At 39.5% G+C, this 72,089-nt stretch overlaps 2 protein-coding genes across 2 annotated transcripts; one reads left to right on the top strand and one right to left on the bottom strand.

The window, feature by feature from the left end:
* The first annotated feature begins 3,400 nt into the window (after window positions 1-3,400).
* On the top strand, window positions 3,401-4,510 carry LOC111851078 (neuropeptides B/W receptor type 2-like). Its single transcript, XM_023825606.2, has one exon. It carries the CDS (start codon window positions 3,401-3,403, stop codon window positions 4,394-4,396), a length of 996 nt encoding a protein of 331 aa, XP_023681374.1. The 3' UTR covers window positions 4,397-4,510.
* Window positions 4,511-24,340: 19,830 nt separating this feature from the next.
* On the bottom strand, window positions 24,341-52,256 carry oprl1 (opiate receptor-like 1). The gene is made up of 4 exons (XM_023825653.2): window positions 51,650-52,256; window positions 51,074-51,299; window positions 30,543-30,898; window positions 24,341-26,627 (listed from the first exon to the last, which is right to left on the bottom strand). The coding sequence occupies exons 2-4, from the start codon at window positions 51,280-51,282 to the stop codon at window positions 26,104-26,106; spliced, it is 1,089 nt and encodes a 362-aa protein (XP_023681421.1). The 5' UTR covers window positions 51,283-51,299; window positions 51,650-52,256; the 3' UTR covers window positions 24,341-26,103.
* Between the last annotated feature and the right edge of the window lie 19,833 nt (window positions 52,257-72,089).

Raw genomic sequence — 72,089 nt, 5'->3', positions numbered from 1 at the left:
TCAAAATTGGAAATAAAATAATCTTGATGGAGCTGTAAAATTCTGTCTCAGGCACATTGCAGAGTCTGCACTTGAGTTGAAAAAAAGATCGTATGAATGATAAGTGTTTTAATTCACACCATGCGGTGTCCACTTGTGCCCTCGGTAAGTGGACATTGTCATTCCAGAAGATTCCATCAGAACAGGAATTTTTCACCATGGGGAGAATGTGATCACTCATACTGTACTAGTTTTATTTTCGTGGGAATTTATTTTGCCCTCTTAGAGCTAGAGCAATCCAACACAAGACCAAGGAAATAAACTCTGTGTCATAACAGACCTGTCACATCCCTTAAAACAGACCTGTCACATCCCTTAATTGTGAAATAAAAAACACTCAAGGTGGAAGCATGAATCACATGATTTTTTTCCCCCATTGCTCAACAGAGCAGTGCCTGTATTCTTTGCATAATTTTACTTGTAATTAAAATTATCAAGATTGAGTCTAAACTCTGATAGTTCATATTAATATAAATATGAATTTAGAAAGGGGAAAACACACACACACACTGACACTGAGATCAATGCTTGAAACAGTCAGAATTAGGTAATTTTTCATTGTAGGTCTTGTCCCTGGTTCCTCATTCTTTTATGCTATGTACAGAGAACTTTTCAGCTCAGTTTCAACTTTGCTAAGTACCAAAAGCCAGAGACTGCCTGCAACAGGGCCACTAATGTTGATATTTCACCACTTTTCTAGGCAGTGTCATCATGCATTTGTGAGAGTTTTATAGAAAAATGTTTCAAATAGCAGTATTTTTAGATGTGTCCAGAGGGATGCAGACCTGTCAGTCTGAAATAAAAAGCAGGATTACTGCAGTCTGCTTCTATTTTACTTTAATGATGTTTTCTATCTTGTTATGCCAGGATTATTACTTCATGGCATTTGTGCATTTAGTCTTGAGCTGTAGTAATAAGCATTATCATTATTAAACATTTTAAATAAAGAAATGATTTTTGTACCTTAATATTTCTAGTAGAATTAAGTTTGGAGTTTACTTGCATTTTTTTCTTAATGTCATGACCATTTACATATTACTATTTATCTAAAAATGTCAGTATCTGAGCTATGGGTTTGCAGTGAAGCTGCCTGTTCCAGAGGAATTTCAGGGATTAAACCATTCCCTGTGACAGCATTATTTTGGTATATGTGCCAGTGGCACGCACATTAAATACCACAGTCATCCTCCATGATCACTGGAGAAGGTGGGGGGACCCAGGGTTGCCCAAAGTCAGGCAAAGAACACATTCATGCACTGCCCCAGAGTCATACTACTCCACTATTACTCTGGGCTCCAGCCGGCCCCCCCAGATCCCAATACCTGAAGTAGAGATGCAGTGTTATGTGGCTAAAAGCTACATTCAGGAGGAAGTAATAGATTACTAAGAAACTTTTTCCAGTATCATATCTATATGTGACCTTACAGGTTACCAAATGGACATTAAAATAGCATACTTGGGGGTCAAAATACATGCTGAACTTTACTGAGGGCTTTGGAGTCGATTCTAAGACTGGAGAGAAACTTGTGTACAAGTTAAAAAAATCCCTCTATGGCTTGAAACAGTCTGGCAGAAACTAGTACAAAGTTGTGCATGATCACCTGGAACAAAACAACTTTCAGAGAAATCAAGCAGTTCATTGTATAAATCTGTGTATACATTTGTGTATAAAAACTAAATTGGAGATAATTAATTGTATTGATAATTTGGGTTGATAATTTAACCATAACAGCAAGCAAACTAAACATGAAATGCCAATTCAGCATAAAAGATTTAGCGAAGATGTCATACTTCCTGGGCATTCATTTCAAGCAAAAGTGTGAGGAGATCAAAATGAATCACAAGACCTACATCCTAAAGATGCTTGAAAGATCTGGTATAACAGATTGCAAGCTAAGTCAGATGATGATCGCCATGATTCTGTTGATCACATGAAATATCAGAAAATTGTGGGGAGCCTGATATAAGTTATGATACATGTAACATAGAATATCACAATCATTAGCAAACCACCAAACAGGAGACTTGATTGCTGCTGAATGTGTATTAAGATATCTGAAGGGCACTGAGTTTTGTTTCAGGAAATCTAAGGTGGGCTTGGGTATAATTGCTTTCAGTGACTCTGATTGGACACCTGGTACAGCAGCACTACTGGTTATTGTTTCAGTCTGACCATTCAAGGCCCTGTTATTTCATGGAAATCTAAGAAACAAGCCACTGTAACATTGTCTGTATACAAGGCTGAATACAAAGGGCTACCATTCACAACTCAAGAAAGAGTTGTCATTAAGAAAAAGAAAACTTGTTTAAAATTGTCTATTAATAATTTACAAAGTGTTACAACCTAATTAATAACCAGATAATAAACCATTCATAAACTCTTTATATGGGTAGCCTTATTGTAAAGTGGCACCGAAAGCACATATTAAAGCCAGCTGTTAAATGGAGAGGAAGTATTACAATTACACAAAAATCAATGGTGACAAATTGTCACTGACAATCAAGGAGCTATTTTTACTGAGTAAGAACCCAGTGAACAGAGTATAAGAGCTTTTTATTCCTAAAACATCTACTGTACCCCTCTGAAATATGAAAACCCGAACCGAAGTAAATGTTACATTAAATATAATTTAATAGAAACACATCATGGGGGTAGTGGAGACTGGATAGATGGTATTATGAGGAGCATTTAATGGTATCAGTTGGTAAAACACATTAAACCATATGTAAATGCTCTTACAGAAAATACCTTACCCAAAGCGGATTTTGAGAATTTCTTTCTGTTATGACAGCCCCCATGTTGTGGTGTTACAAGTGTGATAAGTTGCAAATGCGCAATTATTATATGTAATTTTCCTTTCCGTACCAGATAAAATCTCCATTTAACAGAAATGGATAGATGACGTCACCAAATGCGCGCTCCTCTCTTGAACTACTTGGGGGATGATAGTTGGCACTATATTCTCTATCGGAAGCTGACGGGGGCTATATGAAGCGATCCCAATTGTGGTAAGAACATTTACAAAAATCTATTATTGTTTGAGCAACTATTTTAAGCCTTAAAACGTCATTTAGACGCCAATGCATTTCTTTATAATATTCACTGTAATTATGTGTATGGCATACTTATTGGGAATAATTAATGTAGTTCATTTTAATTAATAAACCCCTGTGATTCTGATTAATTATACAATTTTTATTTATCCTATTCTGTTTCCAAGATCTCATCATGTGCATCGCCCGAGGTAAAACAGATTTATCTGAACAACGTAAAACAATTAGAAATCCGGAATTAACAAGTTGAGAAAATTTTAAGATAGATTATATATTCGATTAATTTTCTCAACATAGCCAAGTAGTTATGGAAAATATATCCAACTCGGGCAACTTGCTCTCAGCATGCTACAATTCTATGGACTTCAACTCTACCAATTGTACATCTTCGGATCAGTTTTTATTGAACCCGGATTTTTATGTTATTCTGCCCGTCTTCTACTCAGTGATTTGCGCTGTAGGTTTGACCGGCAACACAGCGGTCATTTACGTGATTCTAAAAGCCCCCAAAATGAAGACAGTCACTAATCTGTTCATCCTGAACTTGGCGATCGCGGACGACCTGTTCACGTTGGTTCTCCCCATCAATATCGCGGAGCATCTCTTGCAGTACTGGCCGTTTGGTGAGGTGCTGTGCAAAATCATTCTCTCCATAGACCACTATAACATCTTCTCAAGCATTTACTTTCTCACTGTGATGAGCGTGGACCGCTACCTCGTTGTCTTGGCTACGGTGCGATCGAAGCGGACGCCGTTCCGAACGTACAGAGCGGCCAGAATCATCAGCCTCTGCGTCTGGGTTTTGGTCATTCTCATCGTCTTGCCCTTCACCGTGTTTGCCGGCGTCTATATAAACCCCGATGACACGGAAAGGAAGAGCTGCGTCCTGAGTTTCCCTAGTCCGGAAAGTTTGTGGTTCAAAGCCAGTAGGATTTACACACTTTTACTGGGTTTCGCCATACCCGTATCTACTATTTGCCTCTTGTACGCGATAATGCTTTACAGACTGAGAAACATGCGCTTGAATTCCAACGCGAAGGCGTTAGATAAAGCGAAGAAAAAGGTGACCGTCATGGTGTTCATAGTGTTGGCAGTGTTTCTGTTCTGCTGGACCCCGTTCCATCTCAGCACCATCGTGGCTCTCACCACCGACCTCAGGACAACTCCTTTTTTGATCGGAATATCTTATTTTATCACCAGTTTGAGCTATGCTAACTCATGCCTAAATCCCTTCCTTTATGCTTTCCTGGATGATAGTTTTAGGAAAGCATTCAAAAAAATGCTAGAATGTAGACCTGCTTGAACTTCTGGAAGAAGAGAATGAAACTGCAGTAAAAAATAATAATAACTTGTCTTGACAATTACCTTGACACTTTTGAACACAAACAAATTTTAATTAATTTCTCGTTTTATTTTTATGTACTTTTAATATGAGTCTTGCTCTTTTTGTTTAATCACGTGTTACACGAATTAAAATGGGAAAGCTTTATTCGTCATGATGAATGTAAGGGTTTGTCTCCCCCTCGTGTTCAATGAGAGGCAACAGAACTGAGGAGGTGAACTCGAGTTTGAACAACGAAACGACACAAATCTGTATAATACAAAAAGTATAGGCCTACAACTGCCGCCATAAAACTATGTATATCATATATTTTTTATTATGCCACTGTATCACTTTTAAAGGTGTTATGTATGTTGTATTTTAAGTATTCCTGTAATTATATTATTCAAGATCAGTTAATGAGTTAATGAAATTCTTCCATTGATCATCCCCCAATATTATATTCAGAATGGAATTTGTTTGGTACCCATCTGTACAACTGTGGAAATTGACTGTTCTGTTTTTATTGTTTTCGTTCAAATAAAAAAGTGAATAAATCTTGCAGATCTAAGTATTACTTGAGATACAAGTTAAGACCAAATACATACAAGAAAAGTTCAGGCTGGCAGTCATGCGTAGTAGTAGCGGCGTGACCATCCATGCTGATACACAGTTACACTTTCTAATCTCACCAGATTGTAATATTTTGCCTTACGAGTCAATGATCAGGAAACGGTGCTGGATTTTGCCAAGCGGGGAAAGGGGGAATGGGACTCCTGCAATAAATTTTACCACCCATATCTTAACAGATTCATAGTCATGTCTTATCAGATTCATCCCAACAACAGAGTGTACACCTGACATTATGCGCATAACTGAGGAATGTAAATGATTTGTGCTGTAACAATGTGCTTAGCATGCAATCTAAATAATCTGCAGTCAAAGAAATATGTTTGTGCTATACAAAAGCAGATAAAACATGAATTTTAAATAATACACACATCTCATTCCAAACCGTTGAAAAGCTATTCGGTTTAGCAGTACGGAATAAGCTGACGTTCAGCACTGCCTCCCACCATTAATCCATCAGAATTTTCCGAATTACCAGGTAACAGGTATTTATGACATCTCTTCACCGCAGGGTGGCTACCCAAATGATTGCCTGTGCCCCCCCCCCCCCCCCCCCCAAAAAAAAAACATAATCACCAAAAGATACTTAAAAAATGGCACTAGCTATTGGCCCTGAAATAAAACTCTTAAAACACCCAAATAACTCGTACAAACATGCCCAAACATGTTCTAGCTTATCCTGACAGTCAAGAGAAGCTATCAACACAAACCAGTTTAGTCTAAATGTAAAAGTTTTACCTACATGATTTACAATAACTCAAATTTTAAACAAACTCACACTCAGATACATGCTAATGTGGGTTTCCATTAGGATTATAAGCATTTTGGAGATTTCTGTCCCTGGTTAAACACATTATTTTGAATGCTCTGGCCCTTGGGAAGAATCAGTATAAGTGTTGCCTTGATTGGTTTAGTGACGGTGACATCACCAGCTTTTCCCACTCCACCTCGAGTTTAAATCAGCAAATAAAAGTATAAAAAAGTGACTTACCTGTGTTCGATTATTGGTATTTCTACGTAATTCCATTCCTGGGTTTGTATGCTAAGTTTTAAGAGTAATTCCTGGCGTGACCCCCCACTGAGTGGTCACTTATCCCTGCCACTATAGTGACCGGGGCCATGAAGCCGTTGTACTCCATAGCTTTACAAAAAGTGGGGCTTGTATATATAATTTTTTCCATTTTTGAGCATTTTAGCTTATTTTAAGACTAAAGGCATATGACGGATATCAATCTTTGGGCCCTCATGGCGATACGAATGCTAGAATTAGCATACTTTGTGCGTGAGTGTTATGTTATTCATGTAAACAAACAGGAAGCCTTGAACTGATTATATTTACAGTATATTTTTCACCCTTCCCCTAGCGGCCATATGGAAGCGCTGTTATTAATATGTTTATGTAAGTGAATTTATATTTGGATAATGTTTAATGGTTTGAAACTTGTGTATTGATATAATTGGTCTCAGCTGGATTTTTTACATCATGATCTTTCTTGTTGATGTTTTTGAAACTTGGAAACTAGTAGCCCTACCATAGACGTGTCAGTCTGGGGGTGGGACGGGAGGGGGACAGGAGGTTTTAACCATCTATCAGTACAGAATATTTTAAATAACATTTTACAAATATCTTAAAAAATACTTTTTAAGCGGCTTCACAGAAACACAAAAATTTCAGATTTTTTTTAAAAATAATTAGTCTTTTATTCCCTATAAAGACACAGAAGTTGGAGCACATTTTATTGAACAGTCACTGAATACATCAGTAATATTTAATAGATCTGTACACAAGACCATCAAAGAGAAATCTGAATCCACGGTCATTACTGACAACAAAAGGCACTGTTTTAGACTTTTCAGTCGAATCCTTTTAATCAATGGAATTTTGACATGCATAAAAAAAATTTGAGTTAATGAAATATTGTCAGAAAAGGAGGATTAAAAGGGTGCCTTGGTGTTGTAGCTACAATTTAAGGAAACAAAACGTCTGTCTTTCTGTTTCACATGGTGCTATACAAGTCTAAACAGTAGCAGCTGGTTGCATGCTGGTACAGGACTCTCGCCTGCTCGCCAATCAATGTGACATTCACTACTCCTCAGATCAGCCAGAGGGCATCCAAGCTGATAGAAAGAAACTACCAACAGCTGGGCTTACAAGACAATCAGTCTACAGAGTAATTTCCATCTAATCACATCTGCAACACTCATTGTTTGAAGCCAAGATTGTGATTCCTGGGGTAGGTTCTAGGTGACTCTTTGATAGATATGCAGTTGAGATGGATGGAAAAAGATGGAAAATTATTTTTATGTTTTTACTAGTGCTGTCAAACGATTAAAATTTTTAATCAGATTAATCATAGGGTTGCTGTGGATTAATTTAGATTAATCACGATTAAATATCATTCATTTTTAATCTATATTAATCGCATTTCATTTTGTATGAGCAAACAGATTCAAGAAAAAAGGGAATATATATGCACTTAACATGTTTACTGAACATCTTGAACACGAATCGAAATGCAATCCATCTGCCACAGAAGTGCAATACCATGGACCCATATCAAAAAGCAACATTTTTTGCATAGCCCGACAACTTGTCGGATTTAAGGTACCTCAGTTTAAATGGTCTTTATCTTTTTTCACTTACAATTAGCCCAAACTACTGTAAATCTGACAAATAATCCGACTAATCATGAAATCCAATTCTAGCCTGGTTAATTGCCATTGTAAGCAATATCAGTTTATAACACATTACGCGCTGTGCTTTACGTAGAAAACTCCGTAGCAACACGTCCACAGATAAGTTGGACGGTATAGAGTGTGCGACCGATTTAATGAGCCACAAATGAGAAGTAGCGCTTAAACAGTATAAAACTACAACTTTTCCTTCTATTGATAAAGGCCACAGACATCTTGGATTCTGAACTCGGGATGCTCTGTGCTGCTCTGAGATATTTCTCAGAACTCCAAGAAACGGGAGCGTGCATGTCGTCACTTCCGGCTTCAAAACTCGGAATGTGACTCGGAATATGAGTTCCGAGGGCAAATGGAACGTACCAAAACTGCCCGAAATGGGTTGACAGAGACATTTCAGGGATTTTGAGTCATTCTGCACTACAGATGGGTTAATTGCGTTAAAAAATTTAATCAGATTAATCATGATGATGGATTAATCCACGTTAACCCGTTAATTTTGACAGCCCTAGTTTTTACCTATTATACTGAGGCATGTTCAATATAACAAAATCTCAATATTGCAATAACAATAAAGGGAAAAGACTAACTTGAGTGTCGAAAAAACTGTGTTGAGACATATCACAATTTTTTTTTTTACATAGATGAGAAGAGGAGATCCTTTCGGAGCAGTAAGTGTGACATGATTAGCCAGGGTTCCAAATGTGGGGAGTTTCCATGTTCTCCCCGTGTCATCGTGGGGTTTCCCCCCCACAGTCCAAAAAACATGCTGAGGCCAATTGGAGTTGCCAAATTGCCCATAGGTGTGCATGTGTGTGTGAATGGTGTATGAGTGTGAGTGAATGGTGTGTGAGTGTGAGTGAATGGTGTATGAGTGTGCCCTGCGATGGGTTGGTGCCCCATTCTGGGCTATTCCCTGCCTTGCGCCTGTAGCCTCTGGGATAGACTCTGGACCCCCCGCAACCCCCCACAATGTTTTATACTTACAGAAAATGGAAGGATGGATCCAAACGTGTATTTGGTACAGGGTCATATGGAGATAGAGCTTAAGGCTGCGATCATTTTAATGGTACACCTTAAATGGGATGCCAGCCTATAACAGGCACACAGTCACAAACACACAGTGTGGCCAGTGAGACCAACTAACCTCACTACATATTGTTGGATTGTAGGAGGAGTGCCCTGTGACACAGGGAGAACCTGGCAGATTTGAGCTTCGAGTCGGGAGGTGTGTGCCTGCACTTTGCTGTAATCAGCCATTCCACCCAGCGAGGTTCAGCTTTCTGAAATGTTCCACTGATGCGGAGTATATACGCCTGTGATTCAGAAGGGCTTCTGATCAATCCTTCTCATGAATTCAAATGTTCTAAAAGTGTATTGTTTGTAAAATAAAACACCAACGCATAACCTTCTGTGGGTTTTATCTCAAAAATATTAATCTTCTGATTTTGTTTTGTACAAACCATGTCTTTTGGTGGTAAATGTTTACACAGAAAATACTTCCATTTGTGCAATGTGACAGAGTGTCTGCAGAGATAATTTTCATGAAAAATATAAATATAATCAGTTCAAGATATTATAAAATTGACACTATGTTTATTTTTCAAAAAAAGTGAAATAATAAAAAGGCAAACCATTATTTGTCTCTTGAACATGGTCAGGTTTTTCTTACAATTTACAATTTATCCTGGAAAGTATGTCATAATAGAAATTATTGTCCTTTGATACATATTTGTGTGTGTGTGTGTGGGTTTGCATAGATCACATTTGAGGACCAAATTGTCCCCAAAGTGTGGTAAAACCTGAAATTTCCCTACTTTTGGGGACATCTTTTGAGGTCCCCATTTGGATAACCTCAGTTTTATAAAAATCTGTGAATGCAATCAAAAAAAGTAAAAATGCCAAAAGTCTTGTATTTGGGTTGGTTACTTATGGTTAAGGTTAGGGATGGGTAGGGGTTAAGGGTGTTGTGATTGGGATTAAGGTTTCTCCCATAGAAATGAATGGATGGTCCCCATTTAGATAGAAAGACCAACTTGTGTGTGTGTGTGTGTGTGTGTATATATATATATATATATGAAGCTTCTTTTATTACTTAAATAGTCTTGAGCGCTATGTGTTTGGTATTCATCGTGCAAGCATTGAAAGATTCTACACATGCATATATGTTGATTAAAAATGAGTCACCCTGCCTCTTTATTCACTGTCTCACTATAAATAAGCTGTCACACCAGAGGGCAGCAGAAGCCTGCTGAAAGGGATTTGCTGTTCACTAATTCCTTCCTGTACTGAAAGATGCAAATGTGAAAGCATGCAGAGAAACACCGAAAAGTGGTGTTGTGGGAAAAGCAGGGAATTACAGTAATTAAGTAAGTACAGGAGTAATACTATGAATGAATGTGAGAGGTCGTACATTTCAAAGACATTGTGGCACCATGTTATAACCTCAGATCACACTCCTTTCTCACTATAATTTTCTAATGATTCTACTGATTATCTACATCACTCCCTGTGCATTAATTGGGGTGATCAAATGAATACACTGGCCATTTTTGAGAAAACATATTAATATAACATAAATACAATTTACCCGTACTTCCATCCAATAATATTTTTGGTAACACTTACTAAGTTATAGATAGTATAGTATAACTTTAAGTTATACTTAAAGTTATTGATATCTTCATAATGTATTATAATGCATTCATACGGCTATAGCTATTTATAAAAAGGTATAACACATAGCCATGTTTATTATGCCTTATGTATGCTCTGTGAAGCTCTCATCTATACTGCACCATAGATACCTTCATAATGCAGTTCAAAAGCATCCTTAATTCTTACACTGATTATTATAATGCATTATGACTGTATTTATAATGCTTTATAGATTAGAATTTCATAGATATAATGCAAAATAAACATGTAATGTTATGCCTTTTTATAATTCTTTATAGCCATGTTTATAATACTTTATATTATGCATTATGAAGGTGTGTATGGTGTATTTATATGCCTGCTTTAAGTAAAACGTTACCATTCTTTTCTATAAGACTATGAACATGGAGAGAAAAAGCAAATCTGCCTTTACTGTTAGGTTCTGCACCTTAACCCTCAACACTAGCTGACTTTACACTGATGTGCCAGTATGTTCCAATAAATCCCACATCTAGCTTGTCACAAAATCAAATACATGCCATTTCAGTGACACAATTTCCCCCTTGTTTCCCTCAAGCTATGAGCAACGTTTCCATTCCAAATAGGTTCTTACACCAAATGCTGCCTTTACATCTATATTCTCACTTTAAAATGGCAATTTCCAAAAGCACTAACTGGCTAACATTTCACAGCTATAAACAGCTAAAAAATATAGGAATGCTTTTATTTTAAATTGCACCTTGCCTGGGACACATGCATTATGTGAGATCTATTGCATTTCTCACTGAAGATTAAGTGTTTTTACTTAATTCATGTATTCATACAGTATTTAGACATTGATGTGTAACCTTACCTTGTAGTAACTGTTCAGCATGTAAATATGCTCCTGTCTTGCAAGTGCAAATAAAATAAAAAGCTACATCCTATACTGAATTATGAGGTTTTACCTAAAACTTTATTGCTTTTTATGTTATTTGTATGCCTGACAACAAACCTGAAATAAAATAAAAAATAAAATGAGTATGAAATAAAAATGAGTACTAATACTATTTCCCTATAGGATACCTAGCACAAGCATTAAACAGCAAATTGTGGGTTTTGACATGCCAACATAAAACCTGCAATTGTGTAAATATTTTTGAAATTACATAAGTGTATGAAGAAAATGCAAAACAAAACATTAATATGCAATTTGATATATAATGTTCAAGAATATCATTTGGCTATTATTTTTTTTTGAGCAATTTGATTCTTCAGTATTTTCTTGATCAGCTCAAATAACCAAAATTATTTTGCTTTAATCTCCCAGAATTCCCCACCTACCAATTTTAAATTGGTGCTCATTTTTTCACCAGACCACAGCTAAAACTAATCAGCTTTCAAAAAATAGATGAGTATAAAAGCACATTTATGTTTTATTGGTGTACACTCCCCCATCCAATCCCCAGCTGCTCAGTCTGCTAATAACACTGGGTTGCGTTATTGACTTACCTTGCCACCCACTCACTTATGTTTTCTGCCTGTACTCTGTGCTAACCTCCATTGTAAAGTCCATGTTTATACAGCTTACAAATCATAACACATAAAATGCCAGCACACTGACAGTATAAATTAATTCACATAATAACAAATCAACCACACACTCCATTAGCAATCTTAATATGTATAGGCCTTCATATTGGATGATTATTGAACTTATATGCATATAGCCTTAAACTATAATGAGAGGCACATTGGACTTCAATCTAGTCTGATGTTAAGTTAGCCAATAATAATAGATGCTGTTGGAGCAAGAGAAATATATTCCCCGAAAAGTGCCATCACCCCTTCCCCTACGTAATCCCTACTCCCCCCACACCCTCCAACCTCTGTCTCTTGCCCCACTGCAGTTTTCATAGCTTCATTCCATCATACTCTCTATGCAATACACCGTAGTATATGGTATTTTACCGGCGTTTTACCAGTATTTATGGGATGGGGGGGGGGGGGGGGTAAATTCTGTGAAGTTCCCAATGGACTGCTACCCATAAATTTCACAAGACTGCTGTGAATTTTTTTTTTTTCGTATTTTCAGAAAGTTATCTTACTGCCCCTCCCAATTATAGGGCGACCCACAATTTGAGAACCACTGACCTATACAATGTTCCTGCGTAATTTGAATGCAATCCACAGAATATATTTAGATTTACTGGGTTCACAAGATAAAACTTCTTCTGTAGCTGCCCTTCCTGGTCTTTGCTGCCACATAGTGTTGCTGCTTCAATTTTGGGGGGATTTGTCATTTGTTTTGTGAAGGGATACTAAGATCAAATCTAAGACCATCAAATACTTTTTGAGTTATCATGTTCACGAGGTCACATGTCTTCTGAAGTCATACTTTCCTTTGCTGCCACTAAGCATTGTTGCTTCAACTGAAGAGGTATAGATCTTCACCAATACAATCTGCTAAGTTTGCAAAAGATCCATCAAATACTTCTACAGTTAGCATGGTAAAAAGATCAAGTGTCTGAGGCTGCCCTTCTGTTTCATATACAATGCACTCAGTACTGCAAGGCGGACCACAGATAAGAAGGTTGCTGAGGGACAGTGTATTTGCAGCCAAAATGATGACAGTGGAGAGGCAAGCCTGGGAAGAATTCCGTAAAGTCGTTGATGGATTTCTCGGAAACAAGAAGTCATCGGACTATGAGGTTCATGTGAAGGATATGATGTCGTTTTCAAGATGTTGGATGCAAAATGAGTGTCAAGATGCATTTCCCAGACTCACACCTTGATTACTTTCCTGAAAATTTGGGTGAGTATAGTGAGGAGCAAGGTGAGATATATTAGTGAAATGGAGTGAAGATACCAAGGATGTTGGAATGTAAATATGATGGATGGATTATTGTTGGAGTATGTACAGACAAATTCCTGATGCTTCATACAAAAGAAAATCATACCGGAAACAGTTTTGCAGTGTTAAGTGACCAGCAAAGACATGATGAACTTTAATGTAACATTTGCTATATTTTATGAACTTGTAAATTGTGACAAAACCAGACGGAAATTGGAAGCCATATTCTGAAACTACATGAAAAACTGTACAACATGCACTTGTTTTTGTTAAATCACATAACAAAATTTTTTTAAATGTCTGCCGGTGTAATATATAATAATATCTATTTTATACAGAGCTCTACATAAGTGCTTTGGACACAACTACTGTAACATTCACATTCAATATTATGAAAGGCATAAATTCAATAAATGAAATTTAATGGATAAGACAAATTAAATCATATAGTTTAAAATGAATGCAAAAATAAATTAAGCAATAAAAAGGGATGATAACTAAAATTTCTTTTGTAATTTCCTTCACAGAACAGAAATCACATTTTCAATGTTTAGTGACAGATCATTTTCTGGCTTATTTGTTTGTGTGTTTAACTTAAAATAAATGCCAAAAAAGCCCATGGACAATGTGTTATTACATGTGAGTCATAGGTAGACTTGCATTATCAACATAGAAATAACAATACATTTCACACTTTTATATGGATCTTGCAAATGACAGAACAGTTTTCAACATGGATCATTGTGGCACTCTGCATTTAACAACAATCAATTTTCAGTAACAACTGCACTTCAGTTTTCTTAAGTACTGAAAGCAGTTCCCTAAAGAAAGAAATCACATAGACAGGCCCAAGCAGGCCCACATAATCTATGAAATTATGAGAAGTACCAGAGCAGCACCCAGGATTTAGCAGAATATCTGTGCCGATTCTGCATATAAGGATAACAACAAATAGTTTACAGTTATGGGTTAAGCAATTTATGTGAGCTGTCAAAGCTATATGCTTAAAAAATTATATATTGTACTGCAACATATGTCTATGTTGCAATACATATTTTCAGGGGAGGCTTCGGACCCCTGAATAGGATTTGTGTTTACAGAATATGGTTGTATGGATGGATATTTTCAGGGTTGTTGTTTTATGTGGGTCCCCGATGACTAGATTGGGAAACAGTGGCCTAGGACTACCTCTTTCTCCTCTACAGAAGCCATCATTCTAGTAAGAGTCCTGTAAGGTCCAAAACCAGGATCTCAGATCCACTCCCTCATTGTGCCACCCTGTCATGTCACCTCACACTCCTGTCACCTTAATGCTGCGTGTGGCACAAGCTTCTGTGTCCCTCTGTCCGTTACTTGCTGGATGGCTCCAAGAGTAGTCATCTGAAAAGATATAAAGCATACATATGAATATATTTACCTGAATATACATTTTAGTATGGGGGATTAAACCTATAATTAAATTATATTTTATTTTTATCAATTGGGAATTGAACATATTGATTTTTATATCATATGATTATTACACATTTGTAAAATGATGCTGAATACTCAGCTTTAGATAGTATTGGGAATTACCAGTGTATTTTGCCTGCCATTATTCTGAAAGTGTGTTGAAAGGGAGTCAGCCACTTAACAGTGTTGCTAGAATTTTGTTTGATTTCACTACGCTCAGGTGGGTTACACTGTAGCACATACATGCAAACAAGACTCATACCAAAATCACATATATGCCATTCAGTTAATTAGGATATCGATGTTCCTCATTGTTTAAATAATAAAAAAGAAATCTTTGTCTAATCTCGCCAAATTTGGGCCTGAAAAAGTATCAAAAGTAAAGATGTTTACATTAACTTTTTCATTTTCCTAAGAAGAACATCAGTACGGGACAGCAGTTGGACAACAAAAATCCAAAAATGTGTAGTTTGTACAGTTGATTGTAATTTGCACAGTCATTGTATAATTGCAGGCAGAATTACAGCACTTTTGATCAAGGTCTTTGGATCTTTTACTTGGTTGTCAATTGCACATAAATCTATGAGACTCATTACTCTCTGTAGGGCTCTGTATTAGGGTTACATCTCTAGGGTCAAATGTAAGGCACCTGAATGAACATGCTGTGCGAAAGAAACTATCAGGTCTTCAAATTCTGTGGGAGGGATCTGATGCCATTTGTTCTTGAGATAACACGTCTCTGATAGAAAATCTTGAAATAAAACCATTAAAGCTTAAGAGTTCTTAAAGTTAGTTTAATCTGTGAACTCATTCAATGAGAGAAACCCAGTTGATGATTCTTCTGACTACACTTAATCTCAGCAATACTACCAGTTATTTGGTAGTACTGTATGTGCTTGCAGTTACTGTTAACAGTTGATGACTATTGAACATACTGTATATACCATATATACATATATACCATGCTATATGTATTCTATATATACTATATAGACCATCACTTGTCAGTTGAGCTAATTTGATTATGAGGGATCCACTAAATGTGTCCCAATGGAAAGATTATGGCATGTTATGATTATAATCATTCAAGGCAGATCAATCGCTGTATCAAGTGTGTCTAATGTTATTTGTGCTGTTAACACATCACCTAAACCGTTGTTATAGCCGCAAGTTATATGTTCATGTTTTCATAATGTTTGGGGTCATCTAATTTATATCACATTTATGCAGAATTAACTGCATATTGTTTACATTGAATACACCATGTGCGTTGTATGTACTAACCCAATATGCATATGGGGGTGTCTCAGCAATACACTATAGAGATACGGCTTTGCTTAATTTTGTGTCAACACTATATATTTATTGAATGAATTATATCCTACTATGAATTAATTATTATGGCTTTATTCAAAACCTGATCATGCGTAAATTCCAGAATCACAAATAGGTAATATTTCAATTGTGGGTTCATGCAACATCTCCAGATCTCAGTTCAATAAGATTTATGCTGCCTTCTTTCGAGAGTAACATTATAAATGTGTAACATTCTTCTTGAACATTTAAACAGATCCTCATCCATTCAGTGAATTTCAAGAACATTAATTTTTATGGATTTGGCGTGTGAATAATATCTGTACCTTTTTTACACAATCATTTTCCTAGATGTGAACTGAAACTGTGGGTATAATATACTATATCAGTGAAGTCAGTATATATGGCCTGGTTGAATGAAACCTTCACCATCTCACAGTAATGGTGTCAGTTTTCTTGCACTGCAGGAAGCTCTTGGTCACTGACATTAAAACTAATTTGTACATGGAAACCTTGGTCTCAACTGTAAGTCTGGGCTGTAGAACAACATTTTACTTAAATATGGCTCGTAGATTTTCGAAATACTGAGGTGGAAAAAAAAGATTCTGTAACACTTTCTGTGAAATGCACTATAGATACCTTCGTAATGCAGTTCACAAAGCATTCTTAATTATTATACTGACCATTATAATGCATTATGAAGGTATCTACAGGGCATTGTAGACGACAGATTCATAAAGCATTATAATGCATAATAAACATGGGTATATTGTTTTATGCATTTTTATAAATATTTATAGACACGTTTAGTATTCGTTACGAATGCATTATAATGTGTTATGTGTTGTAAATGTCTTCATAGATTCTTATTGTAACGAGACAGGCGGAGAGAAGCGAGGACCCAGAAATGCAAGAAATGCCAAAGTTTAATAAGGCAAGCGATAACACACAGGCGAAGCTTCCGTGCTCTCCGCTATGGGAAGCGCTGCCGTCCCCGGCAGGGGAGCGGAGCCGCGCAGCCCGAGAGCTTCCCTTGGGGCAAGCCGAAGCAAACAAAACCAGAGGGCGTTGAGCAGGGATCGTAGTCGGTGGGCAGGCAGGAAGGTCAGAAGCCAGGGAGTCAATCCGACGAAGAAGCACAGGACGGCGAAACACACGGAGGGCAGGACACAGGGAGTCGGACTGGATGGAACAGGTAAGTCAGGAGCGGGTGCGGGGCTACGGAAGGAAGACACAGAAACAGGTAACTGGGACAGGTACGGGAGATCGGGGAGACGGAAGACTAGTAAACGCTCGGTATAGCTTCTTTTCATCGGCTTAATACTTCGCACTGGCCATGCGTGAGTTCTCCCCTTTTAACTAAGCTGTCATCCATGGATGAAAGAGCTACACCTGTCCCGTCACGCCCCCAGGAGGCGTGACACTTATAGGCATGGCATCCATAGAAAGTATTACCAAACATTCTTTAGGCTGATTATTTGTGGTTCAGCTCAGAATTTTGACACACGGTGGAAAAGTGAGAATAATCCAGTAGGCAGAAAGTACAGTCATGCTCCAAGGGACCATATAAGTGTCATAGATTTCGAGAAGTTCTGTATTAATTCAATTTTGATACTCAGCATACTATGATATACATGTACATACTGTCATAGTCATTCCTGTTATGATATACATGCATGCTGTATACAGAATATTCTACATTAAATACTGTATTGTAAATAAATCGAGCAACCAGACCCATGCCTTCTGTTCTTTCCTTTTTTTTTGTTTAATTCCCCCAGTTCTTGAGAAGTTTGGCTTTGTAACAACCTTGCTATTTTCAACCCATATAATAAAATACCCTGCCATTCTTCCAGCTTCCTGTACCCTGTATGTGCATTTGCAAAGCAGGCCAATCTTTCCCCAGCGTGTTTCATCTCTGACAGGTTTGCACCAAAAGATAGACTTCTTAAAGACAATCAGCAAATATCCAAAGTTACATATAAGAGAGGAACGATCGGGTCAGAGGGTCCGCTAGGATCCAGCACCTCTGCAGTAGTTATGGTTACAGGCCTTGCTCAAGGGTGCAGGAGTGATTTGATTACTCTGTCAGCCAGAGATCAGATCCCACCACCTTCCAGTAATCTTCCATTAAAATGTTCACCTCCTAAAGGACATTATTACAGGACATCTTAACTGTAACTATATAAAATATCTACTTACGTGAGGGGAAAAAAAAACTTACAACGATTTGAAATTTAAAATACTAAAGAAGGTCAAGTTGCTCTTCTATTCTTTTGATGCCATTTTCTCTTCTCACATTCTCACATAAGCAAAGCTGCTCGCATTAACATGCCTCTCTTCTCATTTTGCTTTGGGTCTCATCGATGCAAATCTAGCAGGAGCAGGCGGTTTTAAAAGTGCTGCAGTTGGGGGAGCGCGGGTGAAAAATAAACAACAGGCCGAGGGATTTATCTAATGCTAGCCACAAGGACACAGCGCTCTCTGTGCCGGGGGGTGGAGGGGGGAGCCCGGTTAACAAAGGGGCGCATTTTTCTTTAATAAATTTTGCTAACTTTGGGGATGGCTTCTTCCCCCACCCCCCTCAAATCACCTACTGGGTAGAATGTATATTTCACTAACTGGTGGGTTATGTCTATCTGTTTTTATGAGAAATGCACGTTCTGTTTGTTTTGTCTTTTTCTCTTTTAATGAAAGCACTTTATTAGAATGTCCTATATTTAAGTAGCAGGAGAATCCTTTGCTTATAATGGTTTGATAAATTATCTATTGAATGCAAATGGTTGTAGAAGCAGGATGCAATCTGTTTTCATATAATTACTTTATTTTTATGACGATACCTCTAGCCAAAAGTACAGAAGTACAGATCTTAAAAACATTTTCACTTAGGTAAAAATGTAGCAGAGAAAGGAATATTTTTGCCTTAAGCTTCTGGGACGGTGAGACCTATGGATGACATTCAAATATCCTTCATTTTTTCATATGTGTTTCCTTTGACCTACTGTTGCAATCCATCAATCCATCCATCTTCCAATTCATATCCAGTACAATGTCACAGTGAGCCTGGGGATTATCCCTGGAGGCACAGTGAATTTGTATATATACTGTACAGCGAGAAGTGTTTGTGAAAAAAATGTCTTGACATTTAAAAAACTAATCCATTAGTTAATTAAGTTTCAAACACCTCTGTCGTTTTCACCAGGACTTATGATAACCAAGATTGCTATCACCAGGATTTGACATAATAAAACAATAAATATGGATAAATGGCTGACAAAAGACACTGCAGATAAAATAAAATAGTTTATCATTATGTAGATTTTTTTAAATCACATGTAATGTATGTGTGACAGATCCTATTCTGCGGCCCCTAGGCTGACTTGATTTGGAGGGGGGGGGGCAAGCAGGCCACTTGAGTTATTATTTGATTCTTTTGGAGCTGAAAGACAAACGAGAGAATACAAAATAATGCAACATCAATAATCCACTAATCAGCATGCAGCGATTATGGCGGTCTTACTTAACACCTCTGTGGTGAGAGGGGGGTATCAGGTAACTTTGCTGATAAAATTGACTGTTTCATTTTTCCCAGAGGTGGGGTGGAGCCCTGGTTTGCTGGCCTATAATAACATTAGTCTGCCTCTGCACGTCTGCCTGTGTTCCGATCCCATCGGCTTTCCCATGTTTGGATGCGTTTACCCCAGTATCCCGGTCTCTTCTTGCAGTTTAGAGACATATCATTAAGGTAATGACATCCCTAACCCGGGTTGGATCCTGAATCCCACTGTATCTCCTACCAGTTTGAGAGATTTGAAGATGAATGGATGGATAGTTTGCCTGACATAACCAGCATAAAAAGACTAAAATACAACATATGGCCTAGTCTAGTGTAACCCGTGTCAGTCCGTCCCGCCCGAAATTCTTCCTGCGTTGTGTTCTGGCGCGCAAAGATGACCGGACACCGTGCTTGGTCTGAAGACTTTTACTCCAGCTCCAGCCATGTAAGAAAAGCTCTGGCTTAATTATACCACAAAGCTAAATTAACACAAAACTCCGGAATAAACAATAAAACAGAAAAACATCTTCTAAACATTTCAGAACTCTGACGAGAAAAGAAAACTTAATACACATATATTTTTTACTTTATCAAATTTACACACATAATCCCAAAAGATCAATCAAACCAAATTAAATATTATCCCCAACAATTTCCCAGCTTGATTGTACCCAAATATTATTTACAAACTTATAAGAGAAACTTTTACCAGCAGCGCGCAACAAACAATCTTACCTCCAGCCATGTAAGAAAAGCTCTGGCTGTAGCATTTTTTCGCGCGAACCTACGTCACCACTCGGGGCACTCCCACATGCAGACTCAAGACATAGGCCTACAGGTAGGACAAAGTTACAACACGTAATTAACCAAGAAAAAGAACAGTGAAAATAAAAAAATGTAAATGTTTTGGTGAAATCCAAACTACTCGACCTCACCTGTTACACTAGCCCATAGAAAATATATAATTCTACCAGGAGGTATAACTGTACTCTGTCCACACCATTTTGAGGGCTAAGACAAGAGAAGCTTCACTGCAAAACCATGTGAACATTTTCAACAATGGTTTCATGACCTTATGAAGCCGTCATGACTATAAGGCCATAGGAGTAATTCTGAGGATGTACAATGCATTAATAAGACCTCACCTGGTTTGTTGCGAAAAAAACCTTTTAGCTCAAAGCATATTCAGTTTTGGAAATATTTGGCAATATTTTTTGTATCTATAATGAACTCATACTTGGGAAAATTATAATGAAGTAACCTATCCTGTGTTTATTTGTTTAATACAATTTTGAATTTAGTTTTACAAAGCATTATTCAATTTCTTCAGTGGACTTAGGGTTGCAAGCAAGTGCATTTCAAACATATTCTGTAATGGACTCTATCAAAACCAAGGCCAGCCAAGTTCCTATCAACTGCTGCACTATGATGTTCGACTCATGAACTTAATTCACTCCTAATATGACATTTCATGACGATTTTTTCCCTAGAAAATTCATATCTAAAAACACACTATAATCTAGTGCTATGGTGCAAAAGTGGCTTATTAATGTCACAGTCTATGAAGGATGGAGGCGAAGGCAGGCGTCGGGGAAATAGAAGGGGTTTTATTCAATAGAACAATTCAAAAGGGCAAAGAAACCAGAACGCGAGGGGTCAAAACAAGGCAGGGAGAGCAGGAGGGAAACACAGGGCACTGGGTAACCAAAGGGGTGGCGCAGGCAGCAGGATCAAACACGCAACAATACAATGACTGGACTGAGGAGCTCAGTCTTCCTGAGCACTATATACACCATAGATGAGGAGCAGACGAGAGGCACCTGGGATCATCCAGACAAGGGCTGAAACGAGAGGCACCTGGGATCATCCACATGAGGGCTGAAACGAGAGGCACCTGGGATCATCCACATGAGGGCTGAAACGAGAGGAACCTGGGATCATCCAGACGAGGGCTGAAACGAGAGGCACCTGGGATCATCCACATGAGGGTTGAAACGAGAGGCACCTGGGGATCATCCCCACGAGGGCCGAAACGAGAGGCAGGGTTAAATGAGGAACAGGTGTGACTCATTAGCGCCACACCACGGAGAACACAAGGGGAAAAGGCATGCGGGGCGTGACAATTAAGGTGCACTCAGAAAACATAGAGGCGTTACGTAGCTATGTTATTACAGTAATACAGTGAGGGGGACACACTAAGGGAGACAGGACATGGGGTCATATTGAAGATAACTTTGCTTTTAATGAGCAAATATTTAAACATAACATGACCCAAAGTTTTCATTATCCTATGGCTGTATATGATTTTCAGTGTCGCATTCTCTATAGCCAGGAGGAAAATGTCTATGTCACAAGAATCCTGCTTGGAATATTAAAGGCAGCAGGTCTGCAGTCAGTGGCATTAAAGAGACTTTCAGAGTACAGAGTAAACATTAGTTTAATAAGGTGGGGAATACTTACAATAAAGTTGTATAAAGTATTAGATTGTAGCTTCCAGTAGTTAAAAAGCTTTGTACATGTACAGAAATGGTGTCATTGTGTGCCATCAGTAGGTTTACATCTATTCAATATAAAGAAAATATAAATGATGCGATTTATTCATATTCTCGTGATAATGGCTTGGAGCTGAATTTGCTGGAATGAGGCTTTGAAGAAACACGCATATTGTACTCAAAGTGTCCTGCTACAATTCTGCAGTGATTTCTATGCCCATCCATTGGCTTTGTGAATATGTAAGATGACTGAAGAGACTACATTTTTAAAAAGAGACCCAAGATAGGCCAGTAGACATGAGATGAGTTCAACAGGTATTAATGATCATGCCAGAAGAGGTTCAGAAACACTTTGTTGGATGAGAGACAAAGCTGTTCAAATGAAGGGAAGGAATCACAAATACACAAATCCTTCTGTAGACAAGCTTCCAAACAATAACAACAACAACAAAAAACTAATATATAAAACAGCCAGTACTGGGTGACATGTGTACTTCCAAGATTAGGAACTGAGTTCCTTAGTGGATTAACAGTCTTTTTCATTTAATGAGACGTCCAAGGACATTGTAGCACAGTCCTTGCAGCTGATGTTATCGGGAGACGGTGCAGCACTGACAGTCACGTTCAAATCATCCAAAAGTGAATGTTTAGATTGGCAGCATCAGAGCTGTCTCATATCACTGAAAACAGGATAGGTCCAAAACCTATTTATATATAAACCTACATAAAATGTTAAAAGTAAAATATTAAAATGGTTTATTGATTTGTCGATGTCCTATAACAGATTTTAAATTGAAGTGTAATTATATTTAATGTTAACTTTCATTGTTTATGTATTTTTATATTTGTTACAATGCAGATAGAGCTCTGCTGGAATCGATTGTTGCTTGGCTTGCATTTGAATACAGGTTATGATGCCTCAGTATCTAGGCTTATAACATGTTTATAACACATTTTGGCAGTTTGCTCCTTTTTCTGATTCCAACCAGGATTCCTTTTCCAGTTCCATTTTTTTAGGATCAAATAAGTAATTGCCAGTTGACCCACATGTCTCCTCAGCAATACATATTTAAAGCAGGTCACACTTGTATAGAACTGATAACTAAAAGCAGCAAAAATAGCTCACAACTCTTGAAAAGAAAGTATAACTAGAAGGTAATAAGATGACTCATAACTGTTAGAGGAGTTAATAAGCTAACATTTTCTGTTAGAGCTGTTTGGAAAGTAATAAGGAAAATTCAATCAAGTGCACAAATAAGGACCTGACAGGGATTCGATGTATATTAGGCATCATTCCCAAGGGGCAGGTTGCGATAAATGCAGGGGCACATTTACTGGATGTTCCCCGAGGATCTCTCTCTATTTCTGTTTCCCATTGGATGAATTTGGTGTATTATTTTGATTATAAGCAGAAGCAAATATATTTATATGTAATTTTCTTTTTCGCAAAGAGGTATTGCTATAAATATACAGTATAGTAATAGCTCTAAATATGCAGGGGCATCATTCTCCGACTGACACACATAGCTTATCGATATGAGGAGGATCCGTGTTTTAAGTGGTTTTGCTTTTCCAGGCTTTCAGCATCAGATCCTGTATTAAAAGCACTGATGTGACTTACAGGTCACTCTAGAAAACTTCCTTTTATGACTATTAAATGTCATAATGTTCTTTGCACTCCCATTATCGTTACATCAAATCAAGAGGGCCAAAGTTGTTTTTTACGAGTTTTATGATCCAGACAGTGCTGCTTTTTGGGAATTTTAAAATGAGTAACCAAAATGTCTTTCATGTCTGTTTGGAAAAGCCATGTTCTCATTAATTCATGAGAATATAAGGGTCTGAAGAAACGATTCCCTTAAAAACACCCCCAATTTGTAATGTTGTTTATGAGTGTAATCAGAGTAATTAACCCAATAACTGCGATATCAGCGATGACAAGATTCATATCATATCAGACTTTAGATCAAACATTTAAATTATTTAAAAAAAAACAATGCACTAAGCAATGGAGTTATATGACCTAAAGTATTTTTTTTTATTTTACATTTTAAGATTTTAATTTTCAGCAACAAAATTATGCTCGGAATTGTGCAAATTCAGCAGGCTATGATTCACAATTCCTTGTAATATTACAAACATTCATAAAAACCAGGATTCTATTACTTTACCTCAAAACGTGCATTTTTGCTGGTCTAACGACTGCAAAATACTATTTTAGGCACCTGGTTAACCCCGATTTACATATAGTCTCGCTTGAACAAAGGACTATGGTAATAAATGAAGCTGAACCAGCTATAGTAATTGCACTCAGCCCTTAAAGATTTATTACTGGTCCATTAAACAGTCGCTAATAGTCCGATTCTTGTAAACTGCTACTATTCCAGTTATCCCCAGCTGGTCCATCCTTCCATACTGTTTTCTCTTTGTTATTCTTTGGATTTTATATTCCTGTGCATTGGTCTCATTTGTACTTATGTGTTGTAAATTAGTGTAAATATGAGAATTACTAAAGAGCTGATCACAAAAAGCAGGATATCTGGCCCTGAATGTAAGCATATTACATAGCAGTGAATTTTATAGGAGTCATGTTTGAGGTTTTTAATTTGAGAATGTATCAATGTGTTCCATAAAATGCTGTGAGACTAATGTAATAGAAGGTAAATGAAAAGTAAGGCAATCAATTAACTCAAATACAGAACCCTACAGAGGGGCCCTGTGTAGATATGGAAGGGGGTGGAACCAGCTGCATATTTGATGAAGTTTGCTTGAGTAATTCTAAACAGCATGACATTTCAAGATAAAAGCCTTGATGTATTACATGTATGAATTGCTAAATAGTATGTAAGATGGATGTAGTTATTTCTATTTTGTATTTAAAATTATTTCTCAATGTTTTTTTTTTTGCATTCTGCATGTCAATAAAGTTATCAGCATTTAAAGCAATGAAGGACATCCAAAATTAAATATCGTTACATAAAAAGGACAAAAATCAACAAAGGAAGCTACATATAAAGGATGTACCATTATTTGAGGAATAGGTAAAATACAGACAGATATGTAAGCAAATTCTCAAAACAGTCAACCAATAAAATAATCAAACAATGAAACAAAATAAATGCATCTATACACAATACATAAGACAACAAATTATGTTACACCATAAGCCATTATTCATGTTTCATTATATACATAATGATATACCTGTTCACATATGTATACATAACTGAAATATATAGTTGACTAATGTATGTATATTCCACAAGTCCGCCAAAGATAGACAATGGATGGATGAATAGTGTGTGCATATATATAAAATATTTTCACATACATACAGAAACAATTAAATAGTTTTAAAATGTAAACTGTAATAGTGATAAGCAGTACCTCAGGCATTAAACGTAATTCAGAAAATACAGGTCTGAGTTACAGATGGAATACAGTTTAAATACACAGTAATAATTTATATAAATTACCAAACTATGTGCATAATATATATGCATCTGTATGATACGACACTATTCTTATTTTGAATTTTAAATATTTCTGCCTGAAGCATAATATAAAACAATATAATACAACATATCTTTACTGTTTAACAAAATTACAGGAGCATAGACAATTCTCTACTATTTTGCCAATCTAAAAGCTTAGACACTCAGTTCATTTTTATCTTTAGATAGCAAAAAGAAATCTATTTATGCACTAAAAGGGACAATAACACCTGTCAAAAGTCAAATATAAGCAATTATATAGAATTTAAGGCAATGGAACGTAATTAATTTTTTTCTCTTTTTGTCTGAGAGCAATCATAAGGAAACAGGTAAATAATTAAACAAATAACCAAACAAACAAAGAGATAAATAAGACAAGTACACAAACCAAAGGCATTTGGTAAAAAGCCCCTTAGTCCCAAAAAATGTGTCAGCATAAATATCTGGTGCCCAGTTAGGCATGTGTGGGGACACCTATAACGCTACAGAGCTGTTATCTGGGTGAGTTCAGTGTTAGAGTTGCCTGGCTTGGAGAACTCCGTGCTGACCAGCGGCAGCTCCACGCCTAGTCAGGCAGGGTTGCTGTTACCGTCCACAGCCTTGCTATTGTACGGCACGTCCCGGGCGATGCTCCGCATGCGACCCGACTGTTGCCCATCAAGCCGGAAGGCAGAGGGGTAGCAGAATTCACGGAAGCAGCGCTTGAAGTTCTCGTCGAGGAAGGCGTACAGGACCGGGTTGAGGCTGCTGTTGACGTACCCCAGGGCGATGCTGAAGTGCATGAGGACCACGGTGAGCATGCTCCCCAGATTTACCCCCAGCGACTGAGCCAGCGCCATGATCTGGACAGGGGTCCAGCATACCACAAAGACAACGACCACCACCAGAACCATGCGCGTGATGCGTCGCAGGTTGCGGTCCTTCTCTTTGGATCCAGACAGGATGCGTACGCTGCGAAGCCGCTTAACCATCAGGCTGTAGCAGATGCTGATGATGGCCACAGGAATGAGGAAAGAAAACAGAAACACACAAGTCCCAAACACAAGATCCCAGTAGCTGCGTGGGTCGGGAAGTACGACGATGCACTCAATACCTGCATGATGGAAAACAATAGTAATAAGTTAATTATGAAGCAAATTATTGTGTGTATATGAGTTTGCTAACACAAGAGCACATCACACATGCACATACACAACTGGACAACAGAGTGCATCATGGTCAAAAAACACATCTAGGTTAATAGCTTATTATTATTATTGATGCTAATTTTTTCCCTGCAACCCTGACTCAGGTAAATGGTAGTTAGTTTGATGGATTATTATTATGAAGGACTAGGAAATTACGTCAAGACCTTCAAATATTTTGGCTGACAGAGGTAACTATCTGACAGAAAGAAAAGCAGACCACTGAATTCAAAATGGCAAGCATTGTTGTAAGGTGGATCTTTGTCAGGGGATAGTAAGAGTGAGAGTTACAATCTGTCATTGACTGAATGAAGTAGCTTTGAAGGATATATGGGAGCAACTGAGTGGTGCAGGTTAGTACATCAGACAGGGGAGCTGCAGCAATGCACAGGAAAAAAGACTGTGATAAATAACTCACAAATTATGCTTCCAAAAACTGGTCTCAAAAATTGATGCCAGCTTTGAACCTATTGTGAAAGATAAGAATTTCATGCAGTGGATGATCATTCAGATCAAAGCACCCTTCTGACAAACAGAGTGATGCAAAAATCTGCATATGGAATGTAGAAAGGAACCAAAATATGAGCTGTCGAGTTTCACAGTGCTGTGAAATTGCATAGCATTACAACAGAGTCTGGGGAACGAGTGTGAACAAAGAATAGCAGGTATCTAAGAATTAAGCCTGGAATTATTCGAAGGTCATCCCATCGGGAAACGGGTGGAAACAAAGCCTCTGAATGAAGCCTCTGACAGGTAGGATTACACGTGGCCTCAAGCAGCTCTGGAGTTAGGTCACATGACGGCTTATTGTTTTTTGTAAAATAGAGAGAGAGGGAGGCTGCTCCCACACAGGGGAGAAAATATACCTAAAATCAGGGTAGTATTCACTGGACAATAACCAGACCATTCATGTACGATATCCCGAAAGGGAAGTCACAACAGCAGGGCTTTCTCTACTAAAGTATTTATATTCTATTGATGTTCCTCTAACACATTAATTCTATTTATTAAGGTTATCATTTGGAAGGTGATTTTGATCCTAAGTGTTCCATATTCCTATGGTAAAAATGAATGCATTAAATTATATATATATATATATATATAAACTAATGAACTTGGGAAAATGAATATATTTTAAATTACTTTAAAAATACAACTCAAAATTTTAGTTTATACTCCTCTGATGATTTACTATTCTTTTTAAAACACGAAGTATCCAATTTGACATGTATGGGTGGCACTGCACATCACGTTTGTGTTTCATGCAATGAACAGCATCAATGTGAGTTACAGATTGCATAATATTTTGAAATCAGATATTTATTACTTAAATAAAGGTTATGTTTCCTTTTCATGTCATTAAACCAATTTTCAGTTCAAGTTTCCTCGGGGTATTATGGATGAATAAACAATATATTCATTAAATGAAACCTAGGAAAATATTAATTAATTTTATCTGGCCCCTGACAAATAAGTAGGATTCAAATACACAGTAACGCTTTACATTAACTGCACTTTCATAATGCTTTTATATTGCATTCATAAAATGTTCAGTACACCTTCATAATGTATTCATTAAGTATTCATAAAACATTCATAAACATCATGTATGTATACCTTAACATCCTAACATCCCTTAACAGTTGTAATATACATTAATAACAAACATTATATAATAATAACAAACATAATTGTATAATAATGTAATGTTTGTTATTAATGTATATTAAAGCTGTTAAGGGATGTTAGGATGTTAAGGTGTACTTGCATGCTGCTTATGAATGTTCTATGAATGCATAATGATTGTATTATGAAGGTGCACTTAATGTAAAGCGTTACCAAATACATTATATGACCAAAAGTATGCAGCCACCTTGATTAATTAGAAGAATTAATTAATTAAAAACACAAGTATGAAATCTCTGGCAACAAACATTAGTAGCAGAATGGGTGGTTGTACAGAAGAGACAATTCCACTTGGCACCATCATAAGAGGCCATTTCCCCAGCAAGTCAGTTTACCACATTTCTGCCCTGCTAACGCTGTCATGGTTCTCCGCAAGTTAAGTTAGTGTGAAGTGGAAATGCCTGGGAGTAAGTTCAGTTGAAAAGTGGCAGCCACAGAAGTTCCTGGAATAGGACCTGATAGGCTAATATCAATACCCAACCTGAATGGCAGTAAATCCCAACATCTAATGGAAAGGTTCCCCAGAAGAGTAGAGGCTATTACAGCAACAAAGGGTGAACCAACTTCATATTAATTCCTTTGGTTTCAGAATGAGATATCGGATAAGCTGGCGTCTGCATTGCTTTGGCCGTATGGTATATATAAGAACTCTGCTTCAGGAATGGAATGCAATTACCACAATGCAATCACATACAATGCACAAGGCAGGGGTATGCCCTGGATGAGAAGCCAGTCCAAGATCGCAGTTACCTTAGAACGTAATATCTACATGACCATGCTAGAACTGCAAATCTACATATATTAAAGGATCTACATAAATTCCCCTCAGGTACCTACATATTCTGTTATTTATATATTTGTTTATTTATGACCTTATTACTCTAAGTAGACTTAGATTCAGCTTAGTGTGTACAGTATATGTGCAGCTTATGATACACTGGTGTTCCATACAGAATGTTTATGTATTGTATCTTACTATCTCACTTTCCATGTCAAGCTCCAGGTGAACATGAAGCTGTAACATGACATGACTCTTTTGAAAATATATTCATTTCATTTATCTAATAAAAGCCTAAGTTGAACCCAACATCCATCCATATTCCACGCTACTCTAATACTGGGTCACAGTAAAACCCTGAATGTTATTTTCAATATTTATTGAACAAGTATTGCTTATGTAAGAAAAACCCAGAGGTTAAGTCTTACCATCCATTCATCCCTGCAACTTCTAATCGCTCATCCTCATCAGGATCACAGGGTCAAGGGGATACTTTAACATATTAATTCAATAAGCTGTGGTAGATTTGTTTAGCTACTACCAAATTTTTCTTTTTGATTACTAATCAATCTGTTACACCTTCTATAAAAAGATTTCTCCTCAATTCTTGTTTACAGAACTGGTATGAACAGCCCACTTTAAGGCTACCCAAAACATTTCTGTTGAGCTAAGGACTGGTTTTTCACTCTGCTAATGCAAAATGTAACATCTCTTACACTTAAGTGTCTCTTTAGCAAACATTCTTCAACTTCGACCCACAAACATAGGGGCCTAAAATACCACTATGAATTCAGGATTGCCTCTGATGTCAAGTCTTTTCTATGTCTATAAGCAGAAAAATTGCCCCTAACTTTCACTTACCCACCACCATGGTTGACAGCTAGGTTAAAATTATATTAGTGCTAGGCACTAGGAGATTTTCCCCAAATGTTGCAATATTGTTTCCAAAAATGTCAGTTGGATATGATGGAATGAGTCATCAAGAGTATCTTCTGCAAGCCATTGCTACTCAACTTGTGTCATAGATATAAGACATACATATAAATATCATCTGCCACAAAAAGGCTTACAGATCCTTGGATTGTGTTTGGGTTCATACATCCTGTATGACTTTTCTTGCTCCTCTGAGTGATAATTTTGCAAGACAACCACATCTCGGTGTCAGAGTCATTTTAAATCCAACCCCACTCATACGTGGTATGCCTTTTATAAATATCTCCATACTAATAATCACATATAACATGTATTTCTGAAGTCATCTCAGGTCTGTTGAGACCCATTACTGTATCCTATACAGATAACACTGGATTTTTAGTAAGCTCCAGTAAACTGTTCAGTAGAACCAGTAAAGATCACATACCAGTAACTTCTACCTCCACATCCCCAACTACCATGGCAGGCACTCCAATGGCAGAAGCCAGGATCCAGATACAGATGTTGATGACTTTGGCCTTGTGTGGTGTGCGCATATCCAGTGCCTTGACCGGATGGCACACAGCTATGTATCGGTCCACACTCATCATGGTGAGGGTGAATGTGCTGGTAAACATGTTGTAGTAGTCAATGGAGATGACCATCTTGCACAGGATGTTTCCAAACGGCCAGAATCCAAGGAAGACATCTGTTCCCTGGAACGGTAGTGTGGCCAAAACAAGAAAGTCTGCCAGTGCCAGATTGAAGATGTAAATGTTAGTGGCAGTCTTCATCTTAGTGTACCTGATAGGAAAGATGAGAAAATAAGGTAAAAAAAAAAGAAAAAGAGAAATTCAGTTATTTAACAAATATGTCAAATCACCAAGGTAATTGGGTCAATGAACTGCACCTCATTATAAACAACAAAAGATGATCATTGTCAAGGGTTATAAAATACACACACACACACACACACACACACACACACACACACACACACACACACACACAGTACCAGTCAAAAATTTGGACACACCTACCCATAGAAAGGTATATTTGTAGTATTCTCTACATTATAGAATAATTATAAATGTGATAGGTCGAAGTATTGGGTACTGCTTTTTATATACGAAATTGTATACCTAATATTACTTTAATTAGGATAAAATTGGTCTGATGGCTTTTAGATTAGGGGGCGGAGCTAGGTGTCATGTAAGAGCGGGGCAGAACTTGTTCAGGAGATATGTTTTGCTGACATGTACGTGGTACCGGGGAGTTCAGTTTCCACACTGGTGGCATGTTTGTGCAGCTGCTTAAGGTAGCGTGGGCAAAGGCATTTTTATCCGTCATTAAGCGCACCCAGCTTATGTCACATTGGGGGTATATCGGTCACTGTGTGCCTCCGTTTTGTGGAGGTGTCTACTGGCTTAAAGGCATGTACTGTGTCTCGGTTAATATCTTCTTGTCCTAACCTTTATGTGTCAATTGGTGGAGTCGATGTTTCCTGTTTCCTGGACACTGGGTCCATGGTGTCTACAGTCACCGAGAGCTTCTTTTTGCAAAAGTCTGAACCACGAGGTTGTGATCATCTTCAGTCTTGCCATTGGCTTCAGCTTTGAGCGGCCAATGGGTTTGCCATTCCATATATTGGGTATATGGAACTGGACGTAGTACTGTGTGGTAAGGTCATCCCCCGTTGTGGTATTCTAGTAATAAAGGATCCTCCTGGAGCATCTTCAGTTCCTGGGGTTCTTGGGATGAACGTGATTAGCCAATGTTACTGAGAGCTTTTTGCTGTCCATGGTGCTTCACTTTTTGACTTGCCTTCTGTGTTGCAGGCTCCCAGTCCAATGGTTGAGGCATTGCAACAGTGTCACCAGTCCGCTATCCAGGTTTATGAGAATCCTTCTGGGGTAGTCAGGGTTTGAGGCACTCGAGTGGTTCACATCCCTGGAGGAATTTGTTGCAGGTACTTGTTCTGAGCAACTGTCTATGCAGACTGAGCTGTTTGAACCTGTAGAGTCTGACCTACCAGCTTGGTTATTAGCTCCCCCCTGTTTGGTTCAGGTGGGCAATGGGTCAGTCTATGTCCCTGTGGTGAACATAGGGGTAACTGAGGTTCTCCTCTACTCTCATACAGGGCTGGGCTCTTTAGGGTGTCTCCAAGTGGTTAGCTTGCCTGCAAGTGTTGTTGAGGTGAAGGCCGCTACAGCATGTGTCTCATCCCAAGTAACTACCAGTGCAGTATCAAACAAGGTGGAGGCACTGGATTTGTCCTCGTTGCCTGAGCAGGAGCAGAAGGAGGTCAGAAGTGTGTTGCACAGGTATAGTTCAGTCTTTTCAGCCCATGAGGGTGATCTGGGGTGTACTAATCTTATTTCACTAACTTATTTCACAAGTTCATTAAGGAGAGTAGCAGTCCCTATGCTTCCCCGGTTGTCACTGTTAAAAAGGATCTAACAATAAGACTAGAAAAGATGCCTTCCCTTTACCTAGGATTGAGGAAAGCCTTGATGCACTTTCTGGGGCTTGTTGGTTTTCAACTTTAGATCTGGCCAGCGGGTACAATCAGGTTCCAGTTTTGAAACAGGACCGGCCTAAAACTGCCTTTTGTACTCCGTTCGGGTTATTTGAGTTTAACCAGATGCCTTTTGGATTGTGTAATGCCCCAAGTACCTTCCAACGGCTGATGCAGAGGATATTTGGGGATCAGCAGTGTCAGTCCTTGCTGCTTTATCTTGATATCATTGTGTTTTCCTCATCAGTCTCTCAGCCCCTACAACCACTGGAAGTCATTCTTAGTCGACTTCAGCAGGAGGGCCTAAAGGCAAAACTGGACAAGTGTCTTCTTCCAGCGAGAGGTATACTTTTTAGGGCATGTGATCTCCAGTAAGGGTGTTTCCACTGATCCCACTAAGATTGAGACAGTGGCAAAGTGGCAGCGGCCTCGTTGTTTGTCTGAGTTGCAATCTTTTCTAGGCTTCGCCAGTTATTACAGGTGCTTTGTGGAGGGGTTTGCCAAGTTGGCAGCCCCTCTACATGAGATGATTGCCGGAAGGACCAGCATTAAGTCTAAGAGAGGGCCCAAGTGGGCATTAGACTTTGCCTGGATGACAAAGTGCGAGCAGTGTGGGGAAGCTTTGAAGGCAAAATTGGTGTCTGCTCCTGTCTTATCCTATGCAGATTTTGCACGCCCTTTTATCTTGGAAATTGATGCTAGCCACCATGGTCTTGGGGCTGTTCTGTCCCAAGAACAAGGAAGGAGTGTTAGGCCTGTTGCATATGCTAGTAGGGGTCTTCTGCCCACTGATAACAATATGGACAACTATAGTTCCATGAAGTTGGAACTTCTTATGCTCAAGTTTTGCTGCGCCAGTGGGATTGCTTGGTGGAGAGAGTGAGATTGCTGCACTGTCGTGTCTTCTGTCCCGATAGGGGTGAAGAAGGCTACCAGCTCATTTTGCCAGAAGCACTTAAGGAGGAAATGCTGACACAGCTCCATCAGGGACATAGCCATCAAGATATTGAATGAACCATGGAACTGGTTCGGCAGCGTTGTTATTGGCCTGGAATGTTCTCTGATATAAAACAGTGGTGCCAAGAGTGTGAGCGTTGTCAGGTTGCAAAGGACTCGGTGCTTGGGTCACCTGTTGGCATCTAGGCCAAATGAGATCCTAGCCATAGATTTTACATTATTGGAGCCATCTCGTAATGGGATGGAGAATGTTCTGGTCATGACCGATGTGTTTAGCAAATACACGGTGACCATTCCTATTCATGATCAGCGGGCTTCTACTGTGGCCCAGGTTCTTCTGAGCGAATGGTTTTATAAATTCAGGGTCCCAACTCGTATTCTCATACTACCCCATACCACCCTGCATGCAATGGACATTGTGAGCGTTTTAATAGAACTCTCCACAATCTTTTTCGGACCTTGCCAACATTGCAGAAATTGAATTGGGCCTCGTGTCTCCCACAAGTGCTTTTCTGCTATAATACTACACCTCATCAGGGCACTGGAGAATTCCCATTCTTAATGTTTGGTCGGGAGCCTAGACTACCCATAGACTTTCTCTTGGGTAGGGTGCAGGACCCAGTACCTGGGGAAGCTTTTGACAGTGCTTATGACAGGTTGTTGGCTGCCGCTGGTTGCCGGAAGGATCAGCATGATAATTCTGTGTAGGATGTACCTTTGCAGGTAGGCCAGTTGCTGCACCTTCGAGAGTGTGGTGTTAGGGGCCGTCGTAAGATTCAGAACCGATGGAGCACTGTAATCTACTGGGTGTTGAAGGCGCCAACCGTCGGGGGAGAAGTTTATACTATTGCCCCAGTGGACGATTTGCAGAAAGTGAAAAATGTTCATCGTGACATGTTGAAGGCTCACATCGGGCCAGTGACGGCAGTTCATTCCCCTATGGCTTGGTCTTCATGTCCCACTGCAGAACTAGCTGATGATTCTGATGATGGTGATGTGTGGTTGTTGGTTTTGGAAACCACCCGCACACCTCCACCCTCTGAGCCACGTTGTTTGGGACCTAGTGTAGGTCCTTTGGATGCTAGGTTTACTCTGGCTATACCCTTGGAGCTGGCAGTGTCTTCACCAGCTCATGTTTCACCCCCCTGCTCAATTGGACACTGAATCTGTTGTATGCTGGTCTGTGCTTTCGACAGCAGGGCAACACTGTAATGTTCACCATCTTCCCCGTACTGTCCGCTCTGTAGATAATGGTCCTGAGGAACTCCTGGCACCAGATTCTAATGCTCAGTTGGCCAATTTTAGGCCATCATTAAGCACACCCAGCTTGTGCCACATTGGAGGTATATCGGTCACTGTGTGCCTCCGTTTTGCAGATTCGGTGTTTGATGAGGTAGGTCACTTATTGCATCTTGTGAGCCTTGACTGGGTTGCAGTTCCTTGAGCTAATTCTGGTCTCTGGCCTGCTCATGGAGCTTGCGGCATTCCCTTCCCTCTGCTTTCAGGGCAGTTGTTTCAGCGTATTGGTGGATATGTGTGAGTGTATATTGCAATTTATTGCTTACTCTGGTGTGTAATGTTATTTTCTCGTTTTTGTTATGTTTCGCAGGTTCGGCTGCATATGGCAGCAGGAGTGATTGTTGCTCCCTTGGTTTCCATCTTGCAATCCCTGGCAATTCTGCTGCTTTGTCTACATTAAAGTTTTGTTTCTTTGTTTGGCGGCCCTTCCGAATGTGCAATTGGGAGGACCGCGATCACATTTGTACTGCCTCTTCTGTCGTGTGTCGGCGGTGGGGCAGTGTCTTTTTCTTTTGTTTAATTAATGTTGTGTTTTGTTTTATTGCACCAGAGCATCGGGGTTAAAGTGGGCAGCAGGCTGAGTTGTAGGAGGTGGAGGGTTTTCTTGTGTTGCACTGGTTTCCACAAGAGAGGTGTGTTCACGAGTGGCATGTAGTGTCTGGAAGGTTCCCTGTTTCCAGCGAGCCATGGTGAGGCCCAGTGCTACTCCTTGGTGTTTATTTTTATTTTAATGGCCTAATTGGCTTTTAATGTATTGAGTGTAATTATTTTTTCTATGTGCATGTGTGTGTGAGGGACGGATGTTGGCATTGTTGATCAGTACGGTCATGTAGTTGTTTTTAACCTGCCCTATTACTGTATATTGTTAAATAAATTTCTGTATTTTTATGTGGGAAAATCACGTCTCTGGTGTAACAAATTTATGTGGTCTTTATAAATTTCAATTATGAAAGGTATTCCATCTGGTTGTGCAGTCACATGAATACATCAAAACTACAGTGCCCTCCATTATTACTGGTAGCCCTTGAAAAGATTTGTAAAAAGTGTTAGAAAAAATCCACCTTTTGGTGAAGTAGCTTCATGTCACACTGAAAAAATGAGAAAATCCAACCTTACACTGAAATTTAATCAATTTTTCAATCTGATCTTTTCAGTGAGACATGAAGCTACTTCACCAAAGGATGGATTTTTCTAACCCTTTTTACAAATATTTTCAAGGGCTGCCAATTATTGTGGAGGGCACATATATGGAATTATGCACTGACCAAAAAAGTGTGAAGCAAAAAAAATATATTTCTTTGGGGAGCAGCTCTGTGAGTTGAGACTCAGCAGGTTGCTAGTTCAAATCCCTGGGTCGGCAGAGTGATCCCACTACTAGCACTTGAGCAAGGCCCTTAACCCCAATTACACCAAGGACTGGCTGACCCTGCTGTCTCCTCTACACCTGTTTCATGAGGTGGCCTCCTGGGATGCTTTTCCAACTATTCCGAAGGAGGCCCCACATATCAATTATTGTAGGTTATTTGCTATGTATAAGATTTACATTTACATTTACATTTACAGCATTTGGCAGACACCCTTAGGCAGAGCGACTTACATAAGTGCTTTAAGACTCTACAATGAATTTTTCCCGATACTAGCTCAATAAGGCTATGAATACCATCGATCTAATACTCTGTTGGGAAAGTGCATTTTTTTTTATAAAAGGAAAAAACTGAGTATAATGCCAGAAGTGCTAATTCAGGTATTTCTGGAAAAGGTGTGTTTTAAGTCGTCTTTTGAAGACATTCAGTGACTCAGCTGTTCGGACATCTAGGGGGAGTTCATTCCACCAACTTGGTGCCAGAACAGAGAAGAGCCGAGACGTGTGTCTTCCTTGTGCCTTGAGGGGTGGTGGGACCAGTCGAGCAGTGCTGGAGGATGGGAGAGATCGTGGTGCAGTGCGGGGTGTGATGAGGTCTTTTAGGTAGGATGGAGCCAGATCATTTTTGGCTTTGTATGTGAGCATCAGTGTTTTGAATCTGATGCGGGCAGCCACAGGAAGCCAGTGTAGGGAGCGCAGCAAAGGAGTGATGTGGGAGAACTTGGGAAGGTTGACATGCTTTAAAAGTGTATTGCAATTATTGCAATTATTGTTTTTCAAATATCCTTCATCTTGCAGCACCTGTTTCATGGTCAATCTGTCCCCATTGCAATACATTTGAAAACAGTTTATCTATCTGCCCATCCTCCATATCCATGTACCCTGTAGTGCAGGGGTGGCCAATCTTTTCCAGAAAGGGCCGCAGTGTATTCAGGTTTTTGCTGCGACTCCCTAATTAGATTATTAATTAGAAGACTGATTGGCTGAAGAGTCCTCACACCTGGGATTGAACAGCTGACCTGTGACCTGTACTACAAAGCGGGGTTACTGGCTTATCGGGGCAACTTGTCGGATTTAAGGTAGTCTGGGCAAAATGTAAGTGAACGAATATGAAGTCCATTTACACTGTGGTACCTTAAATCCGACAAGTTACCCTTATAAGCCAGTAACCCCGCTTCGTAGTACAGGCCACTGAAGGTTATCCCAAAAACCTGCATACACACCGGCCCTTTGAGGATAAGATTGCCGTATTGTAGTGTGTCATGGCTGGCCGGAAACTTATTCCCAGAAGCACAGGGCACCCTGGATGGGATGCCATATCACCACAAGGTGCACAGCTATACTCTGTGGAAAATTGAGCGACTAATACTCATCCAGAAATCCATAGTATCCTAACCAAACATTCTTGAACATGGAGAGAATCCAAATCCACGGACAGAAGGGGTGGGAATCACACATGCAAAGATGTGGGGTCACAGTGCTAGCCCCAGAGCCAACAAGCTGCCAAAAATACTCTTTCTGCATTATATTACTATATATTATTACTATATCCATCCATACATCCCCTATCCACTCATATAGTACAGAGACATTTAGAAATTAAAATTAAAATTAATATTTTAGTGCTTGAAGAAGGAGGTAGGCAACAGGAAGTCCAGTCAGAAGCCATCTTTATTCAAATACAGGCTACTTAGCAACACACTCACATAAACAATGTTTTTTCAGAAGTGAGTCACAGCCAAGAAAAGCCGGACTGCTGCCCACCATGGATCTCAGCTCGTTAATCTGAATGAAACACACATTTATGGTGGCCCTTCTAACTGACAATTTGCTATCTAGAACCCAACATAGAACATTTAAATAAACACTTTAAAATAAACTGAATATTTATTTACGAATGAAATAGACATTTTTATCATTTCTGTAACTAATGAACATATGCGACGCAAAGCAGGCTGGGTAGCTATGCTATATTACCTACTCCCGTGAGTGGTGGCTGCTGTCAACCCTCAACTACAAAGGCTCTTAAGTGACCAGGCAACTGGTATCTTCTACAGAATTCATTCCGAAAGACTGGGTCACTGAAGGTGTTACTTGAGTCGCTAAATAGATTTGCTAAATTTCTTCCACAGTCTTTTAGGATTTATCTCTGCAGTACACATTTGAGCCAAGGAAGTTGTTTTTTTTAACCACACTCACGTTTCCATCATAATTTCACCAAATTCTGCAGCCAGCCGCAAGAAATGGACGCTTGGCTATGAAAGGTCAGGCTACAGCTAATGTTAATCACACTACTGCCCATGAAGGAAGCATGTTTTTGATAGTATTCGTATTGTTCTGACAATTGTACTTATTAGCAATGAAGCAAAATTTCAGCAACCAAAAATATTTGGTCTAAAAGGCCAACTGAATTTTCAGTTTCAGCTGAAACATTTTTGAAGGCCAAAATTACTGACCCGTAATTGTGATGTTAAGTAATAGAACCCATGGTGTTTTTTCAACCTTGTTTTAACCACTAGCTGCAACGTACTTGTGTATGACACGTTCTATTCTCACTAATGGGGCATCGTGTTAGCATAACCTTCACCCACTTTCACTTTGTTTTCCTTGTCTGCCACCTGAAAAAAACAACTGAATTCCAGGTTGGCAAATGTACTCAAAATCAAACTAAAACAGTTAAACTTGTAAAAAGCAATCTGTAAGTGTGTGGGATATGTTCAAAAAAGCCAACAAGACATGTATGGGCTGTGAGTAGCAACTGTGTATATTAGTTTTGCTTTAGGTATTTTACAGTAGGTTTTATGTAGTATTTAACAATTCATTTCAAATAATGTACTTTGTAATATTGTTTCACTTGAATTGATTTTATAAAAAATTAACATTGCTTTATATGGTTCTTTAAAAGCAGAAATTTGAAGCACATGAAATCACAAATGTCCCTCATTCAATGCAGGACACAATGTACATAATTTTACTGAAATAAATACACTCAGACATGCACACCTATGGGCAATATGGTAACTTCAATTTCAACCTTGTTGGGGGGAAACCAGAGTACTTGGAGGAAACCACACGACGACACAGGGAGAACATGCAAACTCCACACACATGGATCCCTGGGGGAGACTTGAACCCTTGTCCCAGAGATATGATGTCACTATGCCATCTTCCATGCATTTTGTCTCATTTATATATTTAACATGTGTATATTGTATTACCGATGAGAGGAGATGTTAACTCCACCTAAATGCATTTTTTTGGACTCATATGTTAAGAATTTATTGGGTATAAATAACAAACAAACATAGAAAAATGCTATCATGCTATATCATGCAAACATGGTATATCAATGACACATGCATCAAACAGTGGTAATTTATCAAAAGTAAATCTCTTCAAAATGACTGGTTTACTAATTCAAGATAATATAAGGTAATGGGAAAATGGCAGCAAAAATGGTCAGGAATGTTCATCTTTGCATATATTCACTCATCTCACTCTTGATTTTAGGGTTTCAGGATAGGCTTTCAGCACTGATGTGTTGTGAGCCGGCTAGGTGCTGTACTTTGAAGGAGCAGCCATACAGAATTTCCAGCCACCAAGTAACTTGCCCCCCAGCTTGCCCGAGAAATGCTATATCTTCAACATGGGACATTTCTTTGAGTTAGTCAGTTGCACCCTCTCTAACATAATATGCAGGTTCTTTATTGCCATGTTGACATCTGCCGCACGTTCCAACAAGTCGTCCAGGTAGATGATGTGAGCAAAATCCTCTCCATTGGCCTCTTAAAAGTTGTTAGCCTGTTACAGAGTCCAAAAGACATCACTGTAAATTCGCAGAAGCCCCAGTTAATGGTGAAAGTTGTCTTTGGTCTAGCATCAGGAAACAGGGAAACCTACCAGCACCCACTCCAGAGATTGAGCGGCGAAATCCAGACTGACTTCAACAAGTAATCCAGAGCATCATGAATCGATGGCAGGGGATAAGAGTCTTTTCTGGTCAGGGTGTTGAGGTGTAAGTAATATGCACAGAACTGAAGAGAGTCATCTTTTTCTTAGCCTGGACTACTGATGATGATCACAAGCTATTGGAAGGTTTGAAGATACCTGTTGCTGCCTTCTCCTGTATTTTCTGTATAGCCACCCTTCTCAGAGCCAGAGGTAGCCTCTGAGAACATTGATGGATGGGCATCTATCTGGTACTTTATCATCTCTGTACACCTCCACTCACAGTCCTGAATTACAGACATGTGCTGGAACTCTTAGAGGTCTTGGACTTGGCCTGGATGGCCAGTGCAAGCCTAATACTGCTCCAAGCCATCAGTTGCTTCAAGGCCTCTGTCAGGGTCAGCACCTGCCCGACCCTACCCTTTGTGTTTCTTCCCCTTTTGGCCAGCAGGTGTCGCTGGCCATCCCATCCTGTCACTCCTTGTCACACCCTTATGTGTTTTCTCCTGTTTCTCTGACTGCCATATCCTCCTGAGACCCAAGGAAAAAAGTGTCCTTCAATTGTAGGTTATTTGTCTTTGGAGGAAATAAGACATCTTACAATTTACATTTTTTCAAATTTATTCTTATTTTAATTTCACAGCATGTCCTCTTTAGTGCACAACAAGAATAAATACGTTTCCCAACATCAGTGAAAAAATAAATGCAAAAATACAATGTCCACTACAATGGACATAAATGAATAGGTCGGGTCTCAGGAGGATGTAGCTCTGTGGGCTGAGTGTGTGTCTTACACCTGTTTCTTGTTTGGCCCAGTCTTCTGTGTATTTTGGTGCCAGCGCTGCTCTGTTCTCCAGTGAATCATTCTATTAGGTTTCTGTTGCTCTGCTTGGTTTCTCTAGCCCTGCTCCTTAGTTGTATTTATGTAGTTATGGTGTCTATAGTTTGTTATCCCCCCCCCCCCCCCAGGGTTCTTTGTTTAAATCAATAAACCCTTGTTTGTCTCTGAGCTGCTAAGTGGATTGTCACCTTTTCCCGACCGTACCATGCCTCAGGTCCATGACAGCCTCTGTCATCTCAGCGCTCATGCGACCTCAATATACCGGCAATATGGCTCCACCTACGCTGCTGAAGCATTTCTGTTGTTGCTTTCCCCTGGTCCTCCTTATCTTTCTCTCTGGCCTGTTGCATGATTTGTCCAACTTCAGTTAAGCCTTCCAGATGGACTGGATCTGGTGTGTGTCCCTCAACAGTAAGGAAAGGCACTGCTCACTGGATGCTGGCTCTCAGTGTTGTTCAGCACATCAAAGCCCAGGAGGCAGTCATCAGTGATGTTAGCGATGTTGATTTCATGTTTAGCCCAGATGCACCATGAGCTGCTGCTTCTCTTCCATGGATGTAGTCTGTCCCATGACAGTACTTGTGTGGTTAAGACTTACTCCCTTTAGTCTGGCATCACCTCATCTTCACTGGCCTCCCAGAGTTCCCTGCAGTTTGTCTCTGCTATCCTGTTGCTTACATTGCGCCCTGAAGTGCCCAGGCTTTTTGCCGAGGTGGCTGCTAGCTTCTTGGACTGCCCAGGCAGGTAATCATTCCTCCTTTGTGCCACTTTCTCATGCTCCAGTGACCTGCACGGATGCTTGGATGGTTTCCTCCCTAAAGATTGCTTTATCTGCAAGGATTAGCCATCACGGTCTGCTGTTGTAAAGTGGAGGGACAGAGGGCATGTAGGAAGGCAAGAAGAGCTAGACTGTCCTGGACCATGTGGGGTCCTGCCAGTCGTTACAACTGTCACCAGTGTGCCCCTCCTCCCCCCCCGGTGTTACTGTTGATGAAGTTGCTCAATGAAGTGCACGAATGCTGAGCTTGCAGTGCTGCTGTTAGACTTTCCCACCCAGTTTGTCTGAGGGGCAGGTCCATCTAGATGGTCCATGTGGACCCATCCTGCAGCATCTGCCACCGATATGAACTATCACAGACAGGCTTCCCAGCAGCTCAGCTCATCGTTGCCGCACCTTGACAGCTGGCTATGCTGTTGTTTTCTCCCCAACCCTGAGGTCAGCTTGCGGGGCAGCTGCTGGTGTGGGAGCTGTGGGGGGGGGGGGGGGTGCGCTATGCTCCCCTGACAGAGCTAGTGACTGCTGCGTGTCACTCAGGAGCGTAGCTAACTCAGGGGTAGCCAGAAGGCACCACTGATCTTGGCCACTCCCACTAAGTGCTGACCTGAGAATAAACAGTGTTCCCTAGTGCCAAGGGGTATCACTACCCCTGGGTAGACATGTTTTACAGCTCCTGTACACCCCACAGCACCACTTCCCAAGAGAGATCCATTTGCTCCAGTACCGCTCAGAGTTCTTCAATCCGGCAGTGCATCTGTTGTCTGATCTTCTCTTTTGTAGATCCCACACAACTTCCGACACAACTGTAGCACTTGAAGATGAAGCCAGGCAATAGGGAGTCCAGCCAGAATCCATCTTTATTCCAATACAGACTTTTTTGAAGCGCACTCACATAAACAATGCTCTTTCAGAAGCGAGTCATGTCTCAGAGAAATCCGCCTGCTGCCCCACATGGGGCTCCGCTTGTTAATCTGAAAGTAACACACATTTACGACAGCCCTTCCAAGTGCCAATTCACTATCTAGAACCAGACTTAGAACACTAGGAATTAAAAAAAAAAACTAAAAATGTATTTACAAAAGAATGAAACCTTTTTAATGTTTTCTAAGACTAACGAACCAATGCACCTCAAAGCATGCTGAGCGGCTCTACAATTGTACATTAAACAAACTCAGGCATACAGTTCGGTGAAAGTCCAATGTTCTTCACATACTAGACTAGCTTTGTGTTAGCACAAAGTCAGCTGTGATATGAAAAATGTATCAATATTACTTAGCATGCAGAAGAAATCAGTATGTTGCACTGATATGAAAAAGGTAGTAGTGACTGCTGGTTTAAATCCTTACACTCTTTAAAATATAGGCTTCTCCCTAATTTCATTACATCCACATTTCCCTAATAATGGGAATGTTCAGAACCGTGTCCTTGAAATTATATGACAGTTATACAAACTGTATAACTTATATTTGTATTTTGTTTAATACTGTATTAAGAGACTCCTGACTGCTATTTATAAACTAAGTCTGTCTCATAGAATGTTTAGGAATGCCTTCTGATAGCATCTGTTTGCAGCCATGTGATAATAAGCAATTACTTGACATTAACTGAAATAATCAGTAAACACAAACATTATTAATTCTCGGATAGCATTTAAAATTTAAGACTGGGTTGCTAATCAAATGAACTGCTAAACTGGACACATAATCTATTTCATCTATTTATTGCATAATTAACTTCTACTGCCATCTACACGTACTAGGAGCAACCAAGTCAAACACACGATTACCAACCTAATCGTGTGTTTAACTGCATTTCTTGCTTTGTCTTATGTCCATGTCTAGATATTACTGTCTGGTGTTTTATGTCTTATGTCTACAAATTTATACTGTATTTATTGCTTTTTGCACTATGACCAATGAAATTTCATCTGGGTACCGGACTCATGCGTCATAGAGCTGAGACGACAGTAAAGTGAAATTTGACTTTGAAAATGGCTCTAATTTCAAAATGATAAAAAGAATCCTACTGTGTTGGGCCCAATTACAGACCAGGATTATGAAAATTAGATAAAAACCTAATAAAGAAATTCTACTCCTGTAAAAAGCTCATGTTCTTTAGATGCAGTCAAGACTGTATGCAGGATCAAACTGAGCGGTTCTGCCTTGCTTCATAACACATCATAGCAGGAACTGAAGTACTTGCTCTGCCTACATCAGGCATCACATGACCTGTAGTAGAGAATTCCCTCAGCAGAGGGAACAGCGCAGAATATATAAGAAACATGAAAGTCAAGCAAACCAGAAAAAAGCAGAACTCAATCCAGCAGATCAAAGAACAATCAAATGCAAGTAGACTCTGCACAAGTACAGACACAGTGACCTCAAAGAGGGGAAAGCCTCATGAAGTCACTGCAGAAGGGGCGGAAGCAGAGCTGCACTTCCTGCCCGAGATGAAAACACATCAGGGAGTGCTATGCCCCCCAAAAGTACAAATTAAATGCCAAGCCTGACCCAGCTTCCATTAGCAAACTCCCTGCTCTGCTGGGTGAGAAGCAGCAGATGTTCTCATTAGCAGCTCAATATGTATTTTCCAGCCCCAACTAAAAGAAAAATGCATGAAACCCATTCATATAGGCACTGTACATAGGGAGTCATTACAATTCACATTTGTTAATTTAATTTGTATACATTCCTGCAACTCCAGATTACTGTTACATGCCGAACACAGGAACACAGTCTTTTCCAGTTTAGACTGTAATGAGCAAATTTCATTTATAAAACATAACATTTGTGTTCACGGTATTTCCAGGGCCAGTGTGGTCTCTTTGCCTTAATATGGTACAAATAGGTGTCCCTTGGTAAGATTATACATGTTGTTTCTTTGTATAGGATGTTTGTAAGTATGTAGTTTGCATGTTGTGTGTAGGGTGTAAGGAAAAGCAGTAAAGATGCCCCAATGTTCTTGGTTGATCATTTGAATGGAGACAGTGTTAGCTATTAATGATCAAGGGGGAATGATCAAAGGGGAAGTCAGGGAGAGAATGGGGGTTCTGGTCGGCACCACTAGGGTGATAAGGAAGATAACTAAATTACAATGATCATAAAAGTCTCCACCCTGTCCTGCCCCATCCCTGCCCCAGGCTCCTCACAGGCCAGGGGGGTCACTCTTCATATGTAAATTCACTCACAACACCTACACACAGCACCTTGTTGGGGAGGGTCTTTTGGGGTATAAAGGGGGGTGAAGAACTGCCCTTAATTTGTATTTGAGCTGCCTTTCAGTACCCGGTGTATGTCTACACTGTATTACATTATATTATTTTTACTGTTCAATAAACCACCATTTTGCTGAAACTGCGGAGACTCTGCAAGTGGATTCCCTACAAGGGCCTGTGATGGACTGGGATCCTACCCAGGATGGACCCCTCCCTTGTGCTGCATGGGATACGCCCCAGACCCTCCATCACCAAGATAAGATGGCTGGATGATATATTTGTTTTAATAGTGCATTATATTTGGTCACGCAACATATTGTGTAATAAAACAGCTACATTATAGTGAAGGAAAAATATGGCAAGCATATAATGCAGAAATAACTACTTTGTAATAACTTGTCACCATGACCTGCACTAACACAGGACAGCTTAACATGAAAAATCCATTAAGTCCTTTGGCAGTGACAGGCTCTGGCAGACCCTGAAATTTCTACAGGATTTATTATAGATAATTATAATGCCAGATAGATTCCAGACAAAATAAAGAAGAACCTTAAGCTTAATTTATTTGGATAATTTATGCAAGCAATATTTTGTTATATTCCTGGTATTTTTAGACAACAGAAAGATTCAGCCTTGTGATCAATTATATTTGGACTGAAATCAGAGGCTTGCATGAGCTTGCACTTCAAGGACAGTAAAGCACAAGGAGGTCCCTCACATCTCCTTTCTATTACGGATAATTAATTAAAAATGACCATTTTCTTGTTGTCCTTTAATCCACAGTTTACCCAGTGTTCTAGGAGAAAAAGAAGTCATGGATGCATTCTGGCATCGCAAACTTGATATTTAATATACAGTAAAATCTCAGTTTAACGGACTACAATATTAACAGACAAAATTTTATGGTAGGTTTTTTACTTAGGAGACTACATACTGTAATATTATTATTTTTGTCATGTTAAGAGTGTATGGGTGATTTGTTATTATATTGAAATGTGTGATATGTAATGTATATGGCAAAATTTGTATATAAAATTTGTAAAATTTGTGTATAATATATTTTTACACAAATATATATATGTTTGTGGTTCTAAATACATCATTTGTTGTTTAAAATTTCATATACCTGCTGTTTTATGGACATCTGGATTTGCCCAACATTTTACAATACTTGACACACCTTTCTCCAGTGAGATCTGTTAAAATGTGGATGTACTCTGTCTTAGAATTACATCTCGAGCAGCAATGGCCAGTGTGCACTGCCATTATGTCACAGAGACACACAGCAGAGGAATATAATAAACAAATTCATGCCACTAAAATTATTCTAATAAGGGACCATACCCTAGGATACCCAAATGCCAAGCAGGCTTTGTCATATGAAGAAGAGTGGGCTGGATGAATGACAGACCAACTGGCCAATGAGAGAAGACTGTGGGATGCCCATCTGGGCCCTTTACTAAGAGGCTAGGGAGGGTTCGTCTTGAAAGGCACCCAGTGCTACATCTGTAGATGCTTACAGTGGGAGTTTAATTAAGTCAAATGCTCTGCAGCCAAAAGCAGGAGCTGTTCAAAGACCCACTGCACAGTTTTCACCATTCCAGTATTAAACAAGTGCCCAGTCCTGATGTTACAGGACCAACATACTGCAGTATACATGGAATACACTGTAAGGAGGAACTCAACGATACCTGAAACACCTGCTGGCATTACAAGCTATACAAATAATTAGTTCAGTTAATGACTGACTGTGAGCAAAAATCAAAAATCCCACTGTCCTTGAAGACCAGGACTGAGCATTGTAATATATTACATTCTTTCATCACTAAAAATTAGATTTTTTTTTTAAATTTACAACACAAATTACAACTGTAGTAAATGAGCCCCATTGCATAACGCAATATTTTTAATTTTGTTATATATCTTGCCAATTCGTCTGTGGTATAAGCATTATACCCACTGATACCACATGCCTCATGAATATGAGTCATTGTGACATATGAACTATTTGATAATAGGGGAAATAGAAGAAATAATCCAGACCACCAGATGCCAGTGCCATCTCTTACAATTAATCCATGGGTCAGAGCAACAGATCACATTCAGGAAGTTCTTTCCGTGTCATTGGTGAGATGCAGACTCATGTCTGCACTCTATAAATTTAATACCCCAGACACAGAAAAAACAACAAATGTGCTTGGGCTCCTTTAGTCCTTCTGATAGCTAGCATAGTGGCACTGCTACTACTCAGTCTTCTTTGTTGACTAGGTTATTCTTTCAGGTGCTTGCTGGTTCCAGTTCTTTCATGCTATTTCATTGCTACGTCATTCTACCCCTGAATGCAGAGGCAAATGTCTGCTTGTGAATAGAGTGACTGGTTTCCTCAGAAAACATTCATGAAATATCAGCCATTCCTTTTTGTTCCTGACTACAGCTACCATCTGCATCCTTTATATTGCACTAATTATGAGCACTAAACACTGGTTTCTCTACTATAGCTGCAGGTAATACGATACTCTCTGCGATCTCTCTGAGACCTGTTGTTCTGTAAATGGCATATATCTCAGATAGGGCCAGATCTTCTGTTACAATAGTCAAGGCCTGTGAAGATGCAGTGACATCCATCCCAGGTTGACAGACACTGTTCATCTTTCAAATGCCACACATGTGCCATTCATCAGCCTCACATCAGTCATTTAATCACAGTTTGTACAAATTCTGCGCTGTGCAGCTGGTTGTGCTGTCCTTCGAGGCAATGGTGCGGAACGCCCCCTGCTCAAGAGCAGGGTCAATGCTATGAAATTGTGTGCCATGACATTTTGCATTAATTACACATTGGTAAGCCTTATTGTGGCGTAAATAACAGTATAAGAAGCCTCTACACATATCCAACAATAGAATACATATCCTTATAAATCTTAAGATACAGTTACCGAACACTTCTGTAATGTCTTATGCAATATATCCGAGTTTCTTTGAATTCCACACTCTATCTAATCTAGCAAATCCTTGTACTAAAGTGATTTTTATTACCCAGCTTAGACCCTAAATATGCTAGCAAGGTTTTTCTAAAAATAACTTTACTGAATTTTAGATTAGCGATTCCCTATACTCTTTTTGCGACTGCACATGTACAGAGCATAAAAAAATCTGAAAACTGTATGAATAATATTGGTGAAGCCGATATTGCAACACTGCCCAGTGATGGATTGGCCACCAAAGCTGGGTTGTTCCCTGACTTGCACCCATAGCCTCTAGGATAGGCTCCAGACCCTTGCTACCCTGATTATTTTGTAGGAGTTACAGAGAATGGGTGGATGGATGGATGGATGGATATTCCAAAACAATATTAACATCCCATTTTTTTGATGTCATGGGCACACCCCAAACAGAATGCCAGGTCATTACAGGGCACATGCACACTATTTCAGGGAGACCAAAAAGCCTAACTGCATATCATTGGGGCACAGAAGGAAACGAATAATTGAAGGAAACCTGAGGGACGCTGGAAGAATTGCAGCTGCACAACCAACTGAGCTACTCCGCAACACACAGCCGTAATAGGTTTGAACGTCATACCCCTGACTCCTGCACTAATGTGTCTAATAGTATAAAGCTTTAACCAACTCTCTCATTCCCGAGTACATTCCAAAAATTAAATTATCGTTATACTGCATCAAAATATTGGTATTCATAAAAAAATTGAATTTTAAATGTTTTTTTTTCTTTTCTTTTTTTTTATCTTGACCACAAAAACATCTGCAGAAGCTAGCTTTTCCATTGCTTAATTTTTCCAGCATCCCCAGAAGCTCATATAGTCATTTTTCCTCATCCCCAAATGGAGTCCAAAAACGGTCACAAGATCAAAAAAAAAAGACTTCACAAATTGTACAAACTGGCAACACAGGCTTTCGCTCATTAGCACAAGGCAATTTCCCAGCAGCCCAAGGAAGATTCTGTCATGTGGCCCAGTATGGAGCCCAGGCTGAACATGTACCTATAATGTACTGTCTGACAGTGGCACACTGAGGAGAGCGTCTGGGGAAATCTGTATCTCACTAGGAAATTATTTCATAGAAGAATGCAGCACAGACTATAACCTTCCCCATTCTCAAGGAGGGGAATTTCGCCGCATGCTTTTATGAGGTTGTGGAAACTAAAATGATGCTTTTATGTGCTTTTGTTTGTTATTTGGCTTGCATTTCACTGTTTTATTTTTGGAGGATTCAAATTCCCATCGCAAGCAGCTTGGATTGGATCACTCCAGTTATTGTGGCAGCATTATAAGACCTTAACCAGAATTAGATCACTGAGTAGACAACTGACTTTGGTTGTGCACAGACCCAGTTGTACTGGAGTTTGTGGATCTATGATTCTTTATTACCCAGGAGTCCCCTAATACCACAACGGAGTGGCTTACCGGTTCAAAATAGTGCAAAGAAATTACCTTACACCGCAAATGGATCTTACGGTTTCTGAGTGTTTAAGGAGAACGGCAGAGTAGGGGAAAATCAGTGGCAGAAAGAAACATGTCATTTAGTCAGATAACAGCTGAGAATCCTTAGGCAGGCATGGATAACATGGTGCAGCTTACTCTGCTGGTGTAGCAGCGATAGTAGTCAGCCGGGTTCAGCCTTGTACATAGATTAACCAATGAAACTTCATCTGAGTAGCAATATTACATTTGATAACTTTGTTAATTTATGTGATCCATAAAGAATTCTATGAAGGAAAATCACAATGCACAGTGTATGCCATTTGTACTGTACGTATAGGAATCTTGAAAAAATAGCTGGTCACTAAAAATATCAGCTAACAAAAATAACTTTTCACAAATGTAATGGATTATTGACTGATATTTCCTAATTAGCAGGGTGCAAACTGCCACTTTATATTTTTAAAAAGCCAGCACTGACAGATGGAGGGTTCAGGCATAGAAAAAGCAGACTAATCATGTTGTTCCTGTGAATCTGGGTGAGACTTGCTAAGACTGCACAATGGCTCTTTTGGACACTATGTATTGGGTAAAAGTGCTATTATGCATCAGCATCAGGATGGAAATCAACTGGTTATTCATCACATCTGATGAGTGGGCAAATGGGTCAGGACACTGAGAAATGCATGGGTTGGACTGTCGCTGATGATGCTTGCTTGCTTTATCTATCTATCTATCTATCTATCTATCTATCTATCTATCTATCTATCTATCTATCTATCTATCTATCTATGCACCCATCCGTCCATCCTATGTAGCTACAACTACCCTATAATTACTATGTTATTGTATTAATATATTGCGAACTATTCATTAATACATGCAGGAAACTTCACATTTTTTTATATAAATTAACACTTTAGGGTGTAAGGACATCGCACTGGCTGCTTGCACAAGAAACTCAAATCATTATAGAGTATTATTGTTGTTGTTATTGTTGTTGATGATGATGTAATTGGAAAAATATTCAGTTACTTGGGCATTGGCATCATCACCCAGAAACCACCAGTTATTAAAAAATGTGCACGTTCCACTTTTACAGGAATTTTTTACAGGAACACAGAAATTGCGTGCTGGTAATAAGAATCTGTCACATGTAATGGGGAATGGTGGGTGAGACCTATTGTCTGTAATGAAATTACATACATGCACATACAGACATGATTACAGATCATGATTAGAGATCTATTGACATAACCCTTGCACAGACCGGAAGTGTATTGATGGGTGGGGATCTACCTTGTGAAAAAGCAATGTGTTTGATTCATCTTAAGGTTTAAATGACTATGTGAGTTAAGCATATGATGTCATTCCACATAACAAGGGGATTAACTAAATAACATGGTAATTGCAGGATACCATAAATACACCCTGCTTAACATTACATAGATCATAACTATTTCATTATTTGTCCCAAGCTACTACCAAGCATTCACCATGACTAATTTTTATTTATGTGTACAGTATGTGTGTAGGGTAAAAGCATATATAACATATTAAGAGCAATAATTGCTTATCCATCCCTGAGCAACTTACATCTACTAGGTAAAAATTGAGTTTTACCTGATGATGACGTACATGACCAGACAGTTTCCAATGAGCCCCACCATGCAAACAATCATGTAGACCACAACAATAGTGATCTTCACGCTTGTTGGCAGAAAGGCGTCTGTCTCGTTATATACACTGAAGTTGGTCTGCAGGAGAGTCTCGTTGTACCATCGCATTTGCTTCGAATCTCTGAGACCAACTGGCGCATCTGAGATCTCCATCAGGAAGCGTATTTTACCTAAACGGTATAGGATAACAATAATACAGTCCAAATGAACCCATTTAAAGAAACTATATATATAATACAGCTTACATGCATGTACATGCATATTCAAAGATTTACACTTTCTACACAACCACTTTCTACAGAAAGGAGAATGCAGACGCATTAAGTACTGTATCTGCTGCGCTGTATTTTTCCACAACCACAGCTGGAAGTATTATTCGGATAATTATATTTAAAAGTACCCTGATATTTCATCTGTACACATGCAAGATATTTCAAACACACCACAGTCGCCTAAAAACACTGGAATAAACATTAAAGTACACTTAAGCAAAAGCAAGATTTGATATATGTATACATACCGTTATCCAAGTAGCACTGCACCTGTTTAAATGGCTCCAATGTGTGTCCTTTTATCCCTGAAATGCGCAGACGATTTACGTTTATTTAATTTTTTTGTCCGTCTTCTTGGTCCTACTGCTAAATTTCCCCTGTGGGCTCTGTTTGACACACTCAACTGGTATACTTTACAGCAGATCTGGAATCGGACGAAACATTTTTCTTTTTTCTCTCTTTACGAACGAGAGATTGTAGAGAGGGAGGAGGAGGTGTGGTTGAACGCCAGCGGAGTCCGCTTCTTTTCTATCAGTTCGCTGCTGTGATTAAACGGACCGCAACTTTCTGCTTCCTTCTTCGTTTGCTTCTGTTCCTTCCCCGATATCTGTTAGCTTGCCGTTCCGATTACGCACAAGCTGTGCAGTGTTTAAAGCAAAAGATTCATTTTCTCTCAGTGATGTATTTCAAAGCACCTCAGGCTTCAGCCGAAGGGAAGTACTCTCCCCTCCCAGCAATGTGTCCTTGGGTAACTATTTTTTTCCCTTAATTATGTCATCTTGTGCATGAGGAGACTAAAAGTCTAAATGCTTATATTTAAACCGCGCACAGAAACCTATTCCTTAAAAAAATAATTAGGCTTTAAACAGATGATATGTTTAGAATGATAACAAACAGACAGTGGCAAAGGTAGGCTATATATTTTTTTCAACTTTAAAGAATGGGCTATTCATGCATCACAACCTCTATTCTTCTAGTCTGACGAGTGTTATAATGTCTTTTTAATTGTATGTACTGCAGTACTTGAAGTAGCTGACACACCATAGAATATTCTAGCACTGCTATTGTTGACCATGAGGACATCAATGCGAAAGAAAGCAATATTCTTGGCTTCACTGTGGCATAGAACAGGAATGTCAAGCAAGCCTCGTAATTCGAGACAATAGGGGAACAAATAGGATATGGTATATTGTGTGGATATGTAGGTGTATAAGATACAGAGGTAAGGAGCGTACGCTGATTACAGCATGTTGCCACACTCACCACATGACAAAGCACCTCAGGGATGAGACCCGAGAGCAGTCTTACGATGGGTGATACCTCAGCACCACACTAGTCTGAATGGAACAGTGTGAGTTTTCTTCTGGTGGCTAAAGTGTCAATTCTGCCACCAACTCCCAAATTTTACTGTAAGTTAGAGAACCTCCTTGCAGGGCTGGATGTCGGTTAACGTCACGCCCAGAACAAAGCAATTGCAGGTTAAAGGCCTTGCTCAAGGGGCCAATGGAGTAGGATCACCTTCACCAAACGTTAGAGTAAGTGCTGTCCTCCGTGCTAAAACTCCAGTTGAAGCTGTCTTTATCCCAACCACACTGTTCATAAGACTTAACAGAAATTTGGCAGCTTGTGGCTTTTTAATTACCTTTTCATCTTCCTCCTGTCTCATCCATCTAGAAAACAGTTAATACTTTTTCAATGCAAGTAAATAAAGTAATTTTCTTCCTAATAAATAGAATTCTGTGTTTTGTTATTTCTAGTAGAACTCCAGCCCCTTTTTGAATGTTTTTTCTATCGCTTATTTATAGGCTTATAATAAATAAATATAAATATTTATAAAAAGGCATAACACATTATAGTCATGTTTCTCATGCATTATGAATGCTCTATGAAGCTCTCATCTACCTCTGGTTATTCTATAGCACCAAGGAAAAAAATGATTGGAAAGTGGTTTAAACTAGTCAGTGATGTATGATAGGCCTGCACCCCTTGTGTTTGAGGCCCTCATTTCTCTCATCTCTTGTAGTCTAGTCAGGCTGTAACATATAGGCACTTCACACTGATCGGAGGGTCATATTCCATCCGCGGCACTGATCGGAGGGCCAAATTCCATCAGCGACATTGATTTGAGGGTTAAATTCCATCAGGATGAATACATCTGTAAAAAAAAAAAATGTATACAGGAAGCCTCTGAAGTTACTGTACACACATATTATACATCACAGGGTGCATTCATGCTACTGTATGTTTATGGATTGTGTGGGAATACGTGCAGAACATGGGAAGAACATACAAATACCACATACACAGTGGGGGAAGGATTCAAACCCCCTTCTCAGGAAGTGTGAAGTCAAATGCTACATGTCTGCTCTACTAGCAATACAGAGGTTTTCTGATCACGGCCTCTGTTTGTTTTGTCAAAGGTTGTAGTTCCTCCCCTGTCACTGTATTTGGCTAACCAAAATTAAACTGCATTTTTGGACATCTTATATACTGTATGTCAGACAACACTAACTAACAAGATGAATGTCTCAAGAGAGTAATTAAGTTAATTTGCATGTTTAATTGACAATGTTGACTTCATATGGTTTATTGGAGATAATATTTATACAGATGACAATCAGAACTGGAGTTCACACATTAATGATAATTTTTAATAAATTCTTGTTTAGTAAAAGTTTTGAAACAGTTTTTGCATTTATGTCATTTTCTATAGTACAGTGGTACCTTGGAACATGAACTTAATTAGTTCCAGAAGGCTGGTCGATTTGCGATTTGGTCCAGGTCCAAGTGGAATTTCTCCATAAGAAATAATATAAATGAATTTAATCCACACTGCCAAATGATTGCCTATTTATACTTATGTACCTACTTAACCAATGATAAAAAGCATTAGCAATCAATATAAAACTAATACACACATAAAAAAATTACACATACATAAGCACTAAACATGAAATAAACGACAATCCCATACTTCGAAGCGAGAGTAGACATACGGGCACCACCTTCAAGTCTTGCTATAATTTAATTTTTAAGTTCTACAGTTACTCTCACTACTTTCCTCTTTGCTTTGCTGCTATTTCTGCTCACTTTCTTAGGGGGCGTGATTACTGTATCACTAGATGTACTGTACAGTAGATAAAGCACAAGAAAATTCACACCGAACACAGGAACCGCCTTTCTGTCAGCCCATTAGAGACGCATCACGATCCGTAAAAGTTTTAGTGGGTCTGTTTTGTTTTGTTGTGTAACGAATTTTCGGTCCAGTTGCAGCTAGGTTTCTCTCAACCGAATCGTTGTCTGAATTGTTGGAGTTGAAAGCGTCTCGACCCGTGCAAGTTTTAGCAGGAACGGTCTATAGTTTCAAGGTTTTGGACAAGTCGAAAAAAAGTTAACAGACTCCTTCGACGTCTGAGCTGCGTTGAGGCGTTCGAGTTCAAAGGTTCCACTGTACCTGTCTTTATTCCCCTTTATCCTTTGTATACATCAGCACTCAGTGCTGAGACATAGATGACAAAGATGCAGTTGTGTGATATTTGCACAAACTAATTTGATCCTAGGAAGAGTTTTGGGAAACATGAAGAACTCTAACCATGTAGTTATAGTGCATTATAAAATGTAATAATGCTATCAGAATGAATAGAATCCTAGATTGGCAAGAAGAGAAAACTTTATTTATAAAATATAAAGCTTGTTAAGTAACTCACTTTTTGGAAATTCTTACACTTTGAATGGTGTGTGTGCCCTGCAATGGGTTGGTGCCCCATCCTGGGTTATTGCTTGCCTCGTGCATGTTCTGCAATGATGACAAAAATTGCTAGTGTTTATTAATAAAAACATATTGTAGCCAGGTCAATGTGGTGTCTTATACTTTTAAATAATTCAGCTAAGCACGTCTATAAAAACAAGAGCTTTGCCTTTATTAGTAGCACGCAGTTAGAGATAAATAGCAGTAGCATAGACAAGGAAAATTGACATTTTACACAATAATCACATTCAGGGCAACCGCTATGTGACCTGCGACCACATGCACACCAAGGTAGAAACATTATATTTACAGCACAACACAACAATACTTAATATATACGACATAAATATGCCTTCGTATACATTCATTTACAAGTTATTTACACTGACAGTCAGCACAAGGCATGCTGGTATGTGAATAATGTAAGTCTGTATTGCCCAGCCCAGCATCACCTTGTCCCCACCTGAGGGGTCGGCCATCCCTGGCGACCCCCAGATCAAACACAAAGTCTTGCGAATTGCTGTGCAGGTTAACACTGCTGTCATGGCCGCCATGTCATAGTCGCCGGCATACCTTTGTCTCCCACTGCATCCTCATCCTAAGGGGGTCAGACCAGGCAATCCCGATACAGAACCACAGCATTTTGTTGCTTTAGCGGGTGCAGGTGGTAGACAACATCGGAGTGGCATCTAAGATTCTCCCCCAACCTTCTACAGTGACTGTCCAGCTTGGGCGACCATATACATACATACAACATCAGGTCTCCGATGTTAAAGCTCTGCCTGCAGTTGCGTGCATCGTAGGTGTAGGTTTGTCAGGCAGTTGCTGCGCTCTGGTGTTGCTGAGGCAGGTTCACCCCTCAGATTCCCTCTGGAGGCACCACAGGTACTTCTTGCCCGGCTTTTTTGGTACCTCCAGCTCTTGTGGCGGTTCAAACACAAAGTCCACTGGTGTGCACACCTCCCACCCAAATATTGGTGCAACCAGCATGCACTGAGTGCTCCCCTTCACTGCCACTCAGTAAGCCCACAGGACCAGGGGCAGGTGGCAGTGCCAATTGCACTGTTGCTGGTCGACCAGGATGGCATGCTGAGCAGCGAGCATCACATAAGACTGCTCCACTAGCCCATCACTTTGAGGGTGTAGTGGGGTGTTGCTGTTTGGCAAATCCATATCTTGGTGTGTGTGATGTGCAGAATTGCATCCAGTTCATCCCTGCCTTGACTTGTATGCTTGCTGGGATAGACTTTCAGCTCCCTACTGGACTGTGTGTTGGATAAACAGTTGGAAGATGATGACAAATGGATAGTTGAACTGCAATTTAGAAAAAGGTATATTCAAAAAATTGACACAATGTATCTGTTTGGCAGTTTTAATTGTCAGGAGCTGGATTTCATTTAAATCACTGAGTTCTTGCTGTGTGCTGTTTGGTCCGTCTGCTATAACCATGCATGTGTCACTAATGTTAATGTGAAACAACTGAATGAGTCTTTCAATCAAAGGAACAAATCAGCAAAAGCACAAGAAAAACTAAATTATTTAACCAAGCATAGGAGCCTTTCACTTTTAAAGTACTTTGAAAAACCTGAAGTAGCTCACAGTGCCCCTCCTCTACACGGATTATCTGGTCACCCAATAAATTAAGTAACGATAAACAAAAATTCAACAGACAGGAGAACCAAAACTTTCACATGGTCTCATTGCATGCGAGGCTTTTGGGCACAAAAATTTAAAGTGTGGTCCAGTTTGCGGAATATAGTCCAAAACAGAAGAGACTGATTTGTACTGAACGTTATTAGCAAGAAACAGGTGGAAAAAATAAATACAGATTAATGCAGTCACTTGCCTCTCCCTCTGAGGTGGACATCATCCTGACCTTGCTTCTTGCGTCTAGGTAAACAATGCCATCTGCTACCAAATGTGGAAGGGCAAAGGTTAAAGGCACATCACATGTGGTCAGCATTTAATGCAAAAGTTGTTCATTGGTTATACAGTGTTCTGTCACATTGGTGAAGTATCTCAGCAAGCATGGCTGCCACCCAGGAGTTTGAGCTCATACCTATTAGTGCAGCAGATGCTCAGCAGCTCTCTATTAATCCATGGCGCCCATCTTATTGACATCTTTTATTACATTTTGCTAAACACAGTATGAAGTAACTGTAGGATCAACTGTGTTGATAATTGTACGGTTAAGTAATATAAAAAGAAAATACATAACAGCTGCCTGGGTATGATCTATGGGCTTTCAGATGTAATGGAAGGCAACAGCAACACTTAGTCCCACTAAGTACATGTAGGATGTAACCTGAATTTGCACATTAAATATGACAGATGAGCCACTGAACAAACTATGGAGCAAAATAATAAATGAAGCGAGTAATTGGTAACCCTTATATTACTCACCGTGCTCACTGAAGATCCCCTTCTTGGTAGAATGGCCCACAAAACCACCCATCTGTCTCACTCAGATGACTGCTGTTCCTGCTCTTCTGCACAGAGGTTGGTCTTGACAGCTGCATGTGTAGCTAATAGCATTTTCTTTGCTTTCCATTCTGAGATGGATAGTGAGCCTTTTAAGCCAGAGCAATACTCTTTATATTAATATTTGTTCACTATCACTGATTACATAATTTTTTTATATCATCTAAATAAACACAAATGATAGATACTGATTGTATTCAAGGCAGTTGCAGATGAAAGCATAATGCTGTCTGGGCAGCATTCATACATTTGTAGCAACATCACAAAGATATTTTAGAATTACCAAATGTAAGTTCATCACAGCATCAATCTCTGTCCAGTTCCTGCGCGCACAATGTAAAAGAATGAATCTTGTATTTTCCTGTTTGAAATCAATACTAACAGTAAAAGAAAAAATATCAATATGAATGTATAACAAATGAGTGTTCATACAGTCAGATAAGCATGAAGCATGAAGTCTGAGTATCTGTAAAGTTTTTTATCAGATGTTTTTAATCTATCAGTATTAAATCAACAATATGCACTGTGAAATGTCACCTTTTCTGAGAGATTTTGAGGCCAACTCCTTTTAATGTTATTCGTTTAACAAATAAGCCCAATACATATGGCAGGGACACATTATTAATGAAGCAAAACCGAATACTTGCCAATGTTTGTGTTATTTGTTCACTGTTTTCCAGTGAAATCAATTTCTGCATACCTACTGTAGGTAAAAGTAAGACTTGCGTTCCTCTCAAGAGGTCCGCACTAGCGAATTTATCTTTGTTATCTGTTTAGATGTAGCTTTCCTGGAATGAAAATGAAAAAGGCCCTATATCATGAACAAACTATGTTTATCTTTTTAAGGGGCTTTTGTACAAGACTGAACCTCTGTTTAGTAAAAAAATATGTAAACAACATGACATATAGCCAACAATCAGATACATTAAAACAACTGCCTTCTTTACTATTTTTTGTATTATTATCAGTAAAAAGTAGATGACCTTAATCACTTTGACCACAATCTTAATGCCAGGAACATCATGCATATAGATTTGCATGCAGTTTACTTGCTACCTCTGAATTTCCCTTAATATGTGACGACGTGTAAGTGTACCTAGCAATGGACTGGTGTGCAGGCTACTTCGGCACCTTGAGGCTCCAGACTAACTGCAACCCTGTACTGGATAAACCATTAGAAGATGAATGGTTTGTTGTTGTCTCTTGAGAAATTTTAGACACTAACATACAAAGCATTTTCATATTTATAATTATCTATGCTGCAGTGTCATTTTTAAATCCAGTATGATTCTAAAAGACATAACCAGGTATGTCAGTCTTCAGGTATGTGTTCAGTCTCAACAACAATCTGTTTGTATTTGTAATATTATGAAACATAAGGTCCTTTCTGTGTAAGCCAGATAGCTGAACAAGTCTATGGAAAGTTTTTGCCATAAATGTGGTAATTAAACCAAACTGCTTTGAATGGCACTAGCTTCATATGTGTATAATTAGTATAATTCAATATACCTAATTACAGCTAACAACAGGGTCTGCTACACAAATAAAAATGCAAAATATTTTAATAATGTTCACTTGAACCTTCTTGTTTGAATGTATCTGTGGGTTGTGGCTCTGGTTCTTTGATGATGGAGTGAGATACAATTTTCTGAGCACATGGCAGCTCCAGAAGGACGGAAAAGCAAAACACTCTTCATTTTGCACCTCAGTGACTCATCCGCTGCTCATCCCGAGAGATAGCTGGTGCTGTACTGGCGACGTGGCTGTTTCTCCATTCCAGGCTGCAGGCGACATAAGGGCAGAGATTGGGTTCAGAAACTATAACATTATAAACAAGTCAAAGTCAATAGCAGCACTTTATCCTTACAACATTTTCTGTCTGATAAACATCGCTGGCAATCCAAAATGATGTGCAGATTCGACAGAGCTAATCAGGCATCACAAAAAACAGGAAGGGAATAGAGTTAAAGATAAATATGATGACAGAATTCTCAGGGAAAGTGTGAACATCTAACTGAAGGGAGAAAGCCAACAGTAGTGTAAATTTTTTAAATGACGTTTTGTAAGAAAGGAGATTTGTAGTCAAATGTCAACATTTCAATCGATATACATGATGGATCTTTGTTTATAACTGTCATAAAGATGAACAAGGCTGTGTGATGTTAGTGCTGTTTTTTGCCCTGCCTGTAATATATTCAGAGCTTCTGCATCTACCCAACAGCTCTAGGCATTTGACATTAACTATGCAAAGGACAAGATCTTAACCAACCCTGCCACCTATGGGCAGTGAAAGAGCATAGACTCAATCTGTGGATGTCCACTGGCTGATGTGTATGAAGTGGATGACAAGATAAAAGGGAGGACAGTGATTGCACATTAGAAACCTCAGATTAGCAGACCCCACAATGGAATCACAAAGGATTTTATAATAATGTAGTAATATAGAATTGCTTATCTTAATCTAGGTAATCTTTTGATTGGTACACAGAAACCTGAGCTTGGCTAGGCAACAATGCAGCATGTTCCAGTATACCAGTCAAAGGTATGTTATTTTAGCAGAGTTAATGTAAGCTTAGATGTTAAAAACATTACAAAATAGCTTTTCGTAAGTAACTCGAACATAAAAGGAAGAGGTATCATTAAATTGCTAATGGCCCACTTATGGAAGATTTCTATCTTGTCTGTCAGATGCGGACTGTGTACTTCAGCCCAGAATAAATTACTGCTCATTTTGCTCTACTGAAAATCTGGTTATAACATGCTGCTATAACATGTTTGTGCCTTAAACTGAGGAGGGTGTCCAATCACAAGAAAGAACAGACCTAATACTTCAGCAAATATGCCAATGCACCTCACCTACAGCCATGGAAAAAATGAAGAGATCACTCTACATATATATTTTTAAATCCAGGTTTAATTGTGGGTCTACTGGCAGAAGGTTACACTGAGCAGCAGATTGCTTCCAGGTTCAGCATTTCTAAGTCAGCAGTACACAAGAATAAGGTGAAGCAAGAGACACTGGGAAAGACCAGAAACCAGCCAGGTAAAGGGTAGAAGTGACTTTTTAATGCCAGTGGTGACCAGTAACTTATCCAAGAGTTTCTCATAAATCGTAGGATGACATTAAGTGACCTTCAGAAGGAACTGGAAACATTAAGTGCAAGTGTGAAGTGCACTGCTAGGACAGTTTCTGTCAGGCTTCTAGAAATATATATGATTCACAGACGCACACTCATAAATTGAGAAGAGTGAAACAAAAAATTGTGGTGTGGTTTCTTAATTTTTTTTCATCTTCTATTTAGAGTTAAGAGTTAGAGCTATGTACAATATAATTCATGCATACATTATGTGTGTGTGTGTGTGTGTGTGCGTGTGTGTGTTTGTGTGTGGAGACCAAATGTTGTCAATATTGGGGTTATGGTTTTGCCCATAGAAATGAATGGACTGTTCCCACAAAGATATGAATACAAACGCGTGTGTCTGTGTGTGTGCATGTGTGTGTTGGCCAGGCATACATTACATTGTGAGGACCAAATGTCCCCACAGTGTGATAAACACCTGTTATTTTGACATCGTGGGGACCATTTTTCATTTTGTTTGGTTACTTATGCTTAAGGTTAGGGCTGGGTATGGGTTAAATTTGTATTTTTAATTTGAAGGTTTTTCAAAAGTTATAATCTATAATTCATAAAACCCATTAATGCAGTGTTAATACAAGTTACAACCCACTGATACTGTATAGACTCATATGTCTGATTTTCAGTGAATTGTTGTCAAAAATGATTAAACTCCTTTTGTTTTGGGGGTATCAAGTGAATTAGCATATGCGTTTCCATCATTTATACATACAGTTTGCTTAATTGCTTTTTTCCCAGCAACTCAGAGTGATTGATTAACTTCCTTATGCTGTTTATCTGAATCACTTAAACAATGACAAAATTGTCTATTTGTATGTAATTTTGAATAACCAGCTGTCAAAGGAAAAATATCCTTTAAATTTATCATCACATTCTGGTTAATGAAGCTTCTATTGCTGTGATTAAGGGTTACGAGAATAAACAGAGAAATACGTGGAACAACTGTTAACGCAAATACATTGTAGCAAAATGGCCAGAAGCAGAAAAGCTCCTTTAACCTAACTGTTAGTATTCCAAAAGGTGCTGCAAATTTTAGGGACATATTTAGCAGATAAATTCAGAAATAAAAGAGATGATACAGCGCTGTGTGGCACAAAGCAATTAGGCTGCTTCTTTGGCTGAGCCAAATGATGTATTAGTGGTGAGGGACCCCTTTTCCAGGAATGCAGGAATAATTCACTGTAATGATATCCAGGGCTCGCTGAGACTCACTGAGGACGACTTGTCCTTTCTCAAATACCAACAATGCTGTTGCTATGTGTGAAAACAGCCAGTGTAAGAGTTTAAAGAAGTAGGGGTGTGCATCTCTCCCTCATAGAAGATATAATATGCATCAACATACATGGTCCTCAGTACAACACAAAAAAATTACAGCTGAACGATGTAATGATTCAGTACACTTTGATTAAGCAATGAGACTATACTGTCAGGGCTGCTCCGGGAATCTACTTTCTAGACCCCCCCGTCCTTCCTCTGGTTATGTTGGGTATTTCTGTGGGTGTGTCTCCTCTTAGCTCCTGACCTTTCTACTCTTGGAAATCATCTGACTTGTATTCACCTGCCTCCTGTTTGCTCGTTACCCTTCTAAGTATTTAAGATCTCAGTTTCCTGCGAGTCCTTGCCTGATCGTCTTGTGTTTTTGCCATGCTCTTGCGCCATTGTCCCAGTTCCTTAGGCTGCGTATAACCTCTGCCAGTTTGGTGATTATTTTTGTGCCTAGTGTTTTGGATACTCTAGCCTTTTCTTGCATGATCTGACCTTTGCATTTTTGAATTGCGCCTCCCTTTGAGAGAACTGTTGCCTTTGGTGGTTTTGTACTTATTTATCCCTATTTTGTCGGACCTTCGGCGTATGACCTCTGTCTGGCTCTGCACACCCCTGTATTGCCGTTTTCTTCTATGCCATCTGCTGATACACTTTGTTGGCCCTAACCTTGCCCCAATAGAAAGTGATTCACTTGAACTCTGATTGGATATGATTCAGCTCAATTATATATGATATAATTTCTGGCATATATGGAAATAAAAACACTCAAAATAGAAAAAAATTGTAATACCCAGTAAGTCTGATATGTGGCACTCACTTATTGCTCCACCAATACTGCACATGTGTTTCTGATTAAATTTTTTTACTATGTGTGTTTGTATATCTGTTACTGTGTTTTTCTATATTTTTAATCCTTTACTGTGTTTTTATATTGTATTAACTATACTGCTGGCTGGGGAGCTACTAATCCACATTTTGCAGCACTATGTGCAGCGAGAACAAAGAATCTTATTCTAATATCTGCTCTGCTGCTCCGTCACCATGGGCTTGTTTACTTGTCACAGCTTTATTGATTTTTGGCTGATTTCCTTATAAATTTCAGCTAGATAGAGGGTTTTCAATCGTTACATCCACATTGTTGCTCCCCTGTAAAAAAATAAATAAAACAAACAGAACATGAAATAAACAGATGCAAACAGAAAATTTTGTTTATATTACTTTAGAAAAGCCCACCTTAGGAGCCATCGCTGATTCTTGACCACTTTTGGGGTATTTGTGGAATCCAGTGACACAGGGGTAGACCTGTTACATCCCAGCCTGGGTGTTTGATAGTGTTGTAGTCAAGACCGCCTAAACCGAGACCAAGACATTGCCGAGACCGGAGGGTATCAAGACCAAGACACTGCCGAGACTTGAGGGTACCAAGACCAAGACCAAGACCAAGACACACTAAGGCGAGACCAAGACCAAGACTGGTCGAGACCAAGACCAAGACCGAAAACAGACTAGGGCTAGAATCGACATCACATTACCCAGATCAACTGTAGAGAAAAAAGGCATTGCTGTAAAGTGTCATTACTCGTTAAATCAAATTCATGTTATCTTTTCAATTATATTGTCCGTATGTCCATATGTCTCTCATTTAAAATCTCCCAGATTTGTCATAGTTATGAGACCAGATAGAAAATAATATTCTCAGCAATCCTCTCCTATAACCATTTTATCAGACCTCGTCAAGGGAAAGAGATGGGATGTACCAGAAAGATGTTCATATTAAGTCTCTTATACCAGGGACAGAGGCCTCGGGTAAGCTATGAATACAGCTATGTAATGATCCTTTGCTTTGAATTGAAGAGAATGAGCCTCCAGATTGACTTGCACCTCCAAGACCGTGCTTTCTAATCAATGTAAAATACCTAATTTATTTGAATTATAACTATGCTATAGACTTCGCGGACATTTTCGGACATTTTTTTGCCGATGTATGATACGATGTGTATGATGTGTGTGGACTGTGAAGCACTGGCAGTGTCCGTGGAGAAAATGTATAAAATGTAACGTTTTTGAAATGGATGCATCTGACTGGTTGCATTTGAATTGAGGCGCGTAATAAATAATGATACTGTTCTGTGAGGATGTGCAGTTTTCTCTTTTTTTCCCCATCCCATCGAGACCGCTATGTCCGAGACCAAGACAAGACCGAGACCAAATAGAGTCGAGACCAAGACAAGACCGAGACCAAATAGAGTCGAGACCAAGACAAGACCGAGACCACAAAAAATTGGTCTCGAGACCGGTCTCGAGACCAAGACCGGTCTCGAGAACTACAACACTAGTGTTTGAATCCTGCTTCCACTGTGTGTGGAAGTCTAATATTCTCCACATGTTGTGTGGACTTCCTCTCACAGCCCAAGGATATGCAGTTAGGTGAATCTGTAGTTCTAAATTGCCTGGTGTGTGTGTGGGTGAGACATACATTGCAATGTGGTAAAAACTTTTATAAAAATCTGTCGCTGCAATAAAAAAACTAAAAATGCCAGGAGTCTTGTATGTTATTTGGTTACTATGGTTATCATTAGGGTTGGGTATAGGTTAGGGTTGTCATTGTTGGGATTAGGGTTTTGCTCATTGAAATTATCAAGTGGTTCCTACAAAGGTATGAATACTGGTCTGTGTGTGTGTGTGCCCTGTGATGGAGTGGTCTGCAGTCCAGTGTGTACCCCTGTTCTGTGCCCTGTGCTGCCAAGGAAGGACATGCTGTACTGCAGTGTTTGCCAGTCCTGTCCTCGGGGACCCCAGACAGTTCATGTTTCAGAAGAGAGCAGAAAGGTGGGCTGTCTGGGGTCCCTGAGGACCAGGTTCAGAAACATTGTACTGGATGGGCAGCTGGAAGATGCATAGAAATATACAGATTTTTTGGTATCACCTCACCTTACAATAAGAATACCTTTGTAATGAGTTTATCAATGGTTTATAAATGGGTTATTAATCAGGTTGTAACACTTTATCAATCCTTAATAAACAATTATAAACCACTTTATTGGTTTTTTATTATTAATTGGTTACTACCATTTATAAGTGGCAAAAGGGGTACCCATTTTTTCCAAGTTTCAGTCAGTAATAATGTAGTGCCAGTAACAAAACTGGCTTATGTTCACATATACAGTTACCACTTAATTTAATCTCACACAGCCAAAACAACAGTTGGGTCTCCACCATGGTCATTACAGGTTGACGGGTGTAGTGGTGGAGTAGAGTGGAAGGTGACAAAAACAACTTTTCTTTCACTATGGCATTTCCTTTCCCAAGTGGCACTTGGAAAAGATGACATTAAAAGAGCTTTGGAGCATTTCTCTACTGGCACACCTGTTATCCCCAGATGATTATGAATATATGGGGAAAGTGGACATGATGCTGACCTATCAAGTGCCCCACACTGAAATATTCCCAAAGCTGGTGTAACACTTACTGCAGCACTCAGTCAATTTCAATATTCCATAAAATTCCAGTCAATACGTATTCCAATACCCAGACAAGAGGGCTAGGCTTGGTCAATCTTGCTCCAGAGGTAATTGGGTGAAGATTGTACAGATTTCATCCATCCATCTTCCATAACTGCTTGTCCAGCAGAGAATTACACTGAGCCTACAGGCTTCTCCAGGAGGAAATTTAGAGACACCAATTCACATGACTACATGTGTGAGGAATCCCATGACTTTGCACCGCTATCCTCTGTCATCTGTTACAAATCTGAGGTGCTGTATGAGGTGACATATCCTCAGAACATGGAAAGTAATTGAGAACAGCAGTATGCTAAGAAGCACTATAGATCAGGGTTTCTCAAACCGGTCCTCGGGGCCCCCAGACAGTCCACATGGACCGTCCCTAAGGAGCAGGGTCAGAAACACTGCTGTAGATTATGCATTGTAAATGTGTAGCTTGTGATTATGAACACCTAATTTACCACTGTGTTATTTTTCATCTATTGTTCTATCTAAAAAATGCAATTTAACGCCAGTAACAACTTTTGATAAGTACGCTGCTCATTCAATTAAATGTAAAAGGAACACTTTTTAATCAGAGTACAGCACTGAGTCAATTAAACTTCTGGGATATTGATATGGTCAGTTAAGTAGCAGAGGGGGTTGTTAATCAGTTTCAGCTGCTTTGGTGTTAATGAAATTAACAACAGGTGCACTTGAGGGGCAACAATGAGACGACCCCCCAAAAAGGAATGATTTAACAGGTGGAGGCCACTGACTTTTTTTCCCTCCTCATCTTTTCTGACTGTTTTTTCACTTGTTTTGCATTTGGTTACGGTCAGTGTCACTACTGGTAGCATGAGGTAGTGTTGTAGTGAAGACCGCCTAAACCGAGACCAAGACATTGCCGAGACCGGAGGGTATCAAGACCAAGACACTGCCGAGACTTGAGGGTACCAAGATCAAGACCAAGTCCAAGACCAAGACCAAGACACACTAAGGCGAGACCAAGACCAAGACTGGTCGAGACCAAGACCAAGACCAAGACAGAAAACAGACTAGAGCTAGAATCGACATCACATTACTCAGATCAACTGTAGAGAAAAAAGGCATTGCTGTAAAGTGTCATTACTCGTTAAATCAAATTCATGTTATATTTTCAATTATATTGTCCATATGTCCATATGTCTCTCATTTAAAATCTCCCAGATTTCTCATAGTTACGAGGCCTGATGGAAAATAATATTCTCAGCAATCCTCTCCTATAACCATTTTATCAGACCTCGTCAAGGGAAAGAGATGGGATGTACCAGAAAAATGTTCATATTAAGTCTCTTATACCAGGGAGAGAGGCCTCGGGTAAGCTATGAATACGGCTATGTAATGATCCTCTGCTTTGAATTGAAGAGAATGAGCCTCCAGATTGACTTGCACCTCCAAGACCGTGCTTTCTAATGAATGTAAAATACCTAATTTAATTGAATTATAACTATGCTATTAGTGCTGGGCGATAAAACAATCTCGATTTTTTTATCGATAAAAAATAAGGACGATCACGATGATACACACAGACTATAAAACTTGATCAACCAAATTTGCTCCATTTTAGAGAATGCGCTGAGACAGACAACTCGATGGCCTATCGAGCAGAGGTTTACTGAACGCCAGCACAACAGCCAATCACCGACAACGTTGTAATTTTGCTCATCCTCCCTTAAAGAAGCAATGGGTGCGTTCGACTTGGGCTTAGGTCTGTCTTCAGCTGACGCAACGTGGAGCGCGATCTGCCGGCGGCTGCAGCGGTGGAGTATAAACTGACTGCAGCCAAGTCAGACAACTTCTACTCCTCGTAGTCTGTGAGACCTGACTGCAATGGCAGCACTGCCAGAAGGGTGTAGATAAATCTATACAAATATCACCTGCATGCCTTCTTCACAGATTGGACGATTAAACAAATAAAGCAGCACAACATTACAGTAACTAACAATAAATAAACCACTAACTTACGTGTACTGTTAGAGCATTTATGTAATTTATTTCAACTTTATTTTACCAGGTAAATGAACTGAAACCAGTTCTCACTGCTTTATGTGCTTTTCGGGAGAAATAGCAGATAACGCATTGGAACTTCCTGGGATACAAACGTCATGCGTGTGACTAAAATCTTCAGCCAATAAGGGCAAAGTTGTGTCGTCACGGAGGCGGTTCCAGTTTGTGCTGCACGGTCTGTCTCAAGTCGTCTTGCTCTCGCGAGGATTTTGTACCATGTGACATGGTGACGCATGGTGACGTTTTGGAACATTTCTTTGCTGACTTCGCTATCATGCGATGTGTATGAAGTGTGTGGACTGTGAAGCACTGGCAGTATCCATTGAGAAAATGTATACAATGTAACGTTTTTAAAGTAGATGCATCTGACTGGTTGCATTTTAATTGAGGCGCGTAATGAATAATGATACTGTTCTGTGAGGATGTGCTGTTTTCTCTTTTTTTCCCCATCTCATCGAGACCGCTATGTCCGAGACCAAGACAAGACCGAGACCAAATAGGGTCGAGACCAAGACAAGACCGAGACCAAATAGAGTCGAGACCAAGACAAGACACGAGACCACAAAAAATTGGTCTCAAGACCGGTCTCGAGACCAAGACCGGTCTCGAGAACTACAGCACTAGCATGAGGTGATACCTGGACCCTACAGAGGTTGCACAGATAGTCCAAGTCCTCCAGGATGATGCATCAATATATGCCATTGCCAGAAGGTTTGCTGTGTCTCCCAGCACAGTCTCAAGGGCATGAAGGAGATTCCAGGAGACAGGCAGTTACTCTAGGAGAGCTGGATAGGGCCGTAGAAGGTCCTTAAATCATCAGCAGGACCGGTATCTGCTCCTTAGTGCAAGGAGGAACAGGATGAGCACTGCCAGAGCCCTACAAAATTACCTCCAGCAGGCCACTGGTGTGAATGTCTCTGACCAAACAATCAGACACAGACTTCATGAGGGTGGCCTGAGGGCCCGACCTCCTCTAGTGGGCCCTGTGCTCACTGGCTGACACCATGGAGCTTGATTGGCCACAGAATACCAGAATTGGCAGGTCTGCCACTGGCACACTGTGCTTTTCACAGATGAGAGCAGGTTCACCCTGAGCACATGTGACAGACGTGAAAGGGTCTGGAAAAGCGGTGGAAAACGTTTTACTGCCTGTAACATTGTTCAGCATGAATGGTTTGGTGGTGGGTCAGTGATGGTCTGGGGAGGCATATCCATGGAGGGATGCACAGACCTCTACAGGCTAGACTACGCCACCATGACTGCCGTTAGGTATCGGGATGAAACCCTTGGACTCATTGTCAGACCCTACGCTGGTGCAGTGGGTTCTCCTTTTGCACGACAATGCCTGGCCTCATGTGGCGAGACTATGCAGGCAGTTCCTGGAGGATGAAGGAATTGATACCGTTGACTGGCTCCCACGCTCGCCTGACCTAAATCCAATAGATCACCTCTGGGACATTATGTTTCGGTCCATCTGATGCCGCCTGGTTGCACCTCAGACTGTCCAGGAGCTCAGTGATGCCCTGGTCCAGATCTCGAAGGTGATCCCCCAGGACACTATCCGTGGACTCATTAGAAGTATGTCCCGACATTGTCAGACATGCATTAAAGTACGTAGGGGCCATACAAACTACTGAGTATGATTTTGAGTTGCTGTAATGAAATTTCGGCAAAATGGACTAGCCTGCCGCCTTATTTTTTCACTTTGATTTTCGGGGTGTCTTTGAATTCAGCCTCTGTAGGTTGATAATTTTCATTTCCATCAAACAACGTGACATCCTTTCATTCCTAACATATTCCCCAGTCCATATCAGAATAGATATCCAGCATGATTTTTTCCCATTGAGATCTGATGTGTTTTCAAAGTGTTCCTTTAATTTTTTTGAGCAGTGTATATATCCATCTATCATTGGAGTACTTATATTGCAGTACACAAGCTGAACTTTGATTGTCATTAATGTCATATAGATGTGTTTTCTCTAAGGGAAATTATAGTTCACAGTGAAAGAGTTAGAAAGGTAAATGAAAATCTGATGTGATGAAATTAGAGATAGATGCTTTATTGCTTTTTTGAGATTTAGAAATGTTTATGGTTTCTGCTGAGGAGACTTTAGGTTCCATGCATCCAAGTTCATTTGCCTCACCCTTTCTCTGAAACTTAGATATGAAAATATTTCTCATTTTATAACCTGCCACTATTGCACAATAACTTTTTAGACATTTTTATTGCCGTTTGTGCAGCATAAAACAATAATTTCTCAGTATTTAAAAAGGTAAAAAAAATTTGGAAAATTAGCTGCACAGCTATGCTTTTAAGATATGTTTTCAAAAACAGACTAGACCAGCGATCTTCAAATCTGGCCCTAGATTCCAAATCCCAGCCTTGTTTTCAGTTCTCCCAGGCAGTCAGTTTAATAATGACTGATTCTGATTGGCCACAGAGGCTTCACACCCGGTTCAGAGGTAAAGGAAGGCTGGAAAATCAGCAGTGCTCGGACCTTAAGGACAGTGATTTTAATAGCCCTGGACTAGACCTACAATCAGTTTGTGTTGCATGATTAAATGTCAAAATTTGGATGCATAGTTATTAGTTGTGATAATCAAATTTGTGGGGTAAATCAGCTATACCTTCAAGGGACAGACCAGTGGACTGATTGACAGCTGTAACTCTCAGAATCACACACAATGGAAAAGACAAGCATTTTGTCTTTAAAAAATTTTTTATGAGACCATGCTTGTAAATAATAGCTCCTGTAACCACTAAAACAGTTTCTGATTAAAGGAGTAAGTCAGAATCATCAGGAAATTTTATAAAGTCCAGTAAATCCAAAAATATCAAGCATACAGCTAGTAATCATTCACTGGAGCTTTGTAAGTGCCCTTACAATGCAATAATTTTGTCTTCACTATGGATTTGTGAACAGATTCCCTATTGCATGGAAAACACATATAAACAAAAGCAGATCAGTTTTATTCCTTGCCTATCCCCAGGTAATTGACTACAGGAGCAGGCCCTGTGAGACTACAATCCAAGAAGGGAACTACTGTAACTGGAAATGAGAATGAAATGGTATTAATGGTCATACTCTGCTATTTGCGTCACCAAGATTTTCTGTAACCTCAATCAGGCAGTACATCCTTTATTGGTTTTATACCCCTTAGCCTCAATTACTGAACCTTGAATGAGGTATCAGGCATGAATACAGTACTACACATTGAGGGAACTAAACATGTAATTGAAGGCTTATAGTCTCCACTACAGATTGAGCTTGGGGTATTTATCAGGGTCAAATCTAACTACATCTAAACAATGAAAATAAAGGCATAGAATGCCCTTGTCATCGTACAGACAAAACGAAGTATAGCTTGGTGTGTAAGTCAGCAGGCTAAGCCTCTGTGCCTGTAATTGCAAGGTCGCCGATCGAGTTTTGGCTTTGGCAGAATAGTCACATGTTGATGGGTCCTTGAGCAAGGTCCTTAACCCCCAGCTCCTGGGGTGCTGCATACTGACTGACCCTGTGCTATGACACCCCCCCCCCAAACTTGTTCTGATTTGTATATATTTCTGTGTGAGTGCAAGATTGGATACACAGTAAGAGAATTTCCACATGGGGTTAATAGAGTATCACTATTCTATTGTAATTCAGTCTTCACTTATGCCATCTTGCTCTTCTAATGAGGTGAGAGTTAATCTATCAGTGCACGGGCAGCCCTGGAGAAATTTTTGGGTTTGCTCAAGAGCCCAATAATGATATTTATTCTAACCCTTAAAGCCCCTCTGTTTTGCATTCCCATGGACTGGATGCTCATCCCAGTCAACTTTAATATCAGAGTTAAATAGGAAATCCTGGGCAGCAAATTGTTTTGTGAAGGTAGTTGTAGGCGTGCTCTATAGTGAAAAGTCTAAATGTTACTTGAGTCAGATGCTCTTTGGTATCAAGGGAAAAGATTCCATGAAACAAAAAAGGAAAAACTCTCAAATCAATGCCTAACTGGACTGTTAAAAATGTCTGCGCATAGAGGCTCATGCCTTCTTGAGGGCATAATAACCTACAAATGAACTGAGGAAGGCACATATATCCACTCACTTTTAGCAGTCCAGCTAGGACGTCATTATAATTAAGACTTTTTAACGTAAGAAGTGCCTTGGTTTGGGGAGAGTTTTTCCCCTGTGAAAGAAATGTTGTTGGTTATTTACCAGTGATTTTTAAACACCAATTTAAAACCGAGATTTACATTCCTGTTGGTGGCAAAGCAGATGGCAAGAATACAATAGTTAATTTTTGATGCTAAAATGGGTTTATTTTGATAATTTCAGACAGTGACTGCATGTTCAGAAACCACCCATTAGCATTCACCAGATGAGAAGAATATCCTGTATACAAAAGTGTTTATCCCAAGAGCAAAGTTGCTGAGTGAAAAAGAAAAACATCCCTGTGTGAATTCCATGAAACACAGGATTATCAGATGCTGCAGGACTTTCTTGGTGCGATACGGTCCCCCTTTGTGTGTCCGAGTCTAAGAG

This window comes from Paramormyrops kingsleyae, chromosome 6 (assembly GCF_048594095.1).
Source record: "Paramormyrops kingsleyae isolate MSU_618 chromosome 6, PKINGS_0.4, whole genome shotgun sequence".
Taxonomy (NCBI): Eukaryota; Metazoa; Chordata; class Actinopteri; order Osteoglossiformes; family Mormyridae; genus Paramormyrops; species Paramormyrops kingsleyae.
This window is presented reverse-complemented; position numbering and strand designations above follow the sequence as displayed.

What these genes read in the sequence shown, in the direction of transcription:
- oprl1 (XM_023825653.2), bottom strand. Translation starts at nt 51,282, where the DNA reads ATGGAGATCTCAGATGCGCCAGTTGGTCTCAGAGATTCGAAGCAAATG. An exon ending in GTCATGTACGTCATCATCAG is followed by an intron (nt 30,899 to 51,073) that starts GTAAAACTCAAT and finishes CTTTCCTATCAG; the next exon opens with GTACACTAAGATGAAGACTG. An exon ending in TGTGGAGGTAGAAGTTACTG is followed by an intron (nt 26,628 to 30,542) that starts GTATGTGATCTT and finishes TCCATCATGCAG; the next exon opens with GTATTGAGTGCATCGTCGTA.
- LOC111851078 (XM_023825606.2), top strand. Translation starts at nt 3,401, where the DNA reads ATGGAAAATATATCCAACTCGGGCAACTTGCTCTCAGCATGCTACAAT.